The sequence below is a fragment of the Vicia villosa genome, linkage group LG4 (genome assembly GCF_029867415.1).
Source record: "Vicia villosa cultivar HV-30 ecotype Madison, WI linkage group LG4, Vvil1.0, whole genome shotgun sequence".
NCBI lineage: Eukaryota > Viridiplantae > Streptophyta > Magnoliopsida > Fabales > Fabaceae > Vicia > Vicia villosa.
Window position 1 is genome coordinate 35,476,869 of NC_081183.1, and position 72,089 is coordinate 35,548,957.

Sequence of the window (72,089 nt, forward strand, 5' to 3'; positions counted from 1 at the left end):
TTGAAAAACAATAAGCATGAGAAGAGAAAGAGAAAGCAAGGAATTGAGTTGCTTTGGTGTGGTTTCTGAATGAGAATGAGGCCTCTATTTATAGGGAATTGGTTCAGAGTAATTGATCATAGTAAGCTTGCTTAATGAGGTGAGTTTGGTTTCTTAGCCATGAAGAAAGTTTGAAAATATCCCAAATGCAATGATGCATTTTCGGGCTAGCTTCCCCAACCATTGATCTTGCATGATCTTAGGGAACATTTCTGATTCAGAGGAGAGTTCTAATTGGCTTAGATCAAGATTCCTTGATGATTCACCATTTGCCATAAATTCAAAAATGCAATCATTACATAATCACATGCCTTTGTTTTTGGGAATCTTCTCTAATCCTTATGCAATGATGAATTTGAATGTATGGCATGTCTTCAGATGTATTAGAGGTCGTGTAGCATCATTTAGTGAAGCAAAATGCACAAAATTGCAAAGTTTCAAATTGTACATGACCTATAATTTCACTTCATGAGGCCAACTTTGAACAAGCATAACTCCTAGCTCAAATTGAATTTGGAGAAGGTTGAACACAATTTGGAAAGCCCTAAACATCTACTTCAAATCATTAGTTTATGTCTTCTTCAGAATCATTTGGGAAATTTGTGAAAAATGAGCCCAAAGTTGGATGAAAACTAGGTTAAAACACTTAGAAAAATTTCTAAGTGTTTATGACCTAAACTTCAAAATTTCCAAAACTTCATAAATGGTTGATCTTTTGAAAAAAGTTCCTTTGTAAGATGTTGTTTTATTTTGCAAGATCTACAACTTTCATGTTGGAAGTTTTTTGAGTTGTGTAGGTGAAATTTTGAGTTCTCACCATGCCTTCAAAAACCCTAATTCCCGACTTTTCGCTCCTTGATGAATTTCTTTGAATTTCTTTGGTCAAATGACTTTGACATCCATATATTGATGATATTGATCTTTGAAAGTCATTTTTTGACCAAAAACCTTAAAAGTCAATGATGATCCTTCACAGTTGACTTTTTCCTGACAAAGTGAATTTTTGGGCTTTTGGGTAGAAACAAAATCTTTTCCTCAAATGAATGATGTAAATGGATTATATTGAGGTAGTAGAGATTCTTGAATCATGTCTTGAGTTTTGGATTCATGCCCTGATTAAAAGTCAACTATCTTGGTGAATTAGGTCAAAACCCTAATTTGTCGACCATGTGAAAATAATGACTGTAGACTTTGAATTGAAGTGTGATGTCCAGTAGATCTTGTAATATGAGTTATTTGAAGATGATTGATGTCTTTGAATGGTTCCCTGAGTCTTTTTAGGGTTTCCCAAAAGTGATCCCTGATTTTAGTCCTTGATAGGCTCAAAACCCTAGTCTGGTGACCTGAGTAAACCTGTACTCATATGACTGGATGTCTAATCAATCATAGATGAGAAAAGTGAAGTCTTTGAGCCTCATGATTGTATTAGGGACTAATCCTTGTATTGATTGATCCTTTGCCTGAGCTTTCTTGTCTTTGAGCATCCTCGATTGGATACCAGATGGAGAAGTGACTGCTCTGGGAACTTGTCTTGACCTGATGAAAAATCCTGAAGATATGCCATCTCAGGGGGGTCAAAAATTAGGGTATGACATATATACTCAAAATATCGATATTTTGGCACTTATCAAACTCTCCCCAACTTGAAACTTTGTTTGTCCTCAAACAATGTCAAATAAATCAAAGAATCAAAAGTAATAAACCAAAGAATTGTGAATCAACAAGTTTTAAAAATAAAAAACAAATGTATGGCTCAATACAGAAACGTATAAACAAAGTAAATACTTACCACTATCCTACAACGACAACATGTAAACCAAACGAATCCTAAGTACAAAAATCATGCAAAACATTCTAAAACAATACATGCTCACACCATGAATCACGCCTAGCAAAAATTCATCAATGGATGAAGAACACACAAAGGTGAAGGACTTTTAACACTCATCCAACAATCTTGCAAACAAAAGATTAAATTATGCATTCATCCAAAAATCACATTGAAGATATAAAATCAAGAATCACAAGGGCTTTTCAAGGTTGTAATGTGGCTTGGTTAACAAACAAGGGATAAGTCCTAAGGCTAATCAAAACAAAAACTTGCCTAAATCTAAGGGAGTGGTAAATCCACCAAAGATTCAAACAACACAATTCCGATCAAACTTCTTCCTTATTCCAAGTTTCTCAAACCAATCACAATACTTATTAGCACAATTATTCGCTTCTCTTTTCTTTTTATTTTTCAAAACTTTTTCACTTTTTTCTTTCTTTTTATTTTCTTTTCTTTTCACTTTTTTTATTTTCAACCTCATAGCAACAACCAAATAAGTAGCAACCATTTCTCTCCCCAACTTGAATTCAACCACATCATCATGTGAATACTCCCTACTTTCTAAGGCAAGGTAAAAATTCATACAAAAACAAAGTTAAGGGTTCAAGAAAACAAAGAATCAATTATCCATGCAAAAATGACAACTAAACACTCAAAGATAAGCATCTAGCAAAAACAACATGGACATTAACAAAAAGGCTCAAAAGGGTTAACAAATGATCACACATTCACAAGGTGAATTTAACTATTTGGTTATGGTTGTTGTGCTCAAAATGAAACAAAATGCCTTGATCCTTTTCATGCTTTCATAAAATCAACATAAACAAAAGATTAAGCATAATAAAATCCTGTTAAAACAAAGATTGTGGCCTCCAGCATATATGAACAATGGAAAGCTTCCTCAAATTTATGGTTTGGAAACTAAAGTGATTCAATCAACAAGCAAGTAATGCAAAATAATGAATGGCATGGTAATTGTACAAATGAAAAGTTTCCTAAACATTTTATGCTATACAAAGCGATAAATGAGTACTTGAATGATACAAATTTAAAAATAATATCCTACCATACATCCGCAAGTTGAAACACTCAAGCTTTGGAAAATCACCTCAAAAATCTTTGAATCACCGGACAAAATTTGAGTAACAACAATCACAAAAGAATTAGAAAAACAAAACTATTATATATTACTAATTAGCCTTGGTGAAAGTGGGAAAAATGAGTGGACCAAGTGGAATAGGAATCCCACTGATAAAAAGCAGGAAAACAAAATTCTGCTATGCTCGCTTAGCGAGCTCTGATCCGCTTTGCGAACACAGCAGAAACCAGAAAAACCAGAACAAAATTAGGTGTTCTAGCCCTCTCCACTTCACCTAAATACCTCTAAAACATAAAATAAACAAAATTTTACAACCGTTGGGGTGCCTCCCAACAAGCGCTTGTTTTACGTCGTTAGCTCGACACCTTTATTGTTTCGGTGTTCGGAAAGTAGCTTCCTCCCGTCATGCCATGGTGACATCTCACCGCACAAGCTTAAAGAAAGTGACTTAACCAAAACACTCAACACATGCTACGGGTACAAATATATACAAAAATTATACAAACATACAAGAAAACACATATATACAAACATGGAAAACATATAAATATTAACATACACAAAGAGAAAATTTGGTGAATATTGGATACGCAAGTTGAAAAGTGAAGATTTGTAATTAAAGAGCTAATCTGAGATCAACATGTTTCACCAACGTTCACCAATAAAAGTATACTTATATGTAACATATACAAGTAAACCTATATGGTGAATATAAACAAGTAAAAATATATATACAAGAGAAAATATACAATATATACGATATATACAAAGCTCAAAATCACAGAAACTATTGCGATGCAATTCAAACAACCATCCCCGGCAAAGGCGCCATTTTGTTGAAGCAGGCATAGCGGCAAGCAACAAAAGATTTGGAAATATTACTCCGAGATTTATCGTGTCCATAGAGATGGTGAGAATGCCATTCAGTAGTTTCTACGGTTTCAAACTTGGGTTTGAATGACAAAAGTATAAGAACGGAAAAGTAAAATATATGAACAAAAAAGAATTCATTCTTCGGAAAGATAAGACTTATCAAGTTTTGCATACAATCTACTTCTCACAAACTTAAACTCATCGACCAGTTATACTCAACCTACGATACTCCTCTATGTCATCACGTATCTCTCACATAAGTGTTCATATCTAAAGCACCTACAAGAAAATTCACAACTAAGGTTATCTCTAACGCAAAGTCGCAAGAACATCCGTATTCTCGCGTCGACGATCTCTCGCGCGCCGCTCAAACACGAAAGCATTAAGTACAGATACCCACAGTGAATGTTAGCTCTAAGTCTATCTCTAGAGTTCAGAAACTAACAGATAATCACCCTAGATAAGGATTCAAGAAGTTTTTCTCTAAAGCAACCCAAATCCCGAGCACAGAGCAAAAATCTAAGACAACAATCAACACAGATTTATAAAGCAAGTTCTATATAACGCCATGGGCGACAAATACACATGAGTTCAAAGTAAATACATACACAAAATCCAACTATAAGAGAAAATACAAAGAGGAAGAGAAATGAACCAAAAATCTCCCGGTTTGTCAGCTCCGTTTGACGATCAATCCACCTTCAATCATCCAAATGCAAGCTCCATAGTTATTTTCTAACCTAATCTAACCTAAGAATGAAGGTTTGATGAGTTGGGAAAAAATACCCCAAGACATAACCTAAAAAATGTGATTTTTGCCCATTTTAACGAGCAGCTATATCAGGAAATATCGCTTAGTGAGCTTGATCTCGCTAAGCGGGTAGCAGAAAAAACCAAATTTTGTTTTCGCCATAACTTGAGAACCGTAACTCCGAATTGCGTCCGGTTCGAAGCGTTGGAAAACTTATTCAATTCTTATCTAACAATAACTAAATGGAAACCAAATTTATGATTTTTATCATACTTATTTTGAGCCTTATTCTTTGGTGAATTGGTAAAATTTGCATTCTTGAAACTTAGCCTTTCGTCTTTATTACTCAATGCTCCAAATACGCATGAATACCTATAAAATGAATGGAAAACTATTAATTGATACAAAAATGAATCAAAAACACAAGTATGCACATATTTATACAAAAGTTAGGATTTTATTACAAAAACCATAAGAATAGAATCGATAAGTGCCACAAATATATACTCAAAATATCGACATTTTGACACTTATCAAACTCTCCCCAACTTGAAACTTTGTTTGTCCTCAAACAATGTCAAATAAATAAAAGAATCAAAAGTAATAAACCAAAGAATTGTGAATCAACAAGTTTTAAAAATCAAAAACAAATGTATGGCTCAATACAGAAACGTATAAACAAAGTAAATACTTACCACTATCCTACAACGACAACATGTAAACCAAACGAATCCTAAGTACAAAAATCATGCAAAACATTCTAAAACAATACATGCTCACACCATGAATCACGCCTAGCAAAAATTCATCAATGGATGAAGAACACACAAAGATGAAGGACTTTTAACACTCATCCAACAATCTTGCAAACAAAAGATTAAATTATGCATTCTTCCAAAAATCACATTGAAGATATAAAAGTAAGAATCACAAGGACTTTTCAAGGTTGTAATGTGGCTTGGTTAACAAACAAGGGATAAGTCCAAAGGCTAATCAAAACAAAAACTTGCCTAAATCTAAGGGAGTGGTCAATCCACCAAAGATTCAAACAACACAATTCCGATCAAACTTCTTCCTTATTCCAAGTTTCTCAAACCAATCACAATACTTATTAGCAGAATTATTCGCTTCTCTTTTCTTTTTATTTTTCAAAACTTTTTCACTTTTTTCTTTCTTTTTATTTTCTTTTCTTTTCACTTTTTTTTCTTTTCTTTTTCTTTTCAACCTCATAGAAACAACCAAATAAGTAGCAACCATTTCTCTCCCCAACTTGAATTCAACCACATCATCATGTGAATACTCCCTACTTTCTAAGGCAAGGTAAAAATTCATACAACAACAAAATTGAGGGTTCAAGAAAACAAAGAATCAATTATCCATGCAAAAATGACAACTAAACACTCAAAGATAAGCATTTAGAAAAAACAACATGGACATTAACAAAAAGGCTCAAAAGGGTAACAAATGATCACACAATCACAAGGTGAATTTAACTATTTGGTTATGGTGGTTGTGCTCAAAATGAAACAAAATGCTTGATCCTTTTCATGCTTTCATAAAATCAACATAAACAAAAGATTAAGCATAATAAAATCCAGTTAAAACAAAGATTGTGGCCTCCAGCATATATGAAAAATGGAAAGCTTCCTCACATTTATGGTTTGGGAACTAAAGTGATTCAATCAACAAGCATAAAGACAACAATCTGTTGCAAGCAACAAAAAACATTATGATGAGTGCGGAAGAAGGAATTCAAACTAATGAATAATGGTATTTGGACTCCGGTTGCTCAAATAATATGAAGGGAAGGAAGGATTTTTTTTGTCAAAATTAGTCAAGCCATGAAGACTAAAGTGAAATTCGCAGATGATACTACTTTAACAGTCAACAGTATCGGTGATGTTTTGATCATAAAGAGGGATAATGGGTATTCCTTGATCAAAGATGTAGTGTACATTCCTACAATCAAATGTAACCTTCTAAGCATGGGCCAATTGCTTGAGAAGGATTACAAGATTCACGTGGAAAACAAGGCGTTACGCGTTATAGATAAAAATAGGGTTTTGATCCTTAAAGCTTCCATGGCTGCCAATAAAACTTTCAAGGTTGAGTTGAAGGTTATTGAACATAGGTGTCTTATTGCAGAAGCTAGTCGAGCAGAAGGGATAAGTCGACACATACCATCACTGATTTTTCATGCATATTGTGGTACTTTATCTTGATGTGCACTTGTAAGTTGATCAGTGCATTTTGATGCACATTCCTCTACGGTTGTACTTATACATTTCCATGGTTTGCTTATCTTATTTTTGTATTTTATAATGTTTTTATATTTTTATTTATTTTTATTGTTATTTGATTTTCGTATGTAATTTTCAGCTTTAGCAGTCTGCACGGAAACGATCATAACTGGAGTTCCAGAAGTCCGATTGAGGTGTTATAATAATCGACGGAAAGCTAATAGAAAGAGCTACAATTCTTATGTTGGAGTCAAAGTCAGAATCGGACTGTAGAAGGGCCGGAATATTCGTTGAAGTTGCAGCACTAGTTTTAGTTAAGTTTCGGGTCAATTAGTAATGGGCCTGGGTTTTGTTTTTGACCCAGTTCGGTTGTGAAACGGGTTGTGCTATTGTCCCTTAGGTTAGGCAGCCACGAAAATACTGTTCATCATCTTCCATTCACGAAAAAACAAAGCTTGTACGAATTGATCCATGGCGAACTAATCCTTTCGAGTTAATCTTCCGTATTCAGGTTCCAAAAACTATGAGATTATTATAATTTTGCAATAAAATTTCCTTCAATTATATATGTTGTTTATCTTTTGCTTAATTTGATATTCATAATATATATTGTTTGGTTCGATTGATTATGTTTTCCAATTTATTTGCGTTTTATCGTTGCTTAATCGTTAATTCGCTGTATGCTTAACCGAATGCTTAATTCGGCAAACGGGAAATATAATTGGTATAATATTGTTGCGCTCGTTGATCATATTATAATCGAACGGGAACGAAATCCGCTTAGGATAGTGAAATTATAATAGTCGATGATTAGTAGGAACCGAATCGGTAGATTGACTTATTTCATAATCACTTATTTCAAAACAACTTATTTTCATAATCACTTTTGATAATCTTTTTTTTCCGACCAAACCAACCCCCCTTAATCGATTTAGTTTTTAGTTAATAAAATCAAGAATCCTTGCGATACGACTTGAGCCATTGTCGTTGTACTACGTTTTACAAAATACTCGTTTTTGACCCGCGCGCGACAGCGGATCAAATTGGCGCCGTTGCCGGGGATTCTTGTGAATATTAACTGATATTAGAGTCTTATGTGTAGTATTTGTGCGTTTTGGCCATAGGTTCCTCGCGGTTTCGGCCATAACGCCTCTAGAGTCGAAAAATCGGTTTTTAGGAAAATTTCACAGTTTCAAAAATCTGTCCCGACAGTTAGGTGTGAAAAAATTCCCCGATCAAAAGTCACCTACTACAGAGTAGTTACGTGATAAATTTTTCAAATCGCGAAAAAAGCCTTTTTACTATTTTTAATGATTTATTTTCTGTTTTCATAGAGTCGAAAAATTCCGAAAAAAATATCAAAATTTTATTTTTACGTCATTAGATTATTTTCGGTGTCAGTTTATTTTTTTGAATTGTTTTAATCGATTTGCTTCATTGTGTTGTTTTAGGGACATAGTTGGCATTTTCACGATTATTGCTGCATTGCTGTGCACTAGTCCTGGCTACTAGGTCTTCCTGTCCTGAACTTGTTGCTTTTGATCCTGAAGTAGAGAGAACCTTGCACACACATCGTAGAGCAGGCCAGGCTAGCAATAGTTCACCTTCACCGACCATAGCTGAGTCTGATTCTGAGTCTGACTATTTGTATAACTTGTTTGATTCTTATTCTGAATTTTCTTTTGAAATGACTGAAAATAGAACTCTAAGGCAACTTGCAGCCCCTGATGTGAATTATAATGGCTTGTGTATTGAATATGATGCTGTTGCTGTTCCCTTTGAATTAAAATCGGGTTTAATACACTTGTTGCCAAAGTTTAATGGTCTTGCAGGTGAGGATCCACACAAACATTTGAAGGAATTCCAGGTGGTGTGTTCTACACCATTGAAGCCTGAAGGGATCACTGAAGATCATATCAAACTTCGTGCTTTTCCTTTTTCTTTGCAGGGTGCAGCGAAGGACTGGATATATGATCTCGAACCGAATTCAATCACAAGCTGGAATGCTCTGAAGAGAGTGTTCTTGGAGCGATATTTTCCTGCATCTAGAGCTGCTTCAATCCGAAAAGAGATATGTGGTATTAGACAAGATAACGAGTCATTGGCTGAATATTGGGATAGGTTCAAGAAGTTAGTTTCAAGCTGTCCTCAACATCAGATTACCGAACAACTTCTCATTCAGTACTTTTACAAGGGGTTGTTACCTATGGATAGAAACATTCTTGATGCTGCTAGTGGTGGAGCACTTGTTGACAAAACTCCAGCTGCTGCCAGAGCCCTCATTGAAAATATGTCCTTAAATTCACAGCAGTTCACCACTCGAACCAATTCTGTCCAGACCAAGGGTGTACATCAAATTCAAGGTTCCTCGAACAGAGCTTTAGAAACCAGAATTGATGAGCTGACCGCTTTAGTCAAACAACTTGCAGTAGCCAAACCTCAAACAGCAACTGTATGTGGCATTTGTACAGCTCATGATCATCCCACTGATACTTGTCCTCTTCTGAAAGATGATACTGTTACCGAGCTTCCTCAAGCTTATGCAGCCAACCTTTACAACCAGAACAGGTACAACAACACCCCTGACTTGTCCACCAACAAATATCACCCCAATTGGAGGAATCATCCCAACTTTCGATATGGAAATCAGCAGCCCTCACAACAACAGCTCACCGTTCCATTACCCCAGCCACATCACACTCCTCCAGCCACTACTTCCGGACCATCCCTTGAAGATCTTGTTAAACAAATGGCCGTGAACAACCTCCAGTTTCAACAAAGAACCAACACTAGCATTCAGACCTTGACCACACAGATGGGACAACTTGCTACTCAAATAAATAATATGCAAGCTCAAGGTTCGAACCAACTTCCAGCACAAACTGTTGTCAATCCGAATGGTAATGCTAATGTGAGTGCTATTTCTTTGAGATCCGGAAAGGTTATAGAACCAGCCCCTGAAAAAAATAAAAAAGTCATTGAGGTAACTTCTGAACTTTCTCCATCTGAACCTTCCCCTGCTGCACTTTCTTCTCCTTCTTCTGTTGTGGTCGGAACTGAAAAAAATAAAGAAAAGGAGTATGAGCCACCAGTTCCTTTCCCACATAGAGTTCTGAAAAATAAAAGAATTGAGGAGGGAGACAAAGAAAAAGAAATTCTGGATATGTTTAGGAAAGTAGCGGTAAACATTTCGCTTCTTGATGTGATTAAGCAAGTTCCAAGGTATGCAAAGTTTCTGAAGGATCTGTGTACAAACAAGAGAAAAGTAAAAGGAAGTGACAGAGTCAACTTGGGAAGAAGCATCTCTGCTTTCATTCAGCCCGAACAAATTGTTTCGGCCATCTCTCAGGTCTTGCCACAAAAGTGCAAGGACCCGAGAACTTTTACTATTCCTTGTACCATCGGGGATAAGAAATTTGATAATTGTTTGCTTGATTTAGGAGCGGGCATTAATGTTATGCCTACTTCTATTTATAATAACCTTTGCCTTGGTCCCATGCAGCATACAGGTTTAATCGTTCAACTGGCGAACAGGAGCAATGCACGTCCCACCGGCATAGTGGAAGACGTCCTCGTTCAAGTTAACGATTTAATTTTTCCTGCAGATTTTTACATTCTGGACATGGAAGGAGAAACTAAGTCAAGCAGAGCTCCCATCATCTTAGGCAGACCGTTCATGAAAACGGCGAAGACAAAAGTTGATGTTGATGATGGAACCATGTCCATGGAATTTGGTGACATCGTTGCAAAATTTAATATCTTCGATGCCATGAAACACCCTGTGGAGGAGCATTCGGTTTTTAACATTGAGTTGATTTCTGAACTAGTTGATGAGAGTTGTTCTGAATTATTTGCACTTGATTTTCCATCTCTCTCTGATTTTGATGATAATTATTCATGTCCTGATTGCACTGACACTAACGTTTGTGTTCTTTGTGCTGAGATTGATGCTTCCTTGCAGCCTGATACATTTCCTACAGGTGAAGTTGTTACCGATAAGGCTGTTTTTGCCGTCGATGCTCTTGACATCCCGGCTGCCCCAAGCCTTCCATCCATCATTCAGCCCCCGTCCTTAGAGCTAAAAGAGCTCCCTGGGAACCTGAAATATGCTTACTTGGAGCATAATGAAAAACTTCCTGTTATTATCTCTTCTAACCTTGATTTCAATCAAGAAGACAGACTTTTGCAGGTATTGAAGAGGCACAAGAAAGCAATCGGGTGGACATTAGCCGACCTTCCAGGTATTAGTCCTTCGATGTGCATGCACAGGATTTTACTTGAGGATGGAGCGAAAACAGTAAGGCAGCCCCAAAGGAGGCTTAATCCTTTGATTCTTGATGTTGTAAAGAAAGAGGTAACCAAACTCTTGCAAGCAGGTATCATTTATCCTATCTCTGACAGTAAGTGGGTAAGTCCAGTGCAGGTTGTACCTAAGAAATCTGGACTCACAGTGGTAAAAAATGAAAAGAATGAACTTGTTCCCACTAGAGTCCAGAACAGCTGGAGAGTTTGTATTGATTACAGGAGACTGAACCAGGCTACTAGAAAGGATCACTTTCCTTTGCCGTTCATTGACCAGATGCTTGAACGGCTAGCTGGTAAATCACATTATTGTTTTCTTGATGGTTTTTCAGGTTACTTTCAGATTCATATTGCACCTGAAGATCAAGAAAAGACCACTTTCACGTGCCCATTCGGTACATTTGCTTACAGGAAGATGCCTTTTGGCCTTTGCAATGCTCCTGGCACTTTCCAACGATGCATGATGAGTATTTTCTCTGATTTTATTGAAAATTGCATGGAAGTGTTTATGGATGACTTTACTGTCTATGGTTCTTCTTTTGATGCATGCTTGAACAGTTTAAGCTTGATTTTAGAAAGATGCATCGAGACTAACCTTGTGTTGAATTATGAAAAGTGTCATTTTATGGTTAAGCAGGGAATTGTTCTTGGTCACATTATTTCTAAAAAAGGAATTTCTGTTGACCCTGCTAAGATTGATGTGATTTCTACACTGCCTTACCCTTCTTGCATTCGCGAGATTCGTTCTTTTCTTGGTCATGCAGGTTTTTACAGGCGTTTCATCAAGGATTTCAGCAAGATAGCTCTTCCGCTGTCGAACTTGTTGAAGAATGACGTCACTTTCGAGTTTGATGACAAATGCAAACAAGCGTTTGACTTCTTGAAGAAAGCATTGACCTCTGCTCCCATCATTCAGCCCCCTGACTGGACACTTCCTTTTGAGCTTATGTGTGATGCTTCGAATTATGCTGTTGGGGATGTCCTTGCACAAAGGGTTGACAAGGCTGCCCATGTTATTTACTATGCTTCTAGGACTTTAGATTCTGCACAGTCAAATTACACTACCACTGAAAAAGAACTGCTAGCTATTGTTTTTGCTCTTGACAAATTCAGATCTTATTTGCTAGGTTCCAAGGTTGTTGTTTTTACTGACCATGCAGCTTTAAAGTACTTGCTGAAGAAGCCGAATGCAAAACCGAGATTGATTCGGTGGATGTTGCTGCTCCAAGAGTTTAATGTTGAGATTAAAGACAAAAGTGGAGCTGAGAACTTAGTGGCTGACCACTTGAGCAGGATAGAGAGAGATGAAGATCCTTTTCCTATTAAGGATGACTTTCCTGATGAGCAGCTGTTTCTTTTGCATGGGATTACACCTTGGTTTGCTGACATTGTTAATTTTCTTGTTGCTGGTGTTTTTCCTACAGGTGCATCTAGATCACAGGTTCACAAGCTCAAGAGTGATGCCAAATATTATGTTTGGGATGATCCATATCTATGGAAGTTTGGTAGTGATCAGGTAATCAGGAGATGTGTCCCCGACAATGAAATTGAATCTATTTTGATATTTTCTCATGCATCTCAAGTCGGCGGACACTTAGGTCCTCAAAGGACTGCGAGAAAAGTCCTTGATTCAGGTTTCTATTGGCCAACTATTTTTAAGGATGCTTTTGAGACTTACCGCACTTGTAAAGAGTGCCAGATAGCAGGTACAAACATCACTCGCAAGAGTGAAATGCCTCAGCAGCCTATGCTTTTCTGTGAGGTATTTGATGTATGGGGAATTGATTTCATGGGTCCTTTTCCTGTATCATTTGGTTTCCTTTACATTTTACTTGCTGTTGATTAAGTTTCAAAGTGGGTGGAAGCTATCCCCACTAGGACTAATGATTCTCGAGTTGTTGCAGATTTTGTCAAGTCTAATATCTTTTACAGGTTTGGAATTCCGCGAGCTATCATAAGTGACCAAGGCACTCATTTCTGTAACCGCACCATGGAAGCTTTGCTTCGAAAGTATGGAGTTGTGCACAGAGTCTCTACAGCATATCACCCACAGACTAATGGGCAAGCTGAGATCTCAAACAGGGAGATCAAACAGGTTTTAGAGAAAATGGTGCAACCAAACAGGAAAGACTGGAGCCGTCGTCTACAAGACGCACTTTGGGCTCAAAGGACAGCTTTCAAGACACCCATTGGGATGTCTCCTTATTGACTTGTTTTTGGTAAGGCATGTCATCTTCCTGTTGAGATAGAACACCGTGCTTATTGGGCGGTGAAGAGTTGTAATTTGGAGATGCAACAAGCAGGTATTGAAAGAAAACTCCAATTGCAACAGTTGGAAGAGCTTAGACTAGAGGCTTATGAAAGCTCTAAGATTTATAAAGAGAAAACTAAGCACTTCCATGAAAAAATGATTTCTAGGAAGGAATTTTCTGTGGGCCAACATGTTTTATTGTTTAACTCCCGCCTTAAGCTTATGGCTGGGAAACTTCGATCCAAATGGATTGGCCCCTTTGTTGTTACTGATGTTTTCCCTCATGGTGCAGTAGAAATAAAAAGTGCAGGTACTGACAAAGTCTTCAAGGTTAACGGGCAGCGGCTGAAGTTATTCCATGAAAGTCCGGTGCCTGAAGATGTCAGCATAGAGGAGCTTTCTTTGGAAGCACCTGACTACACTGCAACTTGATCAGGGAGTCCTTCTTTCCTTCTCTCTACTTTATTAGTAACGTCCTTTCATTGAGGGCAATGCTTAGTTTAAGTGTGGGGGAGGGAATCGTGTGTCTTATTTGTTTTTGTTAGTATTTTGTTTAATTTCAATCAATAAAAAAATGCATCTTCTTGAAAGTTTTGGGCTACAGACTGATTTGAGTCGAGTTTGCGGAGACTTGGGAAAAATTCACAAGATCGGTATCGTTCTAACACCGTAAGTCTCCTGTATATGGAAATTGATTTGAATTTGTTATTATGTTTTAGCCTTAAATTCTCATTCTCTGACAGCTCTTGAGTAGTTTATTTCAGCAGTCGGCACCATCTCTCACACACTTTACGCAGGAAAGCCGATGAATATAAGTGAATGTTCCGAAAAAAAGAAAAAAAAAGAAAAAAAAAGAGAATACACCTTCTAAGTTTGGTGACCCTCACCTGGTCACTTAACCCAACGATTGTGTAATCTTCAAAAAAAAAAGGTTTTCAAAACTCTTTGTTAGTTGGTTCAGCGGTTTCTGGTGCTGAACTTGGTAGGGAGGATTACGGTCCGATCCCCCGCAACTACATCTGAGTAAGCAAAGGGTTATGCCACGCAAGTACCGGAACCCCGTGCAAAAGGATCAGAGTCACTAACCGGTCGTCCTGCTATAAGTGTGTGGAGATAACAGGCTTAATGTGATCGCGCCTGAATAAAAAAGAGCAAAAAGGATGAGTAAGTTAGGCTATGGTATAATAATATGATTGGAATTGGTTTGTGTATTTAGGAGGCTTATGTATGCATATCTGTGGTTAGTGTTCTTACAATGTCCTTAGTGTGCAAGATTAGTACCTATCAATGCAAACTTACCCGAAGAAGATTGGTAGCCTAGGATGAGTAACTGTTGATGTATTTCTGCTTTCTTTATTTTGTTTTTCATTTTGCTCGGAGTGCAAAAGTTCAAGTGTGGGGGAATTTGATCAGTGCATTTTGATGCACATTACTCTACGGTTATACTTATACATTTCCATGGTTTGCTTATCTTATTTTTGTATTTTATAATGTTTTTATATTTTTATTTATTTTTATTGTTATTTGATTTTCGTATGTAATTTTCAGCTTTAGCAGTCTGCACGGAAACGATCATAACTGGAGTTCCAGAATTGGACTGTAGAAGGGCCAGAATATTCGTTGAAGTTGCAGCACTAGTTTTAGTTAAGTTTCGGGTCAATTAGTAATGGGCCTGGGTTTTGTTTTTGACCCAGTTCGGTTGTGAAACGGGTTGTGCTATTGTCCCTTAGGTTAGGCAGCCACGAAAATACTGTTCATCATATTCCATTCACGAAAAAACAAAGCTTGTACGAATTGATCCATGGCGAACTAATCCTTTCGAGTTAATCTTCCGTATTCAGGTTCCAAAAACTATGAGATTATTATAATTTTGCAATAAAATTTCCTTCAATTATATATGTTGTTTATCTTTTGCTTAATTTGATATTCATAATATGTATTGTTTGGTTCGATTGATTATGTTTTCCAATTTATTTGCGTTTTATCGTTGCTTAATCGTTAATTCGTTGTATGCTTAACCGAGTGCTTAATTCGGCAAACGGGAAATATAATTGGTATAATATTGTTGCGCTCGTTGATCATATTATAATCGAACGGGAACGGAATCCGCTTAGGATAGTGAAATTATAATAGTCGATGATTAGTAGGAACCGAATCGGTAGATTGACTTATTTCATAATCACTTATTTCAAAACAGCTTATTTTCATAATCACTTTTGATAATCTTTTTTTTCCGACCAAACCAACCCCCCCTTAATCGATTTAGCTTTTAGTTAATAAAATCAAGAATCCTTGCGATACGACTCGAGCCATTGTCGCTGTACTACGTTTTACAAAATACTCGTTTTTGACCCGCGCGCGATAGCGGATCATAAGCCTCCACGTCAAGTGTTGTTATGAAATGTCTACACAGGATGTAGTTGTAGGCGCTTCTATAGGGAACCACGAAGAATTGTAGATTAGGTGTCCTATTATCCCTTCGCTCTTCTAAGGCGAGCATCAATTTAATATACTGCCATGGGCGAGTCAGTGTACTATTGAAAGCTTGTAAATTTGATCCTTCCTTCAACCACCACTTCTCTTTTCTCACGCCAAGTTTTATGAAAAATTATGCATACAAGATGTCACAAGAGCTTTTGTCATCGACTATGATCTTTGTCACATCACAATTGGCCAAGGCAACTGTTATTACCAGAGGGAATATCTTCTTTGGGACTCCGCCCACTTTCTGACTATCTAAGAATCCAAGGGTGGGCCTTTCTAGCTTCCAGGTCGAAGTAGCTTCTTCTTTCTTGCTAAAGACCATGAACTCAACAATTCTCCTTTTGATGGTTCCTTTGGAAGGTTTACTCAGTCTAGGGAGGCTTCTAGTGATAGAAATGGTGTACTTAAATTTTTCCTTTCGTTCTTCCTCTTTTTCACTATTGTTGTCCCCCTTTCCCTTGGCTCTGGATATCGCTTCAATAGCCTTCTTGGAAGAGGACTTTTCTCCACGAAGATACCATTTATTTCTCTAGGACTATTTGTGTCATCCCTTTTTCTCATCCAAGAATGGGGCATTGGTGAGCGACGATGATTGCGAGCTTTAGGTGGAGTATGGCTCCATCTTCTTCCCTCAGTGCCATGGGAGGAGTCTGGTGTCTCCTACTTCGATGGCGACTTGTAGACCGTGGAGTAACTTCATGTGGTGTGGCCGTTTTGATGGGGATTGGCTCTAACATCATGAGGGACTGTCGTGGGAAGGCGTTCCTCGTATGTAGCTATCTCTTTGAGGAGTATACTATAGGTTTTTTTAAATTCTCATGATCCAATTTGTTAAGAATATGGGGTTTTTCTAGTGCACTAACTCGTACACGTTCTTCAATAGGCCAGTGCTTCCTTGCATGCCTAGATTGGGCAGAAGCACTTGGAGGCTGAGAAGCATCTCTTGGCCAAGCACCAAAGGTTGTAAAGGAGGTCGGTTTGTAGGTTTTCCTTGATAAAGAGAAAGTAAAGGTTGGGAGATTATAATAGCCTGGAATGTTCCTTGGTTGACTCTTGGAGGAGTCAAATCCTGCGGAGTTAAAACATAGGGTGAAGTTACTAAGATTGGATCGTCTAATTCCAGCAGAGGTAGATGAGCTTTGCTAGTTTCACCAGCGACAGCGACAATGTTGGCAGATCGAGTGGTTTTTGAACTCACCATAGCCTTAAGAGTTCGGTATTAGATTGTTCAAAAAGAGACCGATGTTTGCAAGGAGATGATCGAAAATCGGGATTTGCGATGTACAAACGGTGGTTCTTTGTGCAATTTGTAAGAATCAGAAGTCAATTCCCCTAGACAACACCATTGTTCCGCTTGAGAACTAGAAATGATTGGTGAAACGGTGAGATGAGATCTTGGATCAGTGAAACAAGTTTACATAGAGGCGAAGAGTGGCTGACTTGCATGGTTAACACTTCAATGCTCAAGTCAGTGAGCGAATAAGGAGTAACGTGGTAATAAAAATGAATTTGAATACCTAAAACGATGTGTTTTTCTCCTTATATAGTAAGAGCAGTTAAAATTGTCCGCGTGAGAAGAAGTGCATTATGCCGATGGCCATGCGCTCTTTCGTTAGATGCCTGCTACGGGCCTTGCATGTGTACCATTTAAAGCTCAGTGTGTGTTGGATATCCATATGACAATGGATCCAAGGAGTCGATGTCTTTGCAAGATAAACAAAGAACAAATAACAAGAAATATCCCCATTCTAGAGATTAGGAGAAAGTGGCGTGCAAGAATGCAAACTCATGCTTCAGCAGAGTAAAAACCAAGAAGAAAGTGCTGCTGTTTTTTATAGTCACTCCTCTTCTGTTACTCCCAAGAATATTCCATAGTCACCATGCTAGACATTAGTAAAAATGAATGTTAAAGAATTAAGTTCCAAGTTACAAAAAAAAGTTCTTAACATATATTTTTACTTCCTATTCAAGTCTCATTTAATACAAATGCCAAAAGTTTTACAAAATAGGCCATGATTTTGATAGTTGTTTTGGGTGTGTGCTCAGAAACCAAAGAAATTGAAGGAGTTTTAAGGAATATGCTTTACTAATGAGGATTAAGTGTGTAGTTTGTTTACAGTCTAGTCTAGCCAATATATCCTAGAATCTAAGCCAAGATACTATTAAGTACGCAGCATATTTCCTCCCTGTTTCAAAATTTTAAGCCACTAACATTTTTAAATCCCTCAACTTTGGATTCAGGACTCACTCTTCAATCACCAAAACACTTTTGAATTTAATTATATGGCTAAAAACCAGTAGATATGAAATTCTAAAAAGATTAATGAACAAGAAAAGATAGAAAAGGGATATGACAATTGTTGAACTGATATAGAACAGAATCAGAAGACAAGTATTAACAACAGAGAGGCTCAACAACGAGAAAGAGATTCAGCACAAATAATTGCGTTCTAAACAAGGTAACAGGATCATCCGGTTTATTCAACATTCCCATTGTAAATGTTTTGAAGCAAACGAAATAAATAAAACTTAAAATAAATAACAGTCATTCAATAATCATTCAGAAATACAATCAAACTAAAACTATGATAACATGAACTTAAACAAGTAAATCATTGCAGAAACTTACTTTCAATACGTTGAAAGCAAACTTTCAACGCAATGGTTCACATTAAACCAGCGTAAGCGTATGCTATTTGTAACTGTAACTGTAGCTTGCCTAACTACTCTATTTTCTCTCCAATTATAGCAAATTAGTTGGTTAAGATTACGTGCCAATATGAGCATATCTCCATTCTCAAAAACATGCAATGGCAACAAACTAACAACTCTATGGTCATCAGTATGAAATATATTATGATAATCAAATTTAAGCAATTTCGTCCAAGACTCTTCTACTCCAAACTCCTTCATCTGCCATATAACAAAACTACCCTCCATGGAATAGTGAGAAAAACAAAGACATTCCATCAACACGCAAACAATTGGTGCAGCAACCGGCACTTGATCAAAACCATGGGGGAACTGAAATTGTGTGTAGGTCTCTATTCCCAAATCAAGAGAGATAATCACAAATTGTTGAACACTAAGATCTGTATAACGATAATGATAATAAGAGCGGCGGATACCTCGAAGGGCAAACCAATTAAGACTGTTATTCAAATAGACACCAGCATTTGCATGGATGCATGTATAGTTATAAGGATACATAGGAAAACTTTGAATACTTCTCCAAACATTATCACCCAAAGTGAGAACTGCGACCTTATTGGGACGGAAAGCCACCACCTTATATTTGTGGGTTAAATTATCATAACCAAATGAGAAGTTAAACCTTGGTTTTGAATCATGGTGAAAAGAGGCTAGTTTTTGAGACAACCACCGTGTTGCTGAGTTCCATAGATAGAATTCAGTCTCGCGAGTACTAACCAAGCAGGTCAATCCATTGCAGGTACCAATAATGTGAAAGATCCTTTTCATCAACTTGTATTTATTATCATCTAGGAAGAGATTGATGGAGGGATTCTCCAGCAAACTACGTAGTATGGAAGGATTGTGTAGGGCGATTCTATTAGTGGTCACAAATGTTGCCGGGAAAAGAATGATGTTTGGGTTTCGTGAAGAATTGATGAAGTGCATTTTGACGAAGAATGGATCGGAGATGAGGGAATTCCAGGACTTTGTCACACACCTGAACCGCATAAGTGATTTTGGTTTGAGCAAAGACAATACTTTCGCGATGAGTTCTTCAGGCAAGGTTACCGGCCATGACGCAATGGTTTCACGATGGAGCTTTGCCGGAGAGATAATCATCATCGTGTGAACGTAAGAATGAAGGGTTCCGTAGAGTTCAAAGTTTGAACCCTTACGGCGGTGGCAAACCTAATGATCTGAGAACACAATTATGTATGGTATGCTATGTCAGTACGTCACATATAGTGCTTTTTTTATTATACACAATTAACCCTAACACTTTCAATGAATTATTTTGGTGAATTTACTTTGAATTTAATTTGGGATTAGTATCATCAACCAATCAAACAATGTAATTTAGTGATGTGGCATTTTTTTTAATTTTAAAACTATCAAAGTGAATTCTTATTTGGTGAATTCTTATTTACCCAACTCAAAAAGTTGAGTAAAATTACCTTTAGTGTAAAATATTTTATAACAACAAACAAATAGATTATTTAATTATTTAATAAATAATTGGGAACTGTTTTAGAGACATAATTGTATAGCTGCTACCCAAACAGAGTCACGCTCATCAAAGTTATAATCCTGCATGACATAAAGCATACTGTCATGAAAGATTAGTTAAAAGAATAATAATACTGATAACTGTATTGTTTGTGGGAATTTCAACATTATAAATTCTGCCTTGGAAAAATGTGGGGTAACCCTATTGATAAAAACCTTGTTGACCTATTTAATAATACTATTTTGGATTGCAATCTGAGCGATGTGGGTTACAATGGTGTTACGTTCACTTGGGCTAATAATCAACTTGGCAATGGATACATTGAAGCTAGGCTAGATAAATTTTTGTTTTGGTTTAATCAATGGTTGGATAGTTATAAAAATCGCTCTAATAATCATCTTCTTAGATTTTCCTATGATCATAATCATATACTCTTTTATTATGACCTAAATTTTGATTTCAGGATTGATAAATTTATCTAGAGTTTTGAAACACAGCTTATTTTTCTTATTTTGAAACACCTCAGTAAGCGATGTGTGATTTCTTTAATATTGTTTATTTTTTGTTGAAGGAAGTCCCACATTGCTTATTTTTTGAAGGAAGAGGGAGTTCAAGGCTATATATATAAGATTCAAATTTCTTTTCAAAATACATTAGTCAAAAGCACTTTAAGCTTGTATTTGACTTTCTTTGTTCTCTTATGCTCTTGTATTAGAGTGTTGTGAAATTTCTTTGTTCTCTTATTCTTTTAACTACAAAAAAAATTGCATTTAGCCAGGTGAAATTCACCCTGCAAAAGTAAAAATCACCCTGCAATGCCGTAATTACGAGGTGAGCGTCTCACCCTGCAAAAACGTTAGTCGCAAATATTTGCAAGTGGATAAACACCCCGCAACTTTGCCAGGGGATTTTTACCCCGCAACGTTGCCAGGTATGAAACACCCCGCAAACACGCTTTCCAAGACTTTCAGCGAACTTCGTTCCATGACTTGTGGGGTGAATTTCACCTAACAATATTTGAATATTCAAAAACTTGCAGGGTAAAATTCACCTGGCAAATATTTTAAGATACCATGTAACATGCACTACGCAAAATGTAACGCAGATAATAAAAAAAATATTTATATTATTCTAAATATTAAAATTAATATTTAGAATAACATAAATAAAATAAATAATTTAAAATTCAATAAAAATATGTATTTATATTATTCTAAATATTAAAATTAATATTTAGAATAATATAAATATAATAAATAATTTAAACTCAAAAAATTTTAAAAATGTAAATTTATAATTAATTATAATTATTTAAATTCATACTTAATATAAAGAAATTTATAATTAATCTAGAATATTTAAATTCAAAATAATATTCACTGAGGATTTGGGATGTCCGCGTTATTTTCGTTTACTTCATCATTCTCGTCTACCACTCCCTGGTTACCAATCGCTCCAAATCCACCACCACCATATTGTTGTTGAAATAGTTGTTGCATCTGTTGCATTTGTTGTTGCATTTGTTGTTGTATTTGTTGTTGCACTTGTTGTTGAATTTGTTGTTGTGTAAGCATTATTTGCTCTTGTGAAAGTCCCAATGCTTCCTCCAACTCCGTTTGTTTTTTTTTCAATGTTTCATTTTCACGTGTTGCTTCACTCTGAGCTAGTTGTCTAATTGTTTCAGTTAATTCAGGGGTTAATGTTGGAGGACATGAAGACCCTTCTCCGTGTGCAATTCTCCTAAATAAAGAACACATATCCCCTTTTTTGTTGTTGCTAGCTAAAGGTCCAAACAGTCACCTGCCACCCTGACTTTTTAGTAAATGTAATATTTGATTTTCCAATAATTTTTTAAAACATTGTTGCGAGGTGATTAACACTCTGCAACGTTTTTTCCTAAAATTTCGAATTTCCCTCCCTCCGTTGTGAGATGGAAAAACATTTATATATATATTTTTTAAAAACTGGGTTGAGAGGTGTTTTGCACCCCGCTACTGCAATAATTTGCGAGGTGTATATCACCTGACAAACTCACCCAGCTAATCAGCATTTTTCTTGTAGTGGTTGTGAGATGTAGTTAAATATTTATTTTGGAGGGTGTGAGTGTACTAGGGACTTGAGGTATTTGAAGGTATATTATGTGCTGTAATAATTTTTACATAGTGTTATTCTGTAGTTGTATATTGACAACAATCGTGGTATTTTCTGTGGATGTTAATCTATTGTGTTATTATTTTGTTCCTCTTTTATCTCTATGTTTGTAATTTTCTCAACAAAAATTTAGACTACGGAAGAAGAGATCAAGACTATTGTCCAAACATCATGGAGTCCGGCCAAAGGTGACGAGATTTCTAATTAAACTTCAATTCACTCTTACTAGCTTATCCAAATATTGAAGTTAAGTAGCCTGACTATGTATTGAGTCACAATCAACACAAAAATATCTCTCATTTGTATTGTTGAACTCCAAATTCAATTAAATCAAGGATCTTGGAAGTGGAACGCTCTAGTAGACTTCATAGATAATCTGAATTCCGAATATTTTGGCACGTGTTTGGATTATTTGACCCACATATCTCACATCAGAATATGATTTAACCAATTTCAAAATACCAAAGCAATCCAAAGTGCACTTCAAGCTGCTTTAAAATTAGCACATGCAGCTCCTATTATCGCCAAAAAAACATCTGAAACAGCTTTGCTAAATATTGAAAAGTGAACGGATAGAAGAATTAATCACCTTCTATTATTTATTTATATAAGTTTGTTTTCAAATGCAACTTAATTTTTAGATTATAAGTTTCTATATCAATTTAAATGAATGTGTTTTCAGTGAAAAGTTAATGAAACAAATAATCTACATATTATAATAAATTATACTTTATCTACTGTCAATCTGTATAAGAATTTAAAGAACAAAATATTGGTAGGTCACAAGAAGCCTATTTCTTATGACTTAGCAATGTCTTATTCGTGTTTTGAGACCACTTGTCAACAACAACAACAACATACAACAACACAACAAATATATACACCAGCTTAAAAAAACATGTATTTTTGAAACAAAACACTAACAACATACAACATCACAAGATATATTAAATTGTTTCAAAAACGCATATTTTATTCAAAATGATTGTGAAACTGGAACAAATTATGAAGTTCATCTAGTTTGTGAAACTATGAAAAAGAAATATATGGTGGATTTCTACAATAACTTCATACTTCTTATATTTTTTCCATAGCTACGCAAACTGTATGTACGATAGTCACGTATGCGCTTTGTTAAGGTGATGAAAACGAATTTGAAAAAAATCATGTAAATAAATATTTATCAACAACATACACCAACAATAAAGTTAATGACGATGAAGAAGAAAAAAAATCATATGAAAATCATGTAAAATATAACAACAAGATACACGAAAACGAGAGAATAAGGAAGAAAAAGAATACCTTCATGTATGAACAACAAAACAGGCAGCTATTCCGTAGAATAGGAAAACTAATTATGAAGAAGAGAAAAAAATGAGTGCTAGAGTTTTGATGCGAAGGATACATCGATACTGTCAAGAAGCGATAATTTATTCGCTTATATATAGTTAAATTTTTTCGCAACGGTTTTCATTACCAACCGTGGTGATAGGTTTCTATGTATTCACTTATATATATATGTGGCACAACGGTTGCACAAAACAATTGTAGTGATATCTCTTTTATTTTTTAAAAAACTAAATAAAAAAGAAAAGGTACGCCTTAACGTTAAAGGAATAAAATATTGTATGATGTTGAGGTTCGAACCCATGAAAGTTTGATTTTATCACCACGGTGAGTATAACAACCGTTATTATATTTTAATAATTTTTAATTTAAAAAAAATGTTAACACCATGGTATTTAGAAGAACTGTGGTGAATTCAGCGTTGTTGTTTGTGCATTTTGTAGGAGTGTATGTATTCTTTTGTTGATTTAATTTTGATTAATATATAATTTTAAAATTTTAATATATGTGGCAAAATTTAATTACTACACATCGAGTAAATTATCCTCAACATTACAATGGGTAGCAACAAAATTTACCTCTTTAAAAAAAAACACGAGAGTTGAAAGATAAGTGTGACACACAATATAATATTATACGAGAATATTTAGATAAAAAATTTTAGAGGTGGTTTATACTATTTTCTAATGAAAATATGATAAATGTATAATTTCGTCTTATACTTATGTAATTTTTTTCCTATTTTTACTTAAATGATGTTAAAATACATTTGTTATATTCTCGGTAAATATCATAAACCACACCTAAAGAATCGGAGGTAAGTTTTCTCCTATAATATATTCTAATCAAAATTAAAGTTTGTGTTACACATTATAAATAAATTTTAAGGAAAAACATTTTTTTGATATAAATAAATAATAATAAAAGGATAATATTTTGTCATCGATTTTAGGAAGTGATTGAGAAGTGAAATAAATTGAGAGAAAATATCAATCTCTTAAATAATTTAATTCATCAATTAAGACTATTAAATTAAATCAAATTATAAAATAAGATTTGGAAGTACTCAATATATGCTAATAAAAACCATTATCGCATCTTTTGTGTGTTCTCAGTTTACTTGGATTGCCGTCGCCATAAGGGTTCAAACTTTGAACTCTACGGTTCCCTTCATCCTTACGTTCGCACATGATGAATATCTCTCCTGCAACCATTGCATCCTCGCCGGTAACCTTGCCGGAAGAACTTATCGCAGAGGTACTATCCTTGCTTAAAGTAAAATCACTTTTGCGATTCAAATGTGTGAACAAGTCCTGGAACTCACTCATCTCCGATCCATTCTTCGTCAAAATGCACCTCATTAAATCATCACGAAACCCACACATTCTTCATTCCCTCACATACTTATCGAGTACTTCCAATTCCAAAATTGGCCTACAGAATCTTTCCATACTACGCAGTTTGCTCGAGAATCCCTCCATCAATCTCTTCCCAAAAGATTCTATATACTTGATGGAAAAGTGTTGTCATATTATTGGTTCCTGCAATGGATTGACTTGTTTAGTCACTTCTCCCCGATATCCTAAGTGTGAGATAGAACTCTATATATGGAATCCAGCAACCAGATGTTTGTCCCAAAAACTAGACTCTTGGTACCATGATCTTAATTTCTTGTTTAAGTTATCATTCGGTTATGATAATTTAACTGATAAATATAAGGTGGTGGCCTTCCGTTCCAAGCAGGTCCGAGTTTTCACTATTGGTGATAATGTTTGGAGAAATGTTCAAATATTTCCTACCTATCCCTACGAGGATCCCTACACTTGCTGCCAATTGAATGGTGTCTATTTGAATAATAGCCTTAATTGGTTTTCCCTTCGAGGTTTCCGCCCTAATGATTGTTATCGTAGTAGGAATCTTAGTGTTCAACAATTTGTGATCATCTCATTTGATTTGGGAATAGAGACCAACACGCAGATTTTGTTCCCTCATGATTTTGATCAAGTGCCCGATGTTCCACCAATTGTTTGCGTGTTGATGGAATGTCTTTGTTTTTCTCACTTTTCTAAGGGGTGTAATTTTGTTATATGGCAGATGAAGGAATTCGGAGTCCAGGAATCTTGGACGAAATTGCTTAAATTTGAATATTGCAATCAACGTGGTGTTTTTGAAGTTCATGATATGTTGCCACTGCATGTGTTTGAGAATGGAGATACGCTGATATTCGCCAGCAATCCTAAAAAATTAATTCTCTATAATAGCAGAGAAAATAGAGTAGTAAAGCAAACTACAGTTACAAATAGAATACACATAAGTTGGTTTAATATCAACAATTATGTTGAAAGTTTGCTTTCACTCAATTGAAAGTAAGTTTCTGCAATAATTTTCATGTTTAAGTTTTTGTTTTCATAGCTTTGGTTTGATTGTATTTCTGAATGATTATCAATTGGCTATTATTTATTATAAGTTGTATTAATTTCTTTTGCTTCAAAACATTGTTACAGTTGTTATGTTGAATAAACCGAATGATTCTGCTACCTTGATTAGAACTCAGTTATTTGTGCATTAAGACGTTTTTGCTAATTAATATTGTTCTATTCAATTTCAACTACATCCATAAACTATGGGTTGATATCTAAAAATTTAATATTTAAATGCTTCTCTAACGCCAAATTAATTTCCTATATCATGTGAGAAACAGAAGTGAAACATGCTATCAGTATAATAATTCAGCCATAGAACCGAAACAGAAGTGAACCATGCTTATAACTGTGTCAATATTTGGAGCAACCAATATTTCTTCAAAAACTTTCAAGTGGTGTCAATATTTGGAAGCAACCAATATTAGAATTCAAATTGTCAAATATAATTGTATCAATTGGTTGTAACGGACTTTTAAATCAGAAACTTAATTTATATTTTGTTTTGAGCCGTTCAAAATATCCATAGAGAAAGACCTAAGAGTGACCTCCGGTGAAAGAGCGCATAGAGTATATGGTCCTTCATTTTAACGAGGTCAAATGATTCCACCCTCTAGATGCATTAAGAACTGTCTGATTTACAGCGGTTTTCCGAACAATGCATCTCCTCTCACGCTAACGGTTTTAATAGCTCACACTTCCACATTACTCCTTATTTGTTTACCAACTTGGTATTGAAGTGCTAAGCTTAGAAGTCATCCCCTCTTCGTCGCACCGTAAACTTATTCCACCGATCCATGATTTTATATCATTATTTCACCAATCATTTATGCTTCTCAAGCGGAATAGTGACACCGTCTATTAGAATTGACTTTTGATTCCTTTGAATTCCAAGAAAAAAACTTTTTCTCAGTCGCATATCTTGATTTTCAACCATCTCTTCATCAACACCAATCTCTTTTCAAACAACCTGATACGAAATTCTTGAGGCTATGGTAATTTCGAAAATCCCTTAATCTATCAAACCCTCTGTTGCGACTGCTGAAGGTCAGATCGTTATTGGTAACTTCACCCTTCGCTCCAACGCCACATGATTTGATTCCTCAAAGACTCAAACAGGAACATTTAAAGCTATTACAATCTCCCTGCCTTATCAAGGTGAACCATCGTGGTGACCTCCTTTAACATCTTTTGTACCTAGCCAAAAGATGTTTTCCAACTTCTAACTGTTTTTGGCCAGTCTAAGCATGCAAGGAGCCACGAGACCGTAAAGTGTAATATATTTGCGCCCATCTTCACCAGAGCTTCCATGACATAGTATAATTGTATATGACCCTTTCAAGTGGAAGCATTGACTCATGGATTGATCTATGTGACTTCTAGATCATTGCGTTGAATTTTCAAATGATTTGAGTTATTATATGAAATTTTAGAGATGGTGCATATCGTATGAAAATTTGTTTGTCTTGTACTTTCACTTGCTGTATCTTAGGACTAAAATGAACAGAACAAGGAAGAGGACCATAATTTAAGATCAAAGTTGTGAGCCATGGTGATTTCAATTTTCACTTCTTATAATTTAACATTTAATTGCTTCACTAAAGTCAAATTAATTGTCAAACCAAGCGAAGTGTTTAATGTCATGAGTCAATTGTGTTGAACAAGATAAATAAGAAGATGAAAAAAGAGAGAAAAAAATTATAACTAATTTTTACTTCATTAAAAATGGTTATAAAAAATATTCTACTCGTTACTAATTACAAAGGAAAATTATAATATATACTAAACTCATATTAAGTCAAACTTACTAAACCTCAAACACAAAACTCAACAAACTAATAGTAAATACTTTGAATATACAATTACACTTCAACAAATTGCATTCCGCCACAATACACTTATATTTTAAAATTCTTTTAATAAAATGGCAGATTATTGGTTTTTGACTGGATGATAGTATAAAACTATTTTACCCTGCATATCCATTAAACACTGTTTTTTAATTTTTAAAATAATATAATATAAAATATATTCGAAAAATTTATGAAAGCTCATCAAAACTTTTCAAAATCCTTATTCAATATAAATTTTAAAATATTTTAAATTAAATAATTTAGTATTATACATAAAAACAACATTCTAAAATTCTCTCAACGAAATCATTCATTCTTTTCGCTCAATTCTTTCTTTCTTTTCAAAACCATATCTCTCTTCTTCTTGAAACTCTAGAACAAAATTTTTAAATTTAGTTGAGTATCCATTCATCGAGCCATGTCAATTTTTAATAAAAATTTATTTTTAAAATAAATAAAATCTTAATATATTTTGCTTCAAGATACCGAAACTCATCTAAAATCTATGGGAAGTTTAAACATCTATATACATAATTTTCCACAATATACAAATTATTAAATTTTGGTTAGTTTTATTTTAAAAATTTATCATATTATTTACCATAGAGACTAGTTTTTAGAATTTTTAACTTTTTTATTTATTTAAATGTTTACCTAAGAAACCACTCTATAGTGCGTTTGTTTTCTCAATTCAGTTGGCTTGTCCTTGCCGTAAGGGTTCAAACTTATGTCACACAAGATGCATCGTGAAACGTCGCCGGTAACCTTGCCGGACCAACTTGTCGCCGAGGTACTATCCTCACATAAAGTAAAATTACTTTTGCAATTCAAGTGTGTGAACAAGTCATGGAACTCGCTTATCTCCGATCCATTCTTCATCAAAATGCACCTCATCAAATCTTCAAAAAACCCACACGTGATTCTTTCCTTTTCGAGTACGTCCAGTATTGCTCTACTCAATCCCTTCCTCATACGCAGCTTGCTCGAGAATCCCTCCATTAATATCATCAATCATGATTCTATATACAAGTTGGCGCAAAGTAACTGTCAAATTATTGGTTCCTGCACTGGATTAATCTGTTTGGTTCGTTCTTATTACAAGACTGAATTACATCTATGGAACCCTGCCGCTGAATTCTATCTATGGAACCCAGCAACAAGGTGGTTGTCTCCAAAACTAGCTTCTTTTCACCATTTTTCCTGCTGGGATCTAGATTCCTGCTTTAAGTTCTCATTTGGTTATGATAATTTAACTGACAAATATAAGCTGGTGGCCTTCCATCTCAATGAAGTTAGAGTTCTCAGTTTCGGTGATAATGTTTGGAGAAATATTCAAAGTTTTCCTACCAATCCTTATGAGTATAATTCCAACCATGTCAATGCTGGTGTCTATTTGAGTAATAGTCTTAACTGGTTTGCCCTTCGGGATAACATCCGACCTAATTATTACGGTTGTAAATATCTTAGTGTTCAACAATTTGTAATTATCTCACTTGATTTGAGAATAGAGACCTACACAGAGCTTCAGTTCCCCCGAGGTTTTGATCAAGTGCCAGTTGTTCCCCCAATTGTTTGGGTGCTGATGGAATGTCTTTGTTTTTCTCACTATTCTACTGGGTTTAATTTTGTTATATGGCAGATGAAGGAATTTGGAGTACAAGAGTCTTGGACAAAAATGCTTAAATTTGATTATCATAATATACTTCAAAGTGATTCCTATGAAGTTGTTAGTTTGTTGCCATTATATGTTTTTGAGAATGAAGATATGCTGATATTTTCTCCCAATCTCAAACAACTAATTTGTTATAATTGGAGAGAAAATAGAGTAGTAAGGCAAGCTACCGTTACAGATAGCACATTCATGCGTTTGTGTACTGCCAATCAATACGTTGAAAGTTTGGTTTCGGCGTATTGAAAATGTAAGTTCCTGTAATGATTTACTTGTTTAAGTTCCTGTTATCATAGCTTCAGTTTAATTGATTTTATTTCTGAAAGAAGGACTATTATTTATTCTAAGCTGTATTAGTTTCATTTGCTTTAAAACATTGTTACAGTTGGTATGTTGAATAAACTGGATGATCCTATATATTACCTTGCTTAGAACACATTTTTGCTAATTAATATTTTTCAATTCAGGAAATATGATTTCATTTTATTTCAATAGAATTTGATTTTAAACACAACAGCTGGGTTGTTAACTGTGATGTTATTCAAGTTGTAAGATAAATATATATAATTTGAAGAGTATGGGTATAGAAAGTGGAAATATACTTAGTAGATTGGCTAGACTGTAAACAACCCACTTTATTCCTTAGAACTCCTTCAATTTCTTTGGTTTCTGTATACACCAAAAACAACTATCAAAATTATGGCCTATATTTGTAAAAATTTTGGCGTTTGTAAAAAATGAGACTTGAATAGGAAGTAAAAATATGTTAGGAACTATTTTTGTATCTTGGAACTTAATTTTTAACATTCATTCTTACTAATATCTAGCATGGTGACTAAAAAATATTTTCCTTGGCTTTCAATGACAGTGACCCTACCATGGGAAGTTGTCATGTTTGAGCCACAGATTGTTGAAACGAAACGGTTTTGGTCCCCAGTTGATGTTGCTTGTGTTGTTTGTGATGGGGCAGTGATCCGATACGTCTCTTAAACCAATCCTTTGATTAATAAATCCCCATTCATCTATTAGCTCCTGTGACAATAAGAAGCGATCCATCCTGCTCATAGTGTGTTTGGAAGTTATCTCCGAGACACATCCATTATATCCTTTGTTGTTCATTTGACCACGTAGTAAAAGTGAAAAGATATCTCTGGAAGTTATTTTTTAAATACTCATTGCTCTTTTCGTTCATTTGAGCTCACACATTAAAAGTGAAAGGAATTTGAACGATGTTTGGAATGGCTGAAGGTCATGTAACGGTGGTGGAATTAAATGTTGAAAAAAAGGATTTTATGTGACAAAGGAGGAGGTGAAAAATGAGGAGGAGAAATATATATAATCGAAGAAATTGGATGAGATTCTTGAACAATCAGTTGGGAACTTATGATTGGTTGAGGAATTGTGATTGATTCAAAAATAATTATCGGTTGGGGAGTTACAGTTGTGTTTACGGTGGAAGTTTGCATTTGTCAATATAATTGTCAATTTGGGTTTATGACTTTTAAATCAGAGACCTAATTTATATCTTGTTCGGAGTGGTTTGTAAGCCCCATAGCGAAAGGTCCAATAGTGGTATCCAGAAAAAGAATGCATGGAATAAACTGCTAGCTTTCTATTCTGTTTTTATTGATTCAACATACGAGATGAAGGAAGTTTCATTTTGAGTTATTATATGCAATCTTAGAAACGAGGCATATCTTATTAAAGTTTGCTTGTCTTGCACTTTCAGTTGCTGTGTCTTAGGACTAAAATGAACAGAACAAGGAAGAGGAACATAAATTAAGATCAAGTTGTTAGCCATGGGTGATTTCAATTTTCACTTCTTATAATTTAATATTTAATTGCTTCTCTAAAGCCAAATTAATTGTCAAACCAAGTGAGGTTTTGAATGTCATGGGTCAATTGTGTTGAGCACAATGGAACAAGATAAATAAGATAAAGACGAAAGAATAGAGAAAAAATTATAACTAACTTTTACTCCTTAGAAAACGGTTACAAAAATGAGTCAATTTAGCTTTATGACTTTTAAATCCAAGACTTAAAAATATGTATACATAGTTTTCCATAATATACAAACTATTAATTTTTGGTTAATTTTATTTTAAAAATTTTTCATATTTTTTACAATAAAGACTAATTTTTAGAATTCTTAACTTTTTTATACTTAAATTTTTACCTAAGAAACCACTATATAGTGCGTTTGTTTTCTCAGTTCACTTGGCTTGTCGTCGCAGTAAGGGTCCAATCTTAGGATACACAAGATGATTATCTCTACTGCAAAGTTACATCGTGAAAACATTGCATCATCGCCGATAACCTTGCCGGCCGAACTTATAGCCGAGGTTCTATCTTCACTTAAAGTGAAATCACTTGTGAGATTCAAGTGTGTGAATAAGTCATGGAACTCGCTTATCTCCGATCCATTCTTCGTTAAAATGCATCTCATCAAATCTTCCCAAAACTCGTACGTGATTCTTTCCTTCTCGAGTACTTCAAGTATTGCCTTACTCAACCCCTTCCTCAAAAACTATGGAACCCAGCAACCAGGTGGTTGTCTCAAAAACTAGCCTCTTTTCACCATTTTTCCTGCTGGGATCTAGATTCCTGCTTTAAGTTCTCATTTAACCGACAAATATAAGCTGGTGGCCTTCCATCTCAATGAAGTTAGAGTTCTCACTTTCGGTGATAATTTTTTTTTAAAGCAAGAGATATATTAGATCAAAAGGGTTCGAGATTACATCCCACAAAAGGGCCGAAAAAGAAAATTACAAACCGATTGGAACCTAGCATAAGTAAAACAATGGGTTATTGCTAAACTCATAAAAGTTATAATTGGAATGAGTAATTTTCCCTATGAACGACCATCTCCATACGAGCGCTTTACAACTCCAAACGACATCCCTCGAATTCCAGGTACCCTCGTTAAAGACAATGTCGTTCCTTCGTAACCAAAGATTCCACAATGTAGCTAACCAAACCGTACCTGTTTTACTACTTTTGACTCTCTTCGCCCGACAAAAAGAACTCCATGTCAAAAAGCTATCTTTTAAATCTATTCCTAACTTGAACGGTATCCCAATCCACTCGGCAATTTCCCTCCAAACAATCCCGGCATTCCGACAGAAGAGGAAAGAGTGAAGAGTAGATTCGTTGCAATTATCACAGAACACACAAACAAGATTCGAAGTATTAGAAAGAATACCTTTGCGCCAAAGTGAGTCTTTTGTTGGAACTTTATTAAGGAAGCATCTCCAACCAAAAAACCTCACTTTCAAAGGTACATCAACCATCCAAATATCCTTAAAAGCAGAGTCATATCTATTTACCGGGCCATGAGGAATCGAATCTTTGCAAAGAGAAAGGTAACAGGATGCTACCGTGAAAATGCCGTCCGGTGCCCGCTTCCAAACAACGACATCCGGTTTAGAAACTGTCAGCTCAGCCGCGGACAGAACGGAAAAAAGATTCTGGAGGTGCTGCTGTCCGTGAGCAGTCCTGTGAACAAATGCAGTGCTGGCCGAAGAAACAAGAGTTGCAATTCTGAGCTGGGCCGTTGCAGAACTTGCAGCTGCATCATTGAACAAACTGTCTGCATTATGCTGAGCAATAGCAAAAGAAACTGCAGCATTTTCCAAGTCTTCATTCAGCCCCATGTGCTGATTGTGAGCATGCCCGATGGCGATGCCTAAGTCTCCCCAAAGCCATTCCCCATTATTCCATCCACCCATGGCACCAACAGAAACATCTTGTAACACAGAATAATTAAAAAGATTCGGAAAACGATCTTTTAAAGAGCCGCCCTCCAACCAATGGGATTTCCAAAAGGAAATCGAGTACCCGTCTCCCACCTGAAAAAGAAAATGGTTAGTAAAAAAATTCTCCGGAAGATCTTTCCCCAACGTGATTAAATCCGCCCACCACACCGAAGTCTTTCTTCCCTTCTTAACACTCGGATTTTCATCAACATTCAATCTAATATTCACATCTTCATAACGCGCTTTGAGCATTCTATACCATAATTCCTTAGAAGCTCCAAAAATTCTCCAATGCCATTTCAAAAGAAGTGCTTTATTAAAGAGATCCAACCTTCTAAATCCGAGACAGCCTTTCTCCACCGGTAGACACAAGTCGTTCCAATTAACCCAATGCACTCTCCTTTTTTCATCTACCCCTCCCCATAAGAATTTGCTTTGAATTCTATTAATCTCCGATATCAATTTCTTAGGAGCCTTGTAAAAAGAGAGAGTGAAAATCGCCAAACTACTTAAGATTGATTTTATAAGAGTAATCCTCCCACCAAAACTAAGCCACCGACCTTTCCACGAATTCAATTTCCTCCTAATATTGTTCAAAAGAGGATTCCAAGTAGCTATCCTTCTTGGATTTGCACCAATAAGAATACCGAGAAATTTGAACTCTTTCGCTTCCTCCCGACAATTAAGAAAATTAGTAGCAACTCCCATGAAGTGCGAATTAATGTTGACACCAATCAATTTGCTCTTATGGTAGTTAATCCTAAGACCCGAGACTAATCCAAAGCTCCGCAACACCGCCTTAATAGCCCAAAGATGCTTCCAACTTCCATCTCCAATTAGAAGCGTATCATCGGCGAATTGGAGAATATCAATGAAACACTTTCCATTGACATTAAACCCAACAAAATCCCCATTAGCAACCGCTCTTCCAACCAAAGCCTTCAATCCTTCCGCCACTATAACAAAAAGGAAAGGAGATATAGGATCTCCTTGACGAAGCCCCTTTTCCACCATGAATTCTTTCGTTGGGCTACCGTTCACTAACACCGACATCTTGCTAGTGAAGACAAGCGCCTCCATCCACTTCATCCATAAGTCCCCGAACCCCATATTTCTCATCATGTCCCTAAGAAAGTTCCAACTTACTTTGTCATATGCTTTTTCAAAATCGACCTTGAAAAGAAGACATTCTTTTCTTTCCTTACTAACAAAGTCAACTAACTCGTTTGCAATAACCACACCGTCCATCATTTGTCTCCCCGGTACAAAAGCATTTTGAGAGTTAGATATGATGTGAGGAAGAACCTTCTTGATCCTACTAGCCAAGACTTTAGAGACAATCTTGTGAATACATCCGATAAGGCAAATAGGACGATAATCATCTAAAACTAAAGGATTGTCACTCTTAGGAATAAGGGCAATGAAAGATGATGTTATACACTTAGACAACGCCGCTCCGGAAAAGAAACTTTTGAAACAAGCAAAAACATCGTCTTTTAAAAAAGACCAACATTTCTTGACAAAAAGAAGCGATATTCCATCCGGTCCCATACTCTTATTGCCATCACAACTCCAAACCGCCTCCCTTATTTCTTCTATAGTAAAAGGAGCCTCTAAAGAACAAGATTGGTCCTCATTCAAAGATCTCAACGCATCACCATCCAAAAGAGGTCTTTCGAAACACTCCTCCTTATATTTGCATTCAAAATGATTCTTCACCCTATCCTTCACCTCATTTACCGAAGCAACAACCCCATTAGAGTCTACCAAGCAAATGCGGTTCTTGCGCCTTCTATCCTTCACCGTGTTATGGAAGTACCTACTATTATCATCCCCATCATTCAACCACCTCAACCTACTTTTTTGAATCAACATGTTCTCCTTAAGTTTGAGATTGAACCATATGTTCTTTGATGCCTTTACTTTATTCAAATGAATCTCTTCATCCCACCCCTCCCTATCATCCCATTTGTTTAACTCTTGCACACCCTCCTCTATCTCCAAGTCAATTTTTCCAAAAATATTTTTTTCCCACCATCTCAATCTTTCTTTAATCAAACGAAATTTTTCCTTCAAGACAAAATCTCCCCTCCCTTGAACTTTAATTCCCTCCCACTCCTTCTTAACAAAATCAAAGAAATTCTTGTCATTAAACCATTCATTATTGAACTTGAAAGGTTTTGGACCCCAATCCTCCTTCTCCACCATCAACCACACCGGACAATGATCGGAAATATCTCTCATACCAATCCATTGACCAACCACCCCCCAAGATGATATAATATTGTTGGAAATAAGAAATCTATCGATTCTACTCTTCGACTTTCCATCTCCACTAAACCAAGAGAATCTCTTACCCTTGCAAGGCACATCAACAAGACCCGTATCTTCAATGAAATTCGAAAACTCTCTCCATTCGGCATTGACATATCTAGAAGAGCTACCACATCTCTCGCTCCTCTTTTTAACCGCATTAAAATCTCCCGCTATTATCCATTCTCCATATTGGTATTTATTTTTTAGCTCGAGCAACCTGTTCCATAACCTTCGTTTCTGAGACATAACACAATCAGAATATATATTAATCACATAAAAGTATTCTCCTTTCCACATAACTTTTGTACCTAGGTAACCTGGGCCCGAAAAACTTGCCTCGACTGAAACAGTTTGAGTTTTCCATATTGACAGTAAACCACCCGATGAACCTTCCGATGCTGAAAAAGAAAACGCCATATCTTCGTCTCCCCACAAACTTTTTACCAGCGCCTCACTAACCTCTTTCAGTTTTGTTTCCTGTAAGAGAAAAAAATCAGCCCTCCCTCTTGTTATTATACTTCTGATTTTCTTTCTTTTAATGAGACTACCTCCCCCCCTAATGTTGAAACTTCCCACTATCATTTGAAACAATTTAGTGTCCCCTTCCTACCTTCATAAACATTACTTCCCCTTGACAATACAACCACAGAGTTGTTCTTAACATTATTCCCACTGTGAATTTGAACGACCCCTAACTTGTCTATTTCCAAATTCAACCTATCGTTCCCACAGGTTCCAAAGTTAGAGAGAGTTCTGGTATTGCATCTTACTATATCTGATTCAACAGGCTGAGAATCAAAAACCGGAGATTCGATAGAGTCGCTAGGAATATTAAAATTGGTGCTGCCGCAGAGAGGGGGTTTGAGAGATAAAACCTGGTTAGCAGCATCCTTCAGAATAGAAACAGGCTTCAAAATAGCTTTGGAACTTACTGCAGAATTTTTCTTTTTCTTATTGGGCTTACACGCTTCACTTCCACTGTACCCACCCAGCCCATTTAAGGATTTGAATAAAGGTTTTTTTCTCAAAACATTATTGCCCATCTCTTTTCTTTCCACGTCACCCGATTGAATATTTCCACACGTTTCTCTCTGTTTTGAATAATTATCAAAACCGCTTGCAGATTTCATGGCCCCACTACCCTGCGCAAAAGTTCCTCCACGCCTCGATATTTGCGCCCTTGAAAAGGAATTAGCAGACTAACTTTCATGAAAAAGGTTCTGATTGTCCATTTCCTTCTTTTTTAACTCAAGAATAGCATGTATGGCTTTATCAAAAGATGAGCCCATCTCTAAAGTGGCTGACTCTAGTGCAAGAAAATTATTTTCCCTAGGAACCCCATCAACTTCTCTGCTCACACTGAACGACGGCTGATCTAGCCCTTTGCCGTGAGAAGAAACCTTAGCCTCGCCGGACCATTTCACCCCTTCCGTACCCTTCTCGTTATCAGCCCCCTGGACTTCGTTACCTTCCTGTTGCTCCTTCTCTTCTTGAAAATCATTAGCTTCGATCTCTGAGATTGCCCCAATGGTTTCCAAATCGTATTCGGAAGAGGAATTTGAATCGCCGTTAGATGCTTCAAGTTTCTTCTCCAGAATCCTAACTGGTCCATAAGTGTCTTCACGGAGCACCAAATGAAATACTTCTCCATCGATTGTAACAACCATCTGCTCCTTTAAAAACAAAGTTAAAAGGAACCTTCACCATTATCCTCGCAATGTCCAGATTTATCGCAGCACTAGTGTTATCATCAACACAAATGAAGTTGCCCAAAAGGTTAGCAACTTTCTCAAAGAACTCACTGCACCAAGCATGGCATGGCACTCCATGCAGCCTCACCCACATAACTCTCTCCGAATTTACGTCATTTGTTTGCCATGGTCTAATGTTCTTGAACCATTGCTTCCACCACCATATTCCTTCCTCTAAAAGTTCCTTGATTATTCCTTCTTCCATCTCCTCCAACACACACAGGTTCGCGCCCAAAGGATGAACTTTTATGGAGAAAAAACCTTCCATCTCCATATGCGTTTGAATGTTGTAAGATTCTCCTGGATATAACACCTCACCAATATAGGCTTTCTTCCATCTATCCAAGTTCACAGTTGGAGTCTTGAAGCAAAGCATTGTTGTGTCAGTCTTGTCCTCCTTACTTTTGTTGCTACCTTGCACTATCTCAGCAAATGATAAAGATTTCCCCACGGTTCTATTAAACCTCCTCTTAATCTCCTCCAATCCTCCGCCCCTATATTGATTCTCGTTACCAAAATTTCTGCTCCCACCGTCCCTGCTACCTCTAACGAATCTGGGTTGGTTCACATGGATCTTTTTCCCATCAATAATGATGTTATCGAGTTTTATAGCTAGAAGTTTCTCATCTTTAACGCCTCTAAATCTCGCAAAGCCGAAGCGTTTACCAAATTTGTTGCGTTTAGGAGGAATCACCACTTCCACCGTCTCGCCTACGCAACTGAAAAGATTAAACAAATCCCCTGCAGAACTTCTATCCGGAATCTCTGAAAAATAAAAAGATGAAACCACCTCCCCCTCCTCTACCTGCATGCCCCCATACGGAAAAGAATCCCACTTTGAAGATACATTACGGAACAGTCTCTTGTGAACCCTCTGCCACGCCATGAAAAAAGAAGGGAAAGACATCTAAAACTCTAGAGAGAAGGGAGAGAGACAAAGAACTTCTCTCTCATATGTTGTCTTTCCCCACGGCTTTACGGAACCATATGAATTACTTTCGGTGATAATGTTTGGAGAAATATTCAATGTTTTCCTGCCAATCCTTATGAGTATAATTCCAACCATGCCAATGCTGGTGTCTATTTGAGTAATAGTCTTAACTGGTTTGCCCTTCGGGATAACATCCGACCTAATTATTATGGTTGTAAATATCTTAGTGTTCAACAATTTGTAATTATCTCACTTGATTTGAGGATAGAGACCTACACAGAGCTTCAGTTCCCCCGAGGTTTTGATCAAGTGCCAGTTGTTCCCCCAGTTGTTTGGGTGCTGATGGAATGTCTTTGTTTTTCTCACTATTCTACCGGGTTTAATTTTTTTATATGGCAGATGAAGGAATTTGGAATAGAAGAGTCTTGGACAAAATTGCTTAAATTTGATTATCATAATATACTTCACACTGATTCCTATGAAGTTGTTAGTTTGTTGCCATTATATGTTTTTGAGAATGAAGATATGCTGATATTCTCTCCCAATCTCAAACAACTAATTTGCTATAATTGGAGAGAAAATAGAGTAGTAAGGCAAGCTACCGTTACAGACAGCACATTCATGCGTTTGTATACTGCCAATCAATATGTTGAAAGTTTGGTTTCGACGTATTGAAAAAGTAAGTTCCTGAATTGATTTATTTACTTGTTTAAGTTCCTGTTATCATAGCTTCAGTTTGATTTTATTTCTGAAAGAAGGACTATTATTTATTCTAAACTGTATTAATTTCATTTGTTTCAAAACATTGTTACAGTTGGTATGTTGAATAAACTAGATGATCCTATATATTACCTTGCTCAGAACACATTTTTCTAATTAATATTGTTCAATTCAAGAAATGATTTCATTTAATTTTTATAGAATTTGATTTTAAACACAACAGCTGGGTTGTCAACTGTGATGCATACGCTTGTATTCAGGGGATCATAGTAGAAACTTCTTTCTTTTTTCACAAAAGGGAAATAGCTGCACATTTGAGAAATATGCATTCATTTTTTCACTGTATTATTTATTAAAAGATGTCACTTCAATTCACCTAATATGTTTACCTTATCAATTTTATAGTGTAAAGTAAAAAAAAAATCATTGGCTCTTAAGGTCTGGTCTTTCCAGGTGTAAAAGAGTAAACAATTTCATTGGAAGATTTAGAAAACATGAAAGAGAGTAAGAGAGAAAAATAGGAATAAAATTAGATATATACGAGCAACAAAAATGATGATATCATTCTAGGAAAAAAAATTTAAATAACCAGGTTTAATAAAAAAATCACCCAAAAAACCATGTTTTCGGGGTATTTACCAAACTGTCTAGGTTTGGGGCACCTGAAAGGTGTATGCGCCAAATGAAATGGCGCATGCATATGTTACAAGCCAATCCATTTGGCGCATTAGGCCAATAATTAGGGCAATAATTTGTAAGCCATATGGTTTGGCGCATTAGGCCATGCTTCAACACATAGGCGCCACTTGGTTTCGTTCCATTTTGTCGTGGACGTCCATTTTGGTTCTAATCCGTGTACTATTGGGACGCCCTTTTTTCTTTCGCCGCATTGCGTTGTTGTGCCAAACTACCTCTCCGTCATACTCAGGCCAGTAATCCTCCCTTGCTACCACTGGAAACGCAGCACTGTAAACTCTGAGCAATGTCCGAGTCTTGTAAATCGGAGACAGTAGTGATTTAGCGCCGCGGTGCGCATACGCACATGCAACTATGACATGCGAGCAAGGCATACGAAAAGCTTGAAACCTTCCACAGTCGCACCAATTTTCGTCCAGAAGAACCCTATATTGTTGTCTTGGCAAGCCCTCATTCTGGTCAATTGTTTCGCGCACACTGAATGTGCGGTTGTATCGGTCGAAAGAAGTTACTTGATGAGTGTTTGCTTTTGCCGATTGCTGTTGCATAAATTTCATACAATTATCACTTAACAGTTGACCAGATTGTCTAACGTCACCCCACTTCCTACCTCTCGTTGAGAATAGCGAAGCCATCCTAAAGTAGGTTGACTCCACCCGGGCAGTGATCGGAAGGTTATGAATGCCTTTGAAAACGCCGTTCATGGATTCCACCAGATTTGTCGTCATATGGCCCCATCGCACGCCTTGGTCATAAGCTCTTGTCCATTTCTCCCTAGAAAGGTTATCTACCCAACTTCCTGCATCTGGATTTGTCATTACAATCTCACTCCGATAATGCTGGAATGTGGGTTGGGTTAATGCATAACCAGCATTGACTAGGGCCTTCCTCAGATGTCTGTCCTTGATCTCCCGCATGAAGTTCTGGGCGATGTGGCGAATACAATAGACGTGTTTTGAAGGGGGGTCATGCCATCATTTGCTGGATTATTATAAGCACTCTCTATGGAAGCGTGCCTATCAGAGATTAAACAGATGTCAGGCTGAGGAGCAACATGTTCTCGGAGGTTCCTTAGAAAGAAACTCCAAGCCGCCGCAGTTTCACCTTCGACGATTGCGAATGCCACTGGAAATATGTTGCTGTTCCCGTCTTGTGCAACCGCCATGAGCATGGTTCCTTTGTATTTGCCGTATAACCATGTCCCATCAATTTGAAGTATGGGTTTACAATGTGCAAACCCTCGTACGCAAGGTTTGAACGCCCAAAAAAACCGATGGAATATTTCGTTTCCTTGGACAGGGTTTCCATCAGGAGCATGCGCGGGCAGTGTCTCTAGAATAGTAACAGTGCCAGGTGCGTAACTATGTAGCGCATTGAGGTATCGGGGAAGAATTTTGTATGACTCCTTCCAGTTGCCATAGACTGTCTCAATTGCCTTTGTTTTTGCAACCCACGCTGTCATACCCTAAAATTTGCCCTCATATATTTGCAAATGTCATTTTATTTCGAATAAGTGGCGTAGCACAGTTGGTAAGGATTTAAGGTTGAAAAATACAAGAGCGAGAGGTCCCGGGTTCGAATCTCACTTCTAACATTTTTTTTATTTGTCTCTAACTATAGTTTAATTTTGTTCTCATTTATTATAAAAATCACAAAAAAATCGTTTTTATCTAATTAAATTTAATTTTCGTTTTAATTAAACATGCTTTTTCAAAATAGTTGATTTTTTATTTTTATGAACTTTTTATTTAATAAATAAACAAAAATAACATAAAAAATAAATAAGGTAATTTTTTATTTAACTTTTGCAACAAAACAATTCTCTTGAATCTTTTGATCTGATTTTTCTAATTCTAGCGAAAATTTAAAACAAAATATTCAAGATAATAATTTTGTTAATTAAGGTTCGATATGAAATTATTTTATTCCTTTTTATAATTAACCTAGTTTGACATGTATATATAGGGACACTTTCTTCAATTTTAGGGGACCGATTTTTTTTACTAACTGACTTTCACGTAATTTTTTACAAACCTTGACTTTTTGTTCAGTCTAACGACCAACCCTTATTTTCCGAAAAACCTCATCTTCTAACTTCAAACCAAACGCAAAGCCTCCATTATTCTTCATGAACCATGTTAACCACGCTTCAAAAATCAAAGGAAAAGGTAGAATTCGTTTTGGATGTAGGAGAGGGATTCAAGGGTTCTCGGTGATCTGAACACGTTGTTGGGACGTTGCTGAAGCGGTACGGATCATCTCCAAGGCCTCACGTCCTCATAATCATCGCCCAGGCTTTACGGTTCATGCTTAAATTTTTTCCAATTCAATTCCATAGATTTACACATAATTGATATAGTTTGATGGCATGTGTGTGTTCGTAATAACATGGCAAAACTTTCTGCATAATTTAATTTGAGTTCAGATGCAGGTATCTCTATATGCCATAGTTAGGGTTTCTTATTCTTGAAATAGGGAATCCTATTTAGACGTAATTTAAGACCAAATTGAGGGGCTCAAAGGACTCAGGGAGTAACATATAGTGGGTCTGTGTTATTATTTCGCGTTTATGAATGATTATTTGCAGGTTATAAGATTGAGGAGCTAGGGCCACGAGTAAAAACCGTGGCCAAAGGTTGCTGCGTTCCCAAAAGTTTAACGAGGAAGATGAAGATCTCTGGGCGCGGATTTTGTTCAAAAAATTTGTTTTCTTTATTTGTTATATTATACTTTCTATGTGTTATGTAACAGCGAAATACAAGTGCCTGGTTGGTTGAAGCGAGACGCACGGTTCCTAGGGGTGGTGTCAGCTGAGTGTTTCCTTAATATTTTTATTTTTATTTTATTTTATTATTATTAGCTATTTAATTATTTCTATAATTGTTTTCTTTTTCTTTATTTCTTCCTATTTCCTTTTTAAAAATAAAAAGAAATTATTTTTAATTAAATGATTAGTGTTTTTAACAAATATTTATTATCATTATTTATTTAATCGAAAACTCGACCTTTATCCTCAAAAATTTTATCAATAAGTGTTTTTTTTTACAATAAAAGTTATTACTTTTGTATATACTTTTAGATTTTGTTAACTTCGATACATTTATAAACCCTGTAGCTTTAGGTTTATTGGTAGATGTTATCCACTAACCATATTTTAGCCTTATAAACCTTGTAAGGTCACAATAAGTTTTCTTAAACAAACCTTTGTAGGTTCAGGGTTTGCAAACCTTCTAGGTTTGTAGAACATTCATACACTAAAATTTCTCTTCTTTATCTGACTTTTCAGGATTAAGTTTAAATCTTATTTTATTTTTATTTTATTTTATTTTGTTTTGCCTTTTAATAGGATTTGCCTCGAATTGTCATACACTCACTACATCCTTTTTCTTTATGTCCAATTTTTCAGGGTTGTCATCAAAAACCTCCGTCCATCAACCTTCATAAATCAAAGCCAAAGGTTTGTCAAGTCGCCAAAGCACGAATGTTGGTAATCCTAAAACCCCATTTTCATTATTACTTATGTCAAACCCTATTAAGGGACCCGCTGGTTTCATTGTCCCCTTTCCCATTATTATGTAACTTATAATAACTATTTACTGGTTGTATTGATTGGCCTTGAAGGCACTTAAATTGTGATATTATTTTTTACTGCGTGGTTAGTAATCCTAGGGAGTGCGAACCGTGAACTGAATCTAGATCACTAATTATAAGATAAATAACTGAACTAAACCACGTGATTGTTGCACCCACACACCTTTAGGGTAATCCCTCTTGTTGCATGTTGCCTTATGGTGTTGCCTTGTTGTCTGTTGCCTTTAAACATATTAAATAGTCAAAGTCCCTCGATTCCGAGGATACCTAAGCAAAACAAATGTTACTCTCAGTTCATCATCATAAGATCATGGTCCCTTCGAAGTTGCCTTAACAAATGATCTTGTCCCTCGATGTTGCCTCGGTAAAATGATGATCTGTCCCCATTGCTAAGGTATCCTCGCATGATGCCTTAAATGACTATTATATCCTTCCCTTAGACTACCTGCCCTCTTTATGGCAAGGGACAGTCTTATGGCGAATGATTACTCTCGATGACCCGCACATCCAATCGAAAGACTTCCTACCCTTTATGGTATGGATAGACCCTTTCACCCGAAAGACTTAAAGAACACGAAAGACAAACGTAGGGTAGGTAGCTTAATTGCTTGCTCATATTCAAATCAATTCAAAATGTTTTCACACCTCATTTCAAATACTTTCAAACAAGGCTACGCTTATTTACAAGCTAAAGTCCTTAACGAAATCTTTTTACTATTCATACACGACACTCTTTCAAACAATTCAAACAAACAAGTGAGCTAAGCAATTAAGAGCCCATGGATAACCATGGATGCAAAGGGTGCCTTACACCTTCCCTTTGTATAACTTACCCCCCGAACTCAAAATCTTTCAATAGGTCTTTCCTGTTCTTTTAGCCTTTCCTAATTGGATAAAATAAAAGTCGGTGGCGACTCTTGCTATCCGCACATTTCAAATAAAGTCAGTTCACCGTATTACACACGCCTTTCTGTAAGATGGAGTGTAGTTGAAGGTTGTAACGATATGCGAGATAATATTTTTAACCTTCAGAGACGGATCAGAGCTTATTAGAGGCAAGATCTCCTGACATATGAGATCGGCACTGAGTTTCGTATGATCCTGGGAAGTGTTAGGGTTGACACACGTGTGTTGCTGCGTAATCGACCCTATTTTCCACGCATCACTTCTCTTCCTATAAGAAGCCAACAGCCTGAACCCATACTCTGGATTTTTACAGGTGATTACATACCGTTCCAGGTTTGAACGATCTACGTCGAAATCAACGTTGTGCGCCATGTGCCATTTTTTTATTTTTCTGAGACATGCCTCCTTAGAAGGAAACTTGTCTGCTTCCTTTAACTCATCGTCATTTTGGATGTAGGGTGTGAAGAAGATGTCAGACGATGGTTCGTCACCTTGAAGGTTCAAGTTACTCATATGTGCTGGAGGTGCGTACACATGAGCTGGAGGCACCAACGTGTGTTTCTCATCGTCGGATTCCTCGTTGACCATGTCGTCAAATTCAGATTCCAGATCTTCTTCTTCCTCGTCTATGACATCAACCTCTTCCTGCTCGTTGACTGGTGGGTCTATAACTTGCGACTGGACAACATGAGTTTCTTGTGTCCCAACTTGTAGAGTAACGTACAGCTCGATGGAATCCAAGCCAGAGTATTCCTGGGTAGTAAACATATCTTGCAGATCTTCGTCAGTGGCAATCTCCATCTCATAAAACTTGACGGTGTTGTCATCATTGTAAGAGGGACATTGGTAACAAACATTTGCAATAGGACCCATTGCAATCTTAGCGTATAGTCGCTGAATGAAGTATGTAAAGTTTGCTCTGTTGCTTAACAACAATGGAACAACCTGAGTGTTTCTCGTCACAAAACCGGCTATTTCATGTGAGTAAGTCTCACCATTTAGATGGGCATGCACAAGGTACTGGGTAGATGAAGCCATTTCGATGGGGAAGTGTTTGGGTGTTGTAAGATCAAGTCAGATTAGGCAAAATTGTTTGTGTGAGTTGTAATGTTTAGAAAATATTGGTTGTGTTATATATGGTGCTTCTTACAAATTTGCATTGTCCCTAGACACACATATACTGCTATATGTCTGTCCCAAGATTCCGAATTAAACACAAAAGAAAAACGCACACTGATATAGGTCTGTCACAAGATGCCACCATGATGAGACTAGACAGACACACGCTGATCTATGTCTGTCCCAAAATTCCGAATTGAACACAAAAGACAAACGCACACTGATCTAGGTCTGTCACAAGATTCCGAATTGAATACAAAAGACAAACGCACATTGATCTAGGTCTGTCACAAGATGCCACCATGACGAGACTAGACAGACGCACGCTGATCTATGTCTGTCCCAAGATTCCGAATTGAACACAAAAGACAAACGCACACTGATCTAGGTCTGTCACAAGATTCCGAATTGAACACAAAAGACAAACGCACATTGATCTAGGTCTGTCACAAGATGCCACCATGACGAGATTAGACAGACGCACGCTGATCTATGTCTGTCCCAAGATTTCGAATTGAACACAAAAGACAAACGCACACTGATCTAGGTCTGTCACAAGATGCCACCATCACGAGACTAGACAGACGCACGCTGATCTATTTATATATACGTTATAAAAATATATATTTAACTATATATATAAATTTATATATAAATATTTATATATATATATATATATATATATATATGTATATATATATATATATATATATGTATATATTTTAATTAATGTATAAACAGATTCAATTATAAATGTATGTTAATTAATGTATATATATTTTATTAACGTATATATAAATTCAATGATATATAGCTTAATTAATGTATATATAAATTCAATGATATATAGCTTAATTGATGTTCAGACAACCACAACTAACCCAACAACCACAGTTACATTGCAAAAAAAGAAAATAACACAGAACAAATAAAACAACACTTAATCTAAACAACTGATAGTACACCAAATCTCATTACAACAAATAAAACAACACTTAATCTAAACTTTGGAAACTTTGTTGGGTGAAGTACGGAGGGAAAGAATTTTGTTAATTATTAATAACTTAAATACTAATTGGAAACTTTGTAATAATAAAAAATCATTTCATTGAAATATGCTAAGAGCATTTAATTGAACGGTATAGAAGTTACTGAAATGATAAAGAAACTGCGGCAACTAGGATATTACAACGATTAAAACAATGTCTTCTCTGTCCTCTATCATTCGAGTGCATTGGATGTCATCTTCCATAGTCTCCCACCATTGCCGAGTCATCTATTGACCACAAATTTGTTCTTGCGTTGCTAGAACGCTGGAGGCCCGAGACACACACCTTCCATCTGCCAACAGGGGAGTGCACCATAACCGTGGAAGATGTACATATGTTACTAGGCCTTCCAGTTGACGGTAAGGCAATTAATGGCTGTGTAATGCAGGCAAACTCCTTATGCTTTCAGGCAATTGGCATAGACTTGGTAGAGGGACAAGTTGGTGCTAGGGGGCAAGGTATTAACCTTAAGAGGTTAAGGCTTTATTATGATCGGTTTCAGTTGGATGATGCGTCTCCCCAAGAGACCATACTTCAGAAAACTAGGTGTTACATACTATTGCTAATTGGAAACGTTTTGTTCCTAGATAGCACTGGTAACACGACTAATTTTATGTATCTTCGTTTATTAATGGCTTTTACTAGAGTTGGTCTGTATAGCTGGGGGTCTGCAGTGCTGGCTACGGTCTACCAATCCCTATGCAAGAACGCAAAAGCTGGATCTTGCACATTCTATGGATGCGCTCTGTTGGTGCAGGTGTGGGGGTGGTGGAGGATGCCCATACTGGCCCCGATTAACAATGGCGGTTGGACCTTTCCGTATGCACTGAGGTAAGTTTTTAGTATACCATAATTTTTAATACACAATTAGTGGATTATGATCTACTCCAGTCTAAATAAATCACTATATTTACGCTGTAGATATTGCGTGAAAAAAATAGACTTCACGCTAAATCCGCGGTCAAATATCACAATGTACCGCAGTCTGATTGATCACCTAGGACCCCAACAAGTATTATCTCTAATCTTTTTCTCTTTTATAAGTTTATTTTTTATAAATAATTTCCCGAAATAATGTATAACTCTTATGCATGCAGTTTATATGGAGACCGTATCTCGAATGTGAGCATGAGCCTAGAGCTCAGGATGCAGAAATTTGGACCACAAAGTCTTGCCTGATCCGGTACAACATCATTGAAATGCATCATAGTGACCGGGTCATGCTACAGTTCGGAATGCGCCAACGTATACCAGACCCTCCAATTGACTTAGGATAGTGGCACCTCAAACGAGTCAACCATCAATGGACACACCAAAACTGGAAGGATTTTGCACCCGAACACCGCCAGATGTGGAAGGACCGTCGCCAATATGTCCTCAACTTCCCCGTCAGTGACCATGAGATGAAACCGACCGCCGAGTACATGAGTTGGTATCGTACAATTACATCCCCTAACCTGTTTGTTGCAGCTCCGTTCTATTTAATTGATCCCCGTGCTCACAATTACATCTTACCACAACAACAACCTGAGGAGGAAGAACAACAACAACAACAACAACAACAACTACGGAAGCAACAACGGCAACAACAATGTCTACAACAACGCCAACAACTACAGCAACAACAACAACAACAACAACAGCAGCAGCATCAACAAAATCTTTTCAATACTCCATCCCGTTCCGCGTTCAACTATCGACAACCAAATATGTTCCCATCACATTCTCAACCTTTCCAAGAATCTGAAGACCGCCATCAGTCCGCGGCCCAATATGAGACCCAATCACAACCATTTGGATTTGCAGCGTTTGCAGGGTCCTCAAGGTCTTTCGGCCAAAACCTAACACCCGGTTCGTCAAGCCTACATCTTAGCCCCGACAATGGTCCTCCCTCCGGATATGCAACACCGTCGTACCAATTCGGCTTTAATCAAGGTAGTTCTAGTGCTGCTGGGTGCTACGAACCTGAAGTCTTTTCCTAACCCACTCCACCACCACGACTTAATACTTTTGAGGGGATGGGTAACCGACTTTACAACAGCCGTTTTCCGGAAAATTATGGGGGCGTCGACGAATTCATAGACAGCGACCCACGAGACATCCCACTTCCCGGCCTAGTGATACAAACCCAGCAAGAAGCACAAAGGGGCAGGGTAGGGGTCGAGTTAGGGAAAGGGGTGGTGCCAATCTTCGCGGCGGGATGGCTGATCCCGGTAAACGTGTGATAAACAGACCGTCGTGCGGAATAGATGGCTATCTTGGTGATGGACGCCATTAAGCATTTAGGGTTTAGTATTTTGTTGTGTTTTCTTTAATCACTTGTGTCGATGTATCGTTTCGTTAATCATTTGTAATCGATGTTTCCTTTCTTTGATCTATTATAACCGATGTTTCGTTTTCGATTATCAAATTTAATTTTACATTTTGTGCACTACATTTTTACAACTAATACAATATTTAAGCATCGACATATATATATATATTTAACATAAGTAAAAAAAATGCAATTTTAAAACTATAAACCCTAAAAAAATCGTTTTAAAACAATGTTAAAACTATATATTTAACATAACTTAAAAAAAAATTGAAAAAAAAATAAAAAAAAATATAGTGAAATAACTTTAAAAAAAAAGAAAAAAAAAGGAGTGCCCTAATGCGCCAAATGGTTTGGCTATTAGGGCAAAAAAATAGCCTAATGCGCCATTCCATTTGGCGCAAACACACATCATTTTAGTGTGAGCCAAATGGTTTGGCGCATGCTCCCAACTTTAACACTATTGCGCCATTTCATTTGGCGCATCCACTTATCTGGTTTCTCAAACCTAGACAGTTTGGTAAATACCCCGAAAACATGGTTTTTTTTGTATTTTTTTTATTAAACCTAGTTATTTAAATTTTTTTTTTCTCATTCTAGTGGCATGAGAGAAAATGGGATCTGAAAAGTAAAAGTTGAGGGACTTCAAAATGTTATTTTTTTCAATAACCAAGATATGTTGAAGGGAGAACGGGTTCTCCAACCCGATTATAAGAGAACTTCGGAATTATTGAAAAAAAAAAGGAAAATTGTAAACCAAATACATTTATCAGTGGAAAAATAACGGATTCTTTAAAAACTCGTAAAAAGAAAAATTAAAATGAGTAATTTTCCCACAAAACTGGTCTGCTCTGAATTTGGTGACTCTCAGAGTCTAATTCACTTAAATTTTTATTTAATTTATGTATATTGTAAAATTCAATTTTAATTTTTTAATTTTTTTTTTTGAATTATAGTCTTCTAAACTTATTTATTTCTAATTTTAGTCACTACATATAGTTTCTTAAAAAAATTATAAAAAATTGAGAGAAATTTTTATTTGGGGACAAATTATAATATCTTTTGTCGGGCTATTGCTTTTTGAATGTGTAAAAAGATTGGAGAATCCTTAGTTCTCCTTTGAATAATATTTTGATTATAAAAAATAATAATTTTGAATATTTAAAAAACTATAAACATATTTAATTCTAAAATAATTAAAAACATATTGAAAGATTTACTGTTTTTCAATTTGTTTGCCTCGCGGCCGTTAGGGTTCAGCTATGATCATCGTTCCGGTCACTGTGCCGAACGAACTCATCGCCGAAGTACTTTCCTTGCTCAAAGTGAAATCTATAATGCGATACAAATGTGTGAGCAAGTCCTGGAACTCACTCATCTCGGATCCTTTCTTCGTCAACATGCACCTCATGAAATCTTCACGAAACTTGCCTCTCACGCTATTCTCCTCACACTTTTCAAGCTGTACCCTACTCAACAACTTCCCGGCTCTCCGATTCCTCGAGAAACAGTCTATCACTCTTGACAACGATGTTCGTAACAGCCTATTCGTAAACAAAAGTAACATGCTCGTTGGTTGGTGTAATGGATTATTATGCTTTCTTGATGTTTCCATCAACATTTGGGATAAAAAGTTCTATTTCTCTTTCTTCAACCCAGCTACGAGATCATTGTCTAAAAAACTAGGTTATTTTTGCTTTTCAGTATTGAATGGCAGTTCCTGTTTTAAATTTTCGTTTGGTTTTGATAATTTAACCTCTAAATATAAGGTGGGTGGCCTTCCATGCTAATGAGGTCAGAGTTTTCACATTGGGCGATTATGTTTGGAGAAATATTCAAACTTTTCCTGTTTATCCTTATAGTACCTACCCGCAACCATGTGAACGGCGGTGTATATTTGAGTAATAGTCTTAATTGGTTTGCCCTTCACAACAATATTAATTATTCTTATTATCATTGGGAGTATTTTACGATCGACAAATTTGTGATTATCTCCCTTGATTTAGGAACAGAGACATACACGCAGTTGATGCCTCCTATGGGTTTTGATGAAGTGGAGTTATCTATGCCAAATTTATGTGCGTTGATGGATTGTCTTTGTTTTTCTCATCATTCTAAGGGAGATAATTTTGTTATATGGCAAATGATGGAATTTGGAGTTGAAGAGTCTTGGACTAAATTACTTAAGTTTAATTGTCAACAACTGCTTCCTTGTTATCTTTATTTCGATTATCGTCGTTTGTTGCCATTATACATTTTTGAGAATGGCGATGTGTTGACATGGGCGAGCGAGGAAGGATATGCAATTCGCTATAACAAGAGAGATGATAGAATAGTAGATATAACTAGAATGACCAATAAATTATATTGGTTTTTGGCTCAACATTATGTTGAAAGTCTGGTTCCAACTTGGTGAAAATAGGACTCGCCAGGTCTTGCAGGAAAGTATGAAGAGAGATGTTTCTCAATCCAAATCATTATTAGTAGCTTACGAAATTATGTTGTTTCTGTAGTGCATGGATAAAGGATTTTTCCTTGTTAATTTATGAATAAAATTTGATCAAGTAATTCTTTTTGTCAAATATTCTTTATGTCATGTGACTTTGAAGCTTTTTTTCCTCCATATTGTAGTTTCCATCTTGGCTGTGTTGATGCCTAATGATTTGAGTTCTTATGTGAAATTTTAGATATGTTGCATATCTTATTCGAATTTGCTTATGGTGTTAAACCATGTTGCCTTACACCTAATTATACGACAATGAGACTTATGTTTCTGATTTTCTGATCCAAGACACAACAAACAAGTGATACTTATTTTTTTGTTAATACTACCACGGCTTGTTTGGTTACGAAAATTTACTTGAATGTGAGCAAATTGATACTTCCAATAAGCAAGAGATGTAATTAAGTAGTATTATTGTTTATCTTGCACTTTTGTTGTATCTTAGGACAAGAATGAACAGCACAAGGAAGAGGACCATAATTAAGATGAAGTGGTTAGCTATGGGTTGATTTCAATTTTCACTTTATAATTTGAAATTTTATTGATTCTGTAAGGCCAAATTAATTGACAAACCAAGCAAGCAAGGTGATGAATGTCATGAGTCAATTGGCTATACAAAGATACTCGCACATCTTAATCAAAGTTGGGTCATGAGATGCTCATTATACAAATATGTATTTCTCATAAATTCTATGAAAATTCAAAAATGTCTATGTCAGGAATTTATTTCCAATTGCACCAGTTACATCGTGGTTCATTTAGTCTTATGCGGAAAAAGTAAAAGAAGTATGTTTGGAAGTTATCTTAGACACATCCATTATATTCTTTCTTGTTCATTTGACGACTAAGTAAAAGTGAAAAGATATCTCTGAAAGTTATTTTTAGATATTCATTGCTCTTTTCGTTCATTTGACCTGACACATTAAAAGTGAAAGGAATTTGAAATTCTAGAATCAGATATGAGATGTCGAAGAGGATGTCACGACACTACCTATCTGAGCAATTCTATAATAATGAACAAGAATTCGAAATAGACTAATAACAAATAACACGAGTGATTTGTTAACCCAGTTCGATGCAAACACATCTACGTCTGGGGGCTACCAAGCCAGGGAGGAAGTCCACTGTAATACGGTGAACTGACTTTTTATCGATCGAAATGTCGCGGTTAAGCATGAGTCGCCACCGACTTTTATTTTATCCAAACAAATTCAGAAAGGCTAAAAGAAACAGAAAAAACCTTTTAAAGAAATCTAAGTTCGGGGGGTAATTTATGCAAAGGGAAGGTGTAAGGCACCCTTTGCATCCATGGTTTTCCATGGGCTCTTAATTGCTTTGCTTGCTCGTTTGTCTTTAGAAAAAGTAGATGAAAGAAAAAAGTGGACTTTAGCTCGTAAATGAGCGTAGCCAGTTTTTGAAGAATTGTGAGAAAGAATATGAAAATAGAGCATTGCAAGGCAATTAGGGGCAATTACCTTAAACTCAGATGATAGGTCTCTTTTAGCCTTTCAGAGTGAAAGGGTCAATCCTTGCCATAAGGGGGCAGGAAGCCTTTCGTTTGGAGGTAGAAGGGTCATCGAAATATCGTTTGCCATAAGACTGTCCCATGCCATAGGAGGGCAGGTAGTCTAAGGCAAGGATCAGAATAAGCCTTATTCGTAGGCAGCCAGAAGATACCTCAGCCTTTTTCCGTAGGCAACTTCCGAGGGTCGAGGTCATATTTGTGTATCGAAGGCAGCATCATTTAGGGTCGTATGACCTTTATTTATCGAGGCAGCATGGCTGAGGTATCCTCGTATTCGAGGGACGTGGCTTATTCTGCAAAAAACACAAAGGCAACAGGAAGCAGGCAACCGGCAACAGAGAGGGTTACCCAAAAGCGTGCGTGTGTGCACCAATCACGTGATTATATTCAATTATATTATCTTGTAAATTAATGAGGCTAATTCAATTTAATAGTTGTCACTCCCTATTTTACTAACCACGCAGATAATATAAGGCAAGAAACAGTAATATGGGGAAGGGGACAATGAAACCAGCGGATCCCTTAATAGGGTTTGACATAAGTAATAATTAAACAGAAAGAATAAGAGATTAGAGTTTAGGGATACCAAACTCGTAGCTTTGGCAATCAACGAACCCTGAAAAGGAGAAGGAGGAGACAGAAAGCAGAGAGTGAGTGCATTATCAAGTTCATGGGCAAACTTCATTAACCACAAAGAAAGTAGAATAATAAATTAAAAGTAAAATAGAGAGAAGGTACTTAGCTTGGCATTTGCCTAACAGGGTTGAGGGCAAGGTTTGCCTGAAGCATTGACTCTGACCATTGAGAACTGAAAGAAGAAACAACTAGGCGTGAGTGTATAGGCAGTTCATTGGTATTTAAATTTAACCCTAATTTGTTAAGAAAACAGAATGAAATAAAAAGATTATTTAAACTAAATACAAGATAATACTTAGCTTTCGAATTTGATCTGATATGATTAGAGTCGGAGGTTGCCTCGGAGGTAAACCCTGAAACAAGGGCAAAGGCAAAATAATGGATGTGAGTGTATGCGGTGTTCAAAAAGTAACCCTAATTTAAAAGGAAATAAAATAGACTTTAGAAATAAATAGGGTACTTAGCTTTGGGTTGTGGTTCGTAGTCGGAAGATCTCTAAAGAGTCGACCCAGAAAAAAGGCATGAAAAAGGAAAATTTATTAGTGTAGGGTATGTTCTCGTGAACCCTGATTAGGGTTCGAATTTAAATAAGAAAACATGAACGATTTAATTAATTATTGGTCTCACGACCTAATTAATTAAATCGGAGTAAGAAAATAAAATCGAGGGTAAAAATAATTTTTAAGAATTTTTTTAGCATTAAAATAATATATTTATGAATTTTTTAAAGATTTAAATAAATAATTAAAGGAAAATACAATATAATAAAAAAAAAAAATTATTATTATTAAAAAAAATTTAGAATAACACCACCAAAATAAAAATAAATGGTTATTTTTATTTAAGAAAAAGAAAATATTTAGATTAATATATATATATAAATAAGTAAAAAACATAGGTTATGTAATTAAAAATAAAAAAATTGGAAAATTCTTAGCTGCTATTGTGTGTGGCGCACGCGTGAGGGTTTTTGATGCACCTGCGGCTTTGCGTGCGTCAGATCTGATGAGAGGACGATCAGGTGGCTGAGAGCGTGAGGGACCACAGCAACGCGTGTTTCTTAACGCATCTGATCCATGAGCTTTGCGCGCCCTTTATCCGTTTGAACCCACCAATCACACGATGACACGTAGTCATCTTCTTCAAAACAAAACCTGCAAACATCTTTTACACCCTTCGTGGCGAATGCGCTGTGAAAGGGTCCACATACCACACCTGCAAAATCGCGAATACAAACAAACGGCCACAAAAATTTGGCGCACCACCACCACTGAATTCGTCTGTGGCTTGCGAACCTGGCTATGGTGTTTATTAAACGTAATTTCACCTGTGCAAGAAAACCCCAAATCGGAGCAAGAACCCTAACCATGGCATATTGCTCGAAACGACACAATAACGTACCAATTTATCCAGAAACAGCAAATACACTAAGATAAACAATAATATGCAATTGATTTCATGTACGGATGCTTGTATAGTGTAAATCGAGAGAATTTTTAGAAGCACATACCTTGATGAATAGGAGATGTTTCTGGGGTTGTTGAATGCGTGCAGTGATCCAAATACTTTCAGTGATCTTCAAAGAACGTATTGCACCGCTTAGAATCGATTGAATTGCCTTGTAACGCAAAATTGAAGTTTGAGTTTTTTGGTGAATTCTTGAATTCGAGTTCTGGTCCTCTAGTGCAGATTTTTTTTCGTAACCCTTGTGGTCTGAGTTTGTTCAGTATTTATAGAGGTTGATTAGGGTTGATAATTTGTGAGGAAATCCCAATGAATCTTTGATTTGCAATTTGGTAAAATATGATTGAAATTATGTTTCTAAATATGATTCAAATCCCATCTTTTTCTACCAATTAGCCTTTGCACGAATTTTGTATGATTATTGGATATTATTTGGATTGATGATGATTGAAATTGAAGGAAAATCAAATTTTTGATTATTTTCATATTTTATGCAATTAAATCATGATTTAAAAGAATTAAAATCATAAATAATTGATAAAAATTATGAAAAATAAAAGGTCTTTGTTTTTGTCACGTGGATGGGCTTATAATGAGGATGAAGCAACAGTAATGCAAGCCCATTTAGAAACATTTGGAATTTTAGGCTTTTTCCTCTTTGTACCCATTTGAAAAATAAGTGAACTTGTATACCACGCCATTTCTCCATATCTCAATATTTTTTCAAGCTTGTAGACTTTTTGGAAACCTTAAAGAGTCTTCTAGCCAGTGTCTTTGGTCTCATATCAAAATTATTCTCCATTTTCATTTTATGTCCTTTTGAAAAAAATGTCTTTTTGTTGACTTTTGAAAAGGACCTATAATGTATGAAGCCATATCCCTTAAACCATTGACCTATGAGCTCTGATTCTTGGACCATTGGATAGAGGAATGAATTCCCTTCAAAATAAGCTTTAGTGGGAATTTTTCTGATGAAGTATGAATATTTGGTGAATTTTCAAAGTTTGGTTGACTTTTTCAGTTCATGCCAAAAATAGTAACTTTTGACTTTTGACTTTTCTGATCTTTCAAATCATCATCATGATCAACCCTTGATCAAATGATGATTTTAGGGTCATGAGGATGTTGTTGACCAAATATCTTGAACTTTGACTGTATATTGACTTGAAATGACTATTTTGCCCTTGAGAGTCGACTGTTGACCTAATCAAGATTTGAGGGACTCAATTTGCTCTGATTGACTTGCAACTTTACATGGAGATTCTTTGGGATGTTGGTGACCCTATGGAATCATCTTGAGCCATTGATTCAGTGATTTTTCCTTCGAACAAACCAAACCCTAGTTTCTGAGCCTTGTTTAGGAGAGTGCGTCTTGAAGCTTTATGTATTGATTTGAAACTTGAATAGGAGAAATAATGTGGGCAAATTTTGGGGTATGACAGCTGCCCCTGTTCAATTATCTTAAACCTGAAGATGTAGAGTGGTTTGTATGTCATTCGGTATCTGAAGGTGGAAGATGATTGAACACTAGAATACCAAGAAATTTGCCCTAGCTGAAATAGGGACTTTTGTCGGAGATGGGCTTAAAGATGCCATCTGACTTGATAAGCTTGAGAGTTAGAATGTGTCATCTGTTAGACTGTTTGCATCCGCGGATGTCTGGAAAACCGTGCGTTAGGCTGAAGACAAGTCGTACGTTAGACTAATCCTGATTGCATCCTCAGATGTCTGGAAAACCGTGCGTCAGGTTGATGGATAAGCCGTACGTTAGACTACCCAATTTGCATCCGTAGATGTCTGGAAGACCGTGCGTTAGGTCGAAGAATAAATCGTGCGTTAGACTATTCTCAATTGCATCCTCAGATGTTTGGAAAACCGTGCGTTAGGTTGATGGATAAGCCGTACGTTAGACTACCCAATTTGCATCCGTAGATGTCTGGAAGACCGTGCGTTAGGTCGAAGAATAAATCGTGCGTTAGACTATTCTCAATTGCATCCTCAGATGTCTGGAAAACCGTGCGTTAGGTTGATGGATAAGCCGTACGTTAGACTACCCAATTTGCATCCGTAGATGTCTGGAAGACCGTGCGTTAGGTCGAAGAATAGATCGTGCGTTAGACTATTCTCAATTGCATCCTCAGATGTCTGGAAAACCGTGCGTTAGGTTGATGGATAAGCCGTACGTTAGACTACCCAATTTGCATCCGTAGATGTCTGGAAGACTGTGCGTTAGGTCGAAGAATAGATCGTACGTTAGACTATTCTCAATTGCATCCTCAGATGTCTGGAAAACTGTGCGTTAGGTTGATGGATAAGTCGTGCGTTAGACTACCCAATTTGCATCCGCAGATGTCTGGAGTGCCGTGCGTTAGGCTTTGAATAAGATTCGAATCTTTGTAATGTACCTGTCAGATAATATTTACTTGGTAACAATGTCAGTTTTATGCGATGTTTATGATGTATGTAATGAATGAGATGGAGTTCGCAAAATAAATGGAACGCTTTGTATGTTATGTATGAATTGTAATCGCCTGCAATGTATGAATATGCATGTGATGTATATGATGCCTGACTGATGTTGTTCTGAGAAAATAAATCTCTGTATCATTGTGATTTGATCTTGTTTTGAAGAGATATAGCCGGGGATTTATGACTTCTGCTTGGGGATGAATAGTAATTTGATGGATCCTGACTGGGGATGAAAGATATTAGTACGCCATGTTGGAGAAGAACAAAGTGTCGGTGGTGTTGAAGATGTCAACTCTGTTGGGGAGCCATGTATTGGTCGGGACGAGTATGTTTGAAGATATCTTCTTGAAGGATTGCTCTGTGGGGATGTGATTTTATGAACCTGGCTCTGTGGGGGACATGGGTGTCTTGAGAATTGCCCCCAGTATTATAGCACTTGCCATTCCTGGATCTGTGTTGATTAGAACATGCCAATGAGTATTGATCGAAGATGTCAAACTGGACTTGCATAGATTTACCCCAGATATTAGGGAATTTGGAAAGATTCGCCTCGCGAGGACTTCGTGAGATGTGCACTATGGGTGACATGCCCCTGATTGTTTTTGGCATCTTTGAGAGATTCTCGGAATCTTGACCTGATTGCCCCAGATTGATCGGGAAACGTGTCGTGCCCCTTGTATTGCTTCTTGGAGTAATCTTGTCTATCGGGATGACTTTCAGTCATTAGTTGTACCCTGTGCAAGTTCTTTCTGTTGCTAACATTTGAAATTATGTAGCAGAGTTTGTTTAATAATGAATTCATGAGATGCAATGCATACGTTTGTCTTGAGTTTTTTGAAAAACATTAAAACGAGAGATGTAAAAGCATGATATTTGTAAAAACATGATATTTGTAACAACGTGATGTTTGTAAAAATGAGATATTAACTCAGCTTTTTTGGTAAACCTTAAGGAGTCAGGATACCTTTTTGGTGACAGTATGCTTTCGAACTAACCATGTTTCTGTTAGGACTTTCAAGGGTTGTAACATGGCTTGGTTCACGGTTTAAGAAACAAAGGATAAAGGCTCAAAATTTTATTGTACCCACCCCTCTTCATGATGATCTTCAGTCCTAAACTCAGTCAATTCAGCTTATGCATTCAGGTTCCAAAAGGTCTATGGATTTGCTCTTTTGATAATGTTGATGGTTCGCAAGTAATGAGAACTTCTGATATGGCAGTCATTTCTTCCTTTTGGTAGTCACAACTTTGAGTTGTTCAAGAATTTATTGACTTCTCCTTTTTCATCTTTTTGATATCCCTAACTTTTGCCTGAACTGTCTATTTTGAGCTTACAGTCAGCGGGACACCTTGATTTTTGCCTAAGTCTTCTTTTTGATTTTTGACTTAGCAGGCTTTTCTTTGTATATATGTTTTTCATTTTTTGTTGTTGAAAGATATTGACTGCCTTGCTTAATGATTGATGAACCATCATTGGCTTTTGATTTGACATCTCCAACACTTCTTTGATGTGTGCGGATGAACGCTTGTGATTAAAACCTTTGTTGAAAGGTGTACTGAATGATCCTCTGAAAATAGAATGCACAGCCAAATTAACTGAGAACGACCCTACCCCAGGTTATGATCAAGGGCTTAAATTAGTACAAGAAAGAAACTTCTACTTCTTAGGCTCAAAAGGGGTTGACGAGGGATTATCATCCTTATATCTCCACTGTTTAGGAATTGAAACAATGCCTGTACATCGTCAACATAGTCTGTTCAAAAGCATACTGTATGAGGTTGCGGTATCATTTTCGTCATCCTCCCTTAAAAGGCTTACAGCTTAGCAGGAGTTGAGTATCACAAAACATATGCAGAGTAAAGACATAATTTAAAATGAGTGATAACGAAATAATTTATTCAAGACAAGCATATGCAATGCACTAATGATAATTATTAAAACAGATAATGTCTATCATAATTCCAATGTTTAAACAAACAGAACAGAAATTGCAAGCGAAAGTAAAGCTAATGATTAAAAGTTCATCCACTTCAGACATTAGTCAGTCTTGTCGTGATTAGGCCTGGGAGTAGTGATCCCTACAGGAGTCTTGGGATGAGGGAATTTAATTTCACCAGCATCGATCATATCTTGGATCTTATTCTTCAATGGCCAACAATTCTCTGTGTCATGTCCAGGACTATTAGAATGGTATGCGCACCTCGCAGTGGGCTTATAACTAGGAGCAGAGGTGTTAGGATTCTTAGGAGGATCCCTCAGGGTAATCAAATTTTCCTTTAGCAGATGTTGCAAAGCTTGAGCTAGCGACATATTGATCTTTGTGAATTGACGTCTGGGTGCGGATACCTCGTGTCTTCGTTGTGGAACTGGTGTAGAAATCAAAATTGCCCCCACAGATTGGTTGTGTTCATTGCGACTTTTCCGATTGTGCTCAGCATTAGTCAGGTGAGGTTCTTCAGATGAGTTGAAGTCAAGAATCTTTTCATCAATCAAATCTTGAATCTTGTGCTTCAATTGCCAACAATCCTTTGTATCATGACCAGGACTATTCGAATGGTAAGCACATCTCGCATGGTACTTATACCCAAGATTGGGATTAGTAGGAAATTAATATGGAGGCAATAGAGTTATTAAGTTTTGATTGAGCAGTTGTTGGAGAATTTGAGGCAGCGGTATATGTAATGGAGTAAAGGACCGCTTAGGCTTGGATCTCTGATTATCTTGACCACCTTGATGCTTATGTTGGTTCTTCTCCTTCTCGATCAGAAGTGCCTTCAATTCTTCTTGCCCCTTGGCCAGATGAAAGATTACTCTTTGGAACTGGTTATTCTGAGCCTGAAGATTTTTGACAGATTGTTCGAGATCCATCTTTCTTACTGAAATAAACAGCGGAAAGATGAGGCATTTGTTTTTATGAAACCTGTGATGTGATGTTTATGAATGATATGTTTATGCATATGCAATGATCTCAAGGAGTTAAAGGCCTTTTAACACATTTAAAAGAAAAGTAGAAACAAAATAAATTAATTATTCTAAATAAAAACCAATGTATTATATGTTTTTTGTTACTATTATTTTTTTGAAGTTACATCAAAGAAATACTAAATAATAAATATAAAATAAAAGAATCATTCTTCAAGTCGGCGCTTTCTCTTCAATCCTCTGATTTCCTCTTTATGAGCTTTGACCATCTCTTTCTTTTCTTGAATGAGCCTATCAATCTCTAACTCCCATGATTGTATTTGGTCAGGTGAGATAAAGTCTTCAATCTTCCACTTGCGAGAGAAATAGTCAAGCATACTATCTCGTTCTTTAGCATTAGCCACTAATACTGCTTTTTCTGCTTCAACCTTTTGTAGACGCTTCTCAAGATCAGCCTTTTCTTGTCTTAAATGAGCAACGGTGGCAGCAAGGTCTTCGTTTGGAGCGGGTACATAAGTCTCCATTTCTACGTGAACCTCGGGAGGAGTGATCCTTGGAACAACGGGTGTGTCAGATGGATGTGGTATGCCAAACTCGACGACTCGGTCATAAATCCATTTAAAGTAAAGATCTGAAGGAGTATTGATCCTCATTCCCAATTCTCTTGCACCCACTTTTTTTACTTCATACCAAGCTTTAATGAAGCGATTCTTCTTTTCAGTTGTATCTGAACCATAGTCAAAATTTTCCGCACTAAGATATATGGAGCGGGGCTTATCTTTCAAAGCAAAACCAAACTGATGTCGAGCAAGTATAGGATTATAGGTAATTCCTCCATGGATGCCAAGAAGAGGCACATTAGGGAACTCTCCACAGCGGTCATATAACTGAACTCCCTCGAATTTCTTTGGATACCAAATGATGTCGTCGTATGAAAGCTCCATAATCCTTTGAATCCAAGTCAAACCTTCTTCATTCTTTATTGAGGATCGGGGTAGGTGAGAAATAAACCACCTATGTAAGAGAGGGATGCACCCTAGAACACAACCTCGTCTCTTTGTCACTCTAGCATTGATGGAATGTAATAGGTCACCAAGTAAAGTAGGAACAGGATTTTTGCTAAGGAAGATCTTGATAGCAGCCCTATCAACAACTTTGTCGCAGCGGTGAAATAGAACTTGTCCATATATCAACAGAGTTAGAACACTTTCCAAGGCATCCATGCTTAAGGCTTTAGCAAAGATCTTAGCTTTCTCAATCAAGAAATCCACAGGTATCCCAGAATAATCTCTTTTGTTGATCCAAACTTTATTAATTTCTGATCTTGGTAGGTGTAGAGCAGCAGCAATGTCTTCCAACTTAGGACCTCCTTCCTCACCAGTGTAAGGAATTTGATCAGGTATGGGTATGTCCATTATGTAAGAGAATTCTTCCAATGTAGGTACCAGTTGAAAATCTCTATAAGCGAAACAATGGAGAAGAGGATCATAAAACTGCATCATAGAGTTGAGGAGAGCTTCATCCACTTTGGTTCGCATTAAACTCATCAGTTTGTTGGGAGATTCAGAAAGAACAAGAGAACCAGTAATATCATCACATAAGAGTCTTAATGCAGTAGGTACTTTCTTGAAGTTGAGGAAGAAAGGTTTTCTGATTAGGATTCCCATTATTTAAACAACCTACAAAACAAATTATGGTTAAAAGACCTTTTTCCCCTTGAGATGAGTTAGCCATGTCATGAATGCATGTATGCATGATGCATCACAGAAAAACAAATCCATACAAATCACACAATTTTTGGCTTAAGGCTTGCATGGAGTTTGATCAGGTGTCCTTCCCAAGGGCATTTCTATGGATAAGAAAATTTCAGCAACAGGTTCTACAAGTTATCAAGAATAGTCAGTCCTTCTAAAGCACCCTCGGACATGATGCATTTGCACCATGCAATGATACTTTGAGAAAGAACCTATCTGAATTGTAGCATCGGGTAGCGACTAGTCCTTAACATTTGTCAAGGGTAGTCCCCCCACTACGTTCCTAAAGGCCAGGATGGGTTAAGGGTAACTAAAGGTCCTTGAGCTCCGGCGCACCCACAGACACATACATAGACCTTCCTCATTTGAGAAAGGTGTGCATATGCTATGGAGTCCTAACTCAAGCGTGAACTTAATATTGACTCATCTCCCACATATGTGAAAGAGGTCGCCATGACTATGCCACTCCTAATCTTAAGTGTACTTGAATCCGGGTGTAGGATTCGTCCTTCATTTAATTCCCAAAACGCCCTGAAAAATAAGCAAAGCAAACAATAGAATACAATTAAGTGAGTCCTAAACTTTTAAGGTAACCCCTCTTTTAATCGAAAAATCCCCAGCAGAGTCGCCAGTTCTGTAATACGGTGAACTGACTTTTTATCGATCGAAATGTCGCGGTTAAGCATGAGTCGCCACCGACTTTTATTTTATCCAAACAAATTCAGAAAGGCTAAAAGAAACAGAAAAAAACCTTTTAAAGAAATCTAAGTTCGGGGGGTAATTTATGCAAAGGGAAGGTGTAAGGCACCCTTTGCATCCATGGTTTTCCATGGGCTCTTAATTGCTTTGCTTGCTCGTTTGTCTTTAGAAAAAGTAGATGAAAGAAAAAAGTGGACTTTAGCTCGTAAATGAGCGTAGCCAGTTTTTGAAGAATTGTGAGAAAGAATATGAAAATAGAGCATTGCAAGGCAATTAGGGGCAATTACCTTAAACTCAGATGATAGGTCTCTTTTAGCCTTTCAGAGTGAAAGGGTCAATCCTTTCCATAAGGGGGCAGGAAGCCTTTCGTTTGGAGGTAGAAGGGTCATCGAAATATCCTTTTCCATAAGACTGTCCCATGCCATAGGAGGGCAGGTAGTCTAAGGCAAGGATCAGAATAAGCCTTATTCGTAGGCAGCCAGAAGATACCTCAGCCTTTTTCCGTAGGCAACTTCCGAGGGTCGAGGTCATATTTGTGTATCGAAGGCAGCATCATTTAGGGTCGTATGACCTTTATTTATCGAGGCAGCATGGCTGAGGTATCCTCGTATTCGAGGGACGTGGCTTATTCTACAAAAAACACAAAGGCAACAGGCAACAGGCAACAGGCAACAGAGAGGGTTACCCAAAAGCGTGCGTGTGTGCACCAATCACATGATTATATTCAATTATATTATCTTGTAAATTAATGAGGCTAATTCAATTTAATAGTTGTCACTCCCTATTTTACTAACCACGCAGATAATATAAGGCAAGAAACAGTAATATGGGGAAGGGGACAATGAAACCAGCGGATCCCTTAATAGGGTTTGACATAAGTAATAATTAAACAGAAAGAATAAGAGATTAGAGTTTAGGGATACCAAACTCGTAGCTTTGGCAATCAACGAACCCTGAAAAGGAGAAGGAGGAGACATAAAGCAGAGAGTGAGTGCATTATCAAGTTCATGGGCAAACTTCATTAACCACAAAGAAAGTAGAATAATAAATTAAAAGTAAAATAGAGAGAAGGTACTTAGCTTGGCATTTGCCTAACAGGGTTGAGGGCAAGGTTTGCCTGAAGCATTGACTCTGACCATTGAGAACTGAAAGAAGAAACAACTAGGCGTGAGTGTATAGGCAGTTCATTGGTATTTAAATTTAACCCTAATTTGTTAAGAAAACAAAATGAAATAAAAAGATTATTTAAACTAAATACAAGATAATAATTAGCTTTCGAATTTGATCTGATATGATTAGAGTCGGAGGTTGCCTCGGAGGTAAACCCTGAAACAAGGGCAAAGGCAAAATAATGGATGTGAGTGTATGCGGTGTTCAAAAAGTAACCCTAATTTAAAAGGAAATAAAATAGACTTTAGAAATAAATAGGGTACTTAGCTTTGGGTTGTGGTTCGTAGTCGGAAGATCTCTGAAGAGTCGACCCTGAAAAAAGGCATGAAAAAGGAAAATTTATTAGTGTAGGGTATGTTCTCGTGAACCCTGATTAGGGTTCGAATTTAAATAAGAAAACATGAACGATTTAATTAATTATTGGTCTCACGACCTAATTAATTAAATCAGAGTAAGAAAATAAAATCGAGGGTAAAAATAATTTTTAAGAATTTTTTTAGCATTAAAATAATATATTTATGAATTTTTTTAAAGATTTAAATAAATAATTAAAGGAAAATACAATATAATAAAAAATAATAAAATTATTATTATTAAAAAAAAATTTAGAATAACACCACCAAAATAAAAATAAATGGTTATTTTTATTTAAGAAAAAGAAAATATTTAGATTAATATATATATATATATATATATATATAAATAAGTAAAAAACATAGGTTATGTAATTAAAAATAAAAAAATTGGAAAATTCTTAGCTGCTATTGTGTGTGGCGCACACGTGAGGGTTTTTTATGCACCTGCGGCTTTGCGTGCGTCAGATCTGATGAGAGGACGATCAGGTGGCTGAGAGCGTGAGGGACCACAGCAACGCGTGTTTCTTAACGCATCTGATCCATGAGCTTTGCGCGCCCTTTATCCGTTTGAACCCACCAATCACACGATGACACGTAGTCATCTTCTTCAAAACAAAACATGCAAACATCTTTTACACCCTTCGTGGCGAATGCGCTGTGAAAGGGTCCACATACCACACCTGCAAAATCGCGAATACAAACAAACGGCCACAAAAATTTGGCGCACCACCACCACTGAATTCGTCTGTGGCTTGCGAACCTGGCTATGGTGTTTATTAAACGTAATTTCACCTGTGCAAGAAAACCCCAAATCGGAGCAAGAAAACCCCAAATCGGAGCAAGAACCCTAACCATGGCATATTGCTCGAAACGACACAATAACGTACCAATTTATCCAGAAACAGCAAATACACTAAGATAAACAATAATATGCAATTGATTTCATGTACGGATGCTTGTATAGTGTAAATCGAGAGAATTTTTAGAAGCACATACCTTGATGAATAGGAGATATTTCTGGGGTTGTTGAATGCGTGCAGTGATCCAAATACTTTCAGTGATATTCAAAGAACGTATTGCACCGCTTAGAATCGATTGAATTCCCTTGTAGCGCAAAATTGAAGTTTGAGTTTTTTGGTGAATTCTTGAATTCGAGTTCAGGTCCTCTAGTGCAGATTTTTTTTCGTAACCCTTGTGGTCTGAGTTTGTTCAGTATTTATAGAGGTTGATTAGGGTTGATAATTTGTGAGGAAATCCCAATGAATCTTTGATTTGCAATTTGGTAAAATATGATTGAAATTATGTTTCTAAATATGATTCAAATTCCATCTTTTTCTACCAATTAGCCTTTGCACGAATTTTGTATGATTATTGGATATTATTTGGATTGATGATGATTGAAATTGAAGGAAAATCAAATTTTTGATTATTTTCATATTTTATGCAATTAAATCATGATTTAAAAGAATTAAAATCATAAATAATTTATAAAAATTATGAAAAATAAAAGGTCTTTGTTTTTGTGACGTGGATGGGCTTATAATGAGGATGAAGCAACAATAATGCAAGCCCATTTAGAAACATTTGGAATTTTAGGCTTTTTCCTCTTTGTACCCATTTGAAAAATAAGTGAACTTGTATACCACGCCATTTCTCCATATCTCAATATTTTTTCAAGCTTGTAGACTTTTTGGAAACCTTAAAGAGTCTTCTAGCCAGTGTCTTTGGTCTCATATCAAAATTATTCTCCATTTTCATTTTATGTCCTTTTGAAAAAAATGTCTTTTTGTTGACTTTTGAAAAGGACCTATAATGTATGAAGCCATGTCTCTTAAACCATTGACCTATGAGCTCTGATTCTTGGACCATTGGATAGAGGAATGAATTCCCTTCAAAATAAGCTTTAGTGGGAATTTTTCTGATGAAGTATGAATATTTGGTGAATTTTCAAAGTTTGGTTGACTTTTTCAGTTCATGCCAAAAATAGTAACTTTTGACTTTTGACTTTTCTGATCTTTCAAATCATCATCATGATCAACCCTTGATCAAATGATGATTTTAGGGTCATGAGGATGTTGTTGACCAAATATCTTGAACTTTGACTGTATATTGACTTGAAATGACTATTTTGCCCTTGAGAGTCGACTGTTGACCTAATCAAGATTTGAGGGACTCAATTTGCTCTGATTGACTTGCAACTTTACATGGAGATTCTTTGGGATGTTGGTGACCCTATGGAATCATCTTGAGCCATTGATTCAGTGATTTTTCCTTCGAACAAACCAAACCCTAGTTTCTGAGCCTTGTTTAGGAGAGTGCGTCTTGAAGCTTTATGTATTGATTTGAAACTTGAATAGGAGAAATAATGTGGGCAAATTTTGGGGTATGACATCCACTATAAGTAGTATCAATTCAGAGTAATACACATCAAGACTACACCTTTCACTTAATATCTACCCAATGCAACTTCAATCTAAACTACTTAGATCAGAGATCCTACTCGCTCCCCCTCAATCACAGCAGTGATGAATAACACTCAACGAATATGAATAGAAGACACACTTCAAGGACACAACTTGATCATGATTAAAAGCTTCAATCAAGTACAATGGTACTCTTGCTTAAAAGCTTCAAGTACTCCTTACAACTCATACAAAAAACACCTAGACCAAGACAATCATCATGATGATTGTTTGGCTTACAAGAAAGCTAGACCTTGAAAACCCTAATCACGAAAACCTCTTAAAACTTCTATTCAACAACTGTAAACGGTCTGCAGCTTCTTCAAAAAATATATAGCCCTCAAAACGCAGCAGCTGGGCCTTGGATCCAAATTAGTCTTTAACCTAATTAAACTAATTTCCACAAATCAAGGAACCAAAATAAAAGCAATCAAAGACGTCCTTGAGAAATCCAATCAGATCATAATCTAATATTTCCAAGTAAAGCTCAGCCCAATATTTCCAAGTAACGCGCAAATCTTAACAGATCACACCTACAGAATTAGTAACAGAAAAATATGTAGCAGCTTCGGATGTCATGACATCGGCCTTGACATCAGGTAAAGGCCTGAACAAATAAAGACTTCACTACAGAGAATGCATGGCATGACATCAGTTGACATGATAAAATCACAATGAGTTTTACCAAAAATTACAGCCAATCAACAACATCTACAAACTCCCCCTTTGGCAAATTTTTGGCTAAAACAAGAATAAATGTAACCAAACAATATCAGAGCACAAGCAGCAGATCAAAACACTAAGAATACAGAAAAATAAATTCTGTAGCAAGGGTAAACAACAACCAGCTTGTTTAACCACCAGAGAAAACAACTATTTAAACATCTGTTATAGAATACCAATATCCATTGTCAAAGGGACCAGAAAACACCAAAATAAAACATCCACAGAAAACACCAAAATAAACATCCAAAATCCAAAATTACTCCCCCTTTTTAGCCATAAAAGGAGCCAAACCAAAAACAAGAGTACAAAATGAGAAACACTAAGTCAACCACAAGAGAAACAGCATGAGAGATGTAGGGCTAATCTTCAGATCCATCAGTCTCTTCACCAGCATCACTACTCCCAGTCTCTTCAGCACCTTCACTATCCTCAGCCTCTTCATCATCACCACTATCACCACTATTGTCTTCATCATTACTTTCATCTGCAGACTGCTCAAGGCTTTGAATGAGCTTTTCAAGCTTCATCTTCCTATTGTCCAACTCTTTACAAGTCTCTTTCAGCTCAGCAATAAGAGAGGAGTTTGAGACAGATTTGCTGGTTTGTGATGTCCCAGCAGATGTTATGTCATCTGATCTTTGAAGCAGATTATAGTGGAATGACAAGGCACTCTCCCTCTTGCACACAGAGTCTTTAGCTTTCAGAATCCCAGGGAACTGGTTAAGAATTATCCCACATATCAGGGATGGAAAGGCAATGGGCATCTTTGTAGCAGAGGTACCAACATGCTTCATAATTTGATCAAATATGTAAGTCCCATAATCAAACTTAGTCTTGGTTCCCACTGCATATATGAATCTACCTAGTCCCACTGCAATGGTAGATGTATGATTGGTTGGCACCCAGTTAGCAGCACCAATTTTGTGTAGCAATGCATACCTGACAGTAAGAAGACTAGCAGGCAATTTACTCTTTATGGGCCACTTCTTAACCTTACCACCAGTGATAACTTTGCAAACCTCATTGTCAGTCACTTCAAGCTCAGGTTGAGCCTCATCATCCCTACCTAGACAGAGGTTGACAACAGTTGGGGAGAATTCTACACATTTTCTTCTAACATATACCTTATGAAAATCCTCATCTTTCCCATTAGCACAATCTTGAGAAAAATTTACTATAAACTCCTTCACAAGCATTTCATAGCATTTAGAAAAATGAGTAACAGTTTTAAGCAAACCTGCAGATTTGATGAGCTTCATGACCTCTTGACATTCCAGAGCATCATTTGCAAGTCCTCTTTCCAGAGCCAACCTTCTTTGATAAACGAACTTCCACTGGATAGCATTTGAAGCATAGTGCAGATAAATGTTGTCCAAGGGAACATCACGAACCTTTGTGGAGGATTTTGTGACAACAATCTTCTTCTTTGAAAGGATGTCAAGGACATCACTTAGGACATTGTCTTCGGAGACAGAAACACTTCTTTCTTTTCTCTTCTTCACAGCAACCTTGCTCCCAGTTCTTGAAGGTTCAGCAGAGACCTTCTTGATCTTTTCTTTGGTGGCATTCTTTAGAGGAGCAACTTTAGTCTTGGGAGGATGTTGATCATCAACCCGCTTTCCCCTTCGAGCCTTGACTCTGTTGGAAATGCTAGAGATGAGGTCATCATCAGCAATGTCAATAGGATCATCAAGATTATCCAGATCCACCACATCATTTGCATTGTCAGTAGGGCGAGTAGGCTTCTCTTTAGGAGAAGTAGCAGTGACCTCTTCAGCTTTCCCCGTTTCAAAAATCTCTGCATCTTTATCTTTAGATTCTTCAACTTCTTTATCATCAGAACTCTCAACAATGTTAGCTTCAGATGTTTCGACATCAACATGATCTTTGCTAGCATCAACTTGATCGTCTTTGCTGTTCTCAGGAGCAGGAGCTTGAGCTAAAGGAACAAATATTCCTTCTACCTTGTGACCTTCATTCAAGATTCTCGTGACAAGACCTGCGATCTCATTCTGAACATAAGCAGAGCCCTCTTTATCCCTAGCAGAAAACGTTTCTGGAACAGACCCACCGGTTGATTTTCTTGCATGCATCTTTCTTGGTATACTACCAACAGGATCAGTAGGCGGCACCGAGTTCAAAGGCACAACATCTAGCACAACATCTTGATCACTCACCATATTTGGTGTCCTAGAATCGGATGCTGTTTCAGAGTGGGAAGTCGACTTCTTTAAGGGAGAAATCTGAGACATGTTGAGAAGGAAAGAACTGACGGGGAAGGGTTTGTGAATGCAAAGACTAGGATTTGTGGAAATGAGAACCGTTTGGAAGGAGTGAAAGTGAGGGGGAAAATACACTTTAATACGCAATGATAACAAATATTTGGAGAATGGAGTACTGTTGGTCCCACACACAGTTAATTGCTATAATCCCTCATAAAGACAAATGCCTAGCTTACTTCTCAAATTTTCAAATTGATTAGCATCCAAAGCTTTTGGGAAAATATCAGCCAGTTGAAGATTAGTAGCAACATGTTTCAAGGAAATTACTTTATCTTCAACAAGATCTCTTATGAAGTGATGCCTAATATCAATGTTCTTGGTCCTGCTATGCTAGATAGGATTCTTTGAGATATTAATGGCACTTAGGTTGTCACAATATAATGTCATGACATCTTGTGTGACATTATATTCTGTTAACATTTGTTTCATCCAAACAAGCTGAGAACAGCTACTTCCTGCTGCAATGTATTCTTCCTCTACAGTAGATAGGGATACACAATTTTGTTTCTTGCTGAACCATGAGATAAGGTTATTCCCCAAGAAGAAACATCCTCCTGAAGTACTTTTTCTGTCATCAGCACTTCCAGCCCAGTCTGCATCACAATATCCAGTGAGAATTGGTTCACACCCATGAGAGTAGAGCATACCATACTCACAAGTACCATTCACATATTTCAGTATCCTCTTGACTTGATTTATGTGACTGATCTTGGGTTCTGCTTGATATCTAGCACACACCCCAACAGCAAACGCAATATCAGGCCTACTAGCTGTGAGATACAGCAGGCTTCCTATCATGCTTCTATACAAGCTTTGATCAACATTTGTGCCCTTTTCATCTTTGGACAATTTTAAATGAGTAGGTGCAGGAGTTATTTTCTGACTAGCATTCTCCATCCCAAATTTTTTGACAATGTTTTTGGCATACTTGCTCTGAGAGAGAAAAATTGAGTCTTCCATCTGTTTAACTTGCAGTCCAAGAAAGTAAGTTAATTCTCCAACTAGACTCATTTCAAATTCTGATTGCATCTGGTCAACAAAATGTTTAATCATCGTGTCTGACATCCCACCAAACACAATATCATCCACATAGATTTGAGCAATCAGGATCTTTCCTCCTTCATCTTTAACAAAGAGAGTTTTATCTATCCCTCCTTTCCTGTAACCATTACTAGTAAGAAACTCAGTTAGTCTCTCATACCAAGCTCTAGGGGCTTGTTTCAGCCCATAAAGAGCTTTTCTTAGTTTGTACACATGATCAGGATGGTTTGGATCAGCAAAGCCTTTAGGTTGTTCCACATAGACTTCCTCACTCAAGTAACCATTTAAGAAAGCACTCTTCACATCCATCTGGTAAAGTTTGAATTTCAGAATACAAGCAACTCCTAACAATAATCTAATTGACTCAAGTCTAGCAACAGGGGCAAAAGTTTCATCAAAGTCAATTCCTTCAACTTGAGTGTATCCTTGAGCAACTAGCCTTGCTTTGTTTCTGATTATAGTTTCCAGTTCATCTGACTTATTCTTGTAGACCCATTTAGTTCCAATGACATTTGTATCTTTAGGTCTTGGAACCAGCTCCCACACTTCATTCCTTTCAAACTGGCCTAGTTCTTCTTGCATAGCATTAATCCAAAGCTCATCTGTCAATGCTTCCTTAACATTCTTGGGTTCAATTTTTTTCACAAACCAAGAGTTTGAAACCTGTTCTCTTGACCTTGTAGTAACTCCACTGTTGAGATCTCCTATAATAAGTTCACTAGGATGATATTTTTGAACTCTTATAGAGGGACCTTTGGTAGGAGGTTCAGCTTCAGACTTTGTGATAGTAGGACTGCAATCATTTTCTTTCTTAGATCCTTCAGCTGCCAATTCCCAGAATGTTCCGACATCATCTGTGACATCTGCTTGTTTGTGGTCATCATCAACCACAACATTTATGGATTCTATTATTATTCTGGTTCTTGAGTTGAACACTCTATAAGCTCTACTGTTTGTAGAGTAGCCCAGAAAAATTCCTTCATCACTCTTGGAATCCATCTTCCTTCTGTGATCTCTATCAGCAAGAATGTAACACTTACTACCAAACACATGGAAGTATTTGACAGTGGGTTTTCTTCCCTTCCAGATCTCATATAAGGTGGTAGACGTTCCTTTCCTTAAGGTAACTCTATTATGAACATAACAAGCAGTATTCATGGCTTCAGCCCAGAAGTAGATAGGAAGTTTCTTAGCATGAATCATAGCTCTGGCTGATTCTTGAATGGTTCTATTTTTTCTTTCAACAACCCCATTTTGCTGTGGAGTAATAGGGGATGAAAATTCATGATGTATTCCTTCAGAGGAGCAGAATTCAGCAAATTTTTGATTCTCAAATTCCTTTCCATGATCACTTCTAATTCTCACAACACCATTTTCTTTTTCCCTTTGAATTCTTTGACAGAGGTCTTTGAATACA

General features: G+C 36.6%; 4 protein-coding genes and 1 pseudogene across 4 annotated transcripts; 3 read left to right on the top strand and 2 right to left on the bottom strand.

Annotated features, from left to right (window-relative positions):
* Positions 1-18,501: 18,501 nt before the first annotated feature.
* LOC131597048 (F-box/kelch-repeat protein At3g23880-like) lies at positions 18,502-19,686 on the bottom strand. Its single transcript, XM_058869766.1, has one exon. The coding sequence runs from the start codon at positions 19,684-19,686 to the stop codon at positions 18,502-18,504; it is 1,185 nt and encodes a 394-aa protein (XP_058725749.1).
* Positions 19,687-24,763: 5,077 nt separating this feature from the next.
* Positions 24,764-25,936, top strand: LOC131597049 (F-box/kelch-repeat protein At3g23880-like). Its single transcript, XM_058869767.1, has one exon. The coding sequence runs from the start codon at positions 24,764-24,766 to the stop codon at positions 25,934-25,936; it is 1,173 nt and encodes a 390-aa protein (XP_058725750.1).
* A 2,648-nt stretch (positions 25,937-28,584) lies between these two features.
* Positions 28,585-29,760, top strand: LOC131597050 (F-box/kelch-repeat protein At3g23880-like). The gene has a single exon (XM_058869768.1). It carries the CDS (start codon positions 28,585-28,587, stop codon positions 29,758-29,760), a length of 1,176 nt encoding a protein of 391 aa, XP_058725751.1.
* A 20,164-nt stretch (positions 29,761-49,924) lies between these two features.
* Positions 49,925-51,078, top strand: LOC131597051 (F-box/kelch-repeat protein At3g23880-like; annotated as a pseudogene).
* A 16,630-nt stretch (positions 51,079-67,708) lies between these two features.
* Positions 67,709-69,601, bottom strand: LOC131597052 (uncharacterized). The gene has a single exon (XM_058869769.1). It carries the CDS (start codon positions 69,599-69,601, stop codon positions 67,709-67,711), a length of 1,893 nt encoding a protein of 630 aa, XP_058725752.1.
* Positions 69,602-72,089: the final 2,488 nt, after the last annotated feature.

Excerpts from the sequence above, each read along its gene's own strand:
- LOC131597052 (XM_058869769.1), bottom strand. The coding sequence starts at position 69,601 with ATGTCTCAGATTTCTCCCTTAAAGAAGTCGACTTCCCACTCTGAAACA.
- LOC131597049 (XM_058869767.1), top strand. The coding sequence starts at position 24,764 with ATGAATATCTCTCCTGCAACCATTGCATCCTCGCCGGTAACCTTGCCG.
- LOC131597048 (XM_058869766.1), bottom strand. The coding sequence starts at position 19,686 with ATGATGATTATCTCTCCGGCAAAGCTCCATCGTGAAACCATTGCGTCA.
- LOC131597050 (XM_058869768.1), top strand. The coding sequence starts at position 28,585 with ATGCATCGTGAAACGTCGCCGGTAACCTTGCCGGACCAACTTGTCGCC.